This window comes from Varroa destructor, unplaced genomic scaffold (genome assembly GCF_002443255.2).
Source record: "Varroa destructor unplaced genomic scaffold, Vdes_3.0 BEIS01000005.1, whole genome shotgun sequence".
Lineage (NCBI taxonomy): Eukaryota > Metazoa > Arthropoda > Arachnida > Mesostigmata > Varroidae > Varroa > Varroa destructor.
Genome location: NW_019211458.1, coordinates 25,605,436 through 25,677,524, shown reverse-complemented (window position 1 = coordinate 25,677,524; position 72,089 = coordinate 25,605,436). Strand labels below are relative to the sequence as shown.

At 40.5% G+C, this 72,089-nt stretch overlaps 2 long non-coding RNA genes across 2 annotated transcripts; one reads left to right on the top strand and one right to left on the bottom strand.

The window, feature by feature from the left end:
* Positions 1-13,842: 13,842 nt before the first annotated feature.
* Positions 13,843-18,366, top strand: LOC147755472 (uncharacterized). Its single transcript, XR_015329162.1, has 4 exons — positions 13,843-13,927; positions 16,223-16,423; positions 16,655-16,964; positions 17,799-18,366. It is a non-coding gene; the product is annotated as an uncharacterized LOC147755472 (long non-coding RNA).
* A 5,345-nt stretch (positions 18,367-23,711) lies between these two features.
* On the bottom strand, positions 23,712-69,333 carry LOC147755471 (uncharacterized). The gene is made up of 5 exons (XR_015329076.1): positions 69,108-69,333; positions 28,701-29,143; positions 28,229-28,356; positions 25,910-26,081; positions 23,712-25,138 (listed from the first exon to the last, which is right to left on the bottom strand). It is a non-coding gene; the product is annotated as an uncharacterized LOC147755471 (long non-coding RNA).
* Between the last annotated feature and the right edge of the window lie 2,756 nt (positions 69,334-72,089).

Genomic DNA, 72,089 nt, shown 5'->3' with positions numbered 1-72,089 from the left:
CCTTACTGCTTAAACCACAGCGGTGTCATATCTAGCGGGACTATAATTTGCGTTGCTTTCCAACTTGTCCTTTTCGGATGTGCGTATATGGCAGAGTTCTTGAGAAAGTTGCGGTCAATCGAAACACTAGCGTCGTTGTAAACCTTTTTCGGTCTTCATTCTTCCTTTATAACTCCATGCGCGTAATGTAGAGAAGCAATTCTGATTGGATTCGCCGAGCACGAACTGCTGAATGTCGCAATGTACGAGACGCGAGTCGAAGAAGGATCAGAAAGAAGAGCTAAGGAAGCGCGGCGTGGTATAGCCAAAAAGTCTTCAACAGGCCCAGCACAAACACAGCGCTGCACGATTTTTTGCTTGCTTTTCCTACGCGCCCCTTGTCTTCCTTCGTGGTCTCTTGCTTTTTCTTTTCTGTTTTGGTTGCTCATGCGAGCTCTCGCTCGACCATCCTGTTTCGCTGATGTATCAGTTTGACATTCCTCTACCAACAAAACGGCGCAGCAGAAGCAGAACTGAATCACACAGCCGTACTTATTGCCTACACTTGGCCCGTCTCGGCCCCAAACGCAGCCGTTATGTGTCGCTGGGGTCCGGAGGTTTGAGGTGGCCATTAATGCTACATGCATTCTTTGCTATGTAAGAACCTTTTCCGTTTCCACTTCTAGAGCCTACGACGCTGTTATAATGGGTGTAATACAACCAGAGCTGTTGTAGCGTTTTTGCACCGTGGATCGGCTGCCTACCGCACGCATAGTTGGCCGTTCAGAGAATAGGAGTCACGAGGAGGGAGCTGCGTAGCAGTGGCCAGGTAATAGCATACAGCCAAGTGGTAACCAGGACCCGGTTACATTAGTTAGCTAGAGAAGGTAGTTAGTTACCGTATTCTGACGTTTGTATATACACCGGTTCCAGGTCGGTTCTTGCGGGTACGCGTCCAAACACCCTCTGCTGCTCATGCAGGCAGTTTTCGCTATAGCCAGGCTTTATTGCCAAATTGGCTACAGGTCCTTTCTGTCTTCGTGTTTTCTTCGCACCAGTCCTGTAGCTGCATATTACTATTCCTAAAAATGTTTCCCTCTAAAATAATCGTCATTAAATGTATTTTATAGGTAAACTGTTACATGGAATGGGCAGATTGGTAATTTCTCGTTATACATCTTCCCGCCAAAGGGGTTCCTTAGAGCACATATACATCGAAACTACAACCAAATATATAGATTTAGTACCAAATATCTATGAAGCATTAGCTTTTTTGCATGAATTGCTGTACAGCCGTCAAATAAGGAACATTAAGAACGTAAGCCGATCATTCTGCGTTCAAAACCGTAAAGAAAAACTTTTCCCTATTATTCGAGCACCTCTGTTTCCTACCAGCGCTGCGATTTAGGATTTCTACAAGATTCGTGCGGCATCTGTCAGGTGATCGCGGAAGCCTAAGAAACTAACTCAACCATAATTTAAGCATAATTTAAAAAACTAAGTGTTTGTATACCTAAATATATATTTAAATAGTATCGGGATTTTTTTTCACTAGTAACCATTAGCACAACACGAATCGACATCATGTGTTCTTTGTAAGCTTGATCTAAGATAATGTCAACAAAATCAGATTATCATTTTCATAGCCATAAACAACAATTGGAAGGAAGCGCATCCATACCGCAATCATTAAGGGCTGAACAATGTCCTGCGACAAACTGTCAGCTAGTCTCATTAATGATACGATGATTATGTGCTTCGGCTTTTAACTTCAGTTCAACTTCAACTTAGGTTCGATACAAAGGCGTACACATAGTAGCTAGTGCCAGTCGTCCGAAGCAATACTCAAAGGCAGCATCTGCTTTAAAATGTCAAACAGTTATTTAGATAATCAGCTGGGGTTTGCTACCGATGTTACTCATCTCTTCGGTCCAATAGTCGTCACAAGTAACTAGTTTACCGTTTAAATGTCATTTTTATCGTTGTGTGATACCTTTACTAGCAGAACCATGAAGTTCTTAATGCACTGCTGAAATGAAAAGCTAGATGTATTATTTTGACTTTTGTAGACTAATTCCTTTTTACAGATGTCGCCGATAGTGATAATAGACGCACCGCTGCAACACGTCATATGACTGTGGCTGAAAACCGCCAAATTTGCCTATTACTTAATTATGTGATGAGTATACATAACTCAGGGTTACTTTTTCATTTATCCCGATATAAATATATTTTTACGAAAGGCAGCATCAAGCACAATAACAACTGGTAGTAACCATAAAACATTGAGTAGTTGACGCTACCTGCCGTTGCCCCTGCTGCAATTGTTCATGCTTCTACCGATTTAATTGGATTTATACGCAACCGTAGCTCAATCAGGCTAGCGACATATCGTGATACGAATACAGGCCTGGGGGGGTAATACGGGACAAAACTACTACTGCCGACGCTAAGGAAACAGGGCGAATGCAGGCTTCACAATGTCAGTGATGGATCGATGATCTTTTTCTCTCTCTCTCTCTCTCTCTCTCCCTTTCGGCTAGCACTGGCTCGTTCTTTCTAGCGCCGTCTTCGTCGCAACCCTCGTCGCCACCCTCGTCGCCGTCATCCTGCTGCGCCCTCCACGATCCTTAACATAATATAACATAATGATCCATCGTCTTTTTTCCAAAAAGGCAATAACAGTCTCCTCCAATCTAATGCGAGGCTTTCACTGGGACCAGTGCGGTGGCAACGGTATCGCTGCTGTACAGAGCAAGAGCAGCTGGGCAGTTCCAATTCTAACATACATATACGCACACGCCGAAGAACTCCTCAGACAGGGTCACCAGCCGCGCAGCGCAGCGAAGCGAAGCGACAGAAGCTCGAGAGCAATAAACAAAGCAACAAACAAGATAGTGACAACGTAGAAAGGAGAGATGGACGAAGCGAAGCATTCATCGTAATCGATTTGTCTCAAATCGTCATCGAGATGTCGCCATTCCCATTCATGGCGAAGCTGACGCAGCCCAGGACGTCCGTTTCCTGTAGCTCGGACGTATTTACAAATCCAACGAGGCGACACCGGTAGCGAGCATCGCAGAACACCTCGCTCGATCACAATGAGAAATGGAAATATAAAAGAAAAAAAGGACAAAGAAACGACACACAGAAAATAGTATCACGGAAACAGCTAACAACAACAACAACAATAGAACACAAGTGCGATGAGAAGTAAAACGCTAGCGGAAGAGGAAGATATTGAAAGATAAAGAGGGAAGAGAGACAAAGAGGAGCGGACGGTGACGAGATAACCACTAATAGCCCATTACACGAATCAGTTCCATAAGCCGTTTGATCCACGTATACATTTTGTTGATCCTAAATATCTGAGAAGAATTGTGCGGATAAAATTGGTACGCGCCAACAGGCCAGCGACGATGCAAAATCGATGTGCATATGTGTAGATACTTGATACATCGTAACCCTTAGAGTAAATGCTTCCATAATATATTTTGTCAAAATAACGCGCGCCTTACTCGAAAATCGCCAAAAGCTCAATAAAATCCTGTTTAGTCCAGTTAGCTGATTTTCTATGGCAATACGATAGTTTTGGACTTTGTTATTTGTTTATTCGTATATTGTGGGGTACGGGGTCACTCCGCCGCTGATTTACAACCACTAATGATTGTGTGTTATATATAATATGAATGCCCATAGATGGGCAGCTACGCAATTGTATGGCTTGAAAGTTATGGGGCCATTACGACTATATCATGCAACGAGCACTATTGTTTTCGATATTCGGATCAAACGACTGCACTTGAATTTATTTATTCTAAAAAATACTATTTGGACAAACGACCAGTATGGTTCATTTAGATAAATTCTGAATGTCTCCATGACGTCTGCAGCGCGTGGCAACTAGCTAGTAAATCAAGTTCCAAATACATTTGTCCATCTACTATAAAAATCTTCGAGATTTGGTATCTCAGGCTGATACTCCGTTTATAAAAGGCCGAAGAAGACAGCACTCATTCTATTGCACCTTCATTCGTATGGAGGGAGAGTCAATTTGCTATTCTTAATGTTCGGCTATGCCTCAACCTGTAACAAACGGAAGAACGCACAGTTGCCAAACTGACGTTCTTTTGCTTACGTTGGCAACAAGGCTGCCTTTAGTGTTTGGGTTTAGGCCCAGTGTTCAGGGGCCCTTGTCTGTACCAGACCAATGGACAACGGACAACCAATGGACCAACGAAGCTGACACCACTAGCCACCACGCTACACGGTAATAAACAACTGATACGCATAAATTCTATGAATAATAATTTAAATTATATAGGCAAAATATAGCTTGTCTTAAACGGCGTCTTATTATTAAATAAAATCACCATTTTCTGACACCCGTACATTTACGGTTGCCAAACAATACTCGCTGTTGAATGTCATGAGCCTACTAAGTTGGTAGATAAATAGGCTTTATATCTACTTTAATTATAAACTCTTTGACATTACGTAAGAGAATCTTTAACTGAACGTTATACGGCGACTATATTTTCCTAGTTATCTCACCAGATGCGTCCGGTACTTAAATACTGATTCTATATAAACACATAAATCGGACCGTTACAAGCGGATCCGGCAGGCTTTAAAATTGAATAACCTTTGAACTAAGTGCGACCCGTAGACCAAAATTTGGCATATAAACTTTGGTTGCGCAGAAAACTGGCAGCGACGGTCGGTTGAGTAGCAAGAAGTTCGAAAGGAGAAACATGTTTTGATCTCGAAAATCAACACTTAGTGTTTTTGTTCCTCAAAAGTCACTGCGCTGCGAAAATTTACTGCAGATTGACGAAAACATTAGACCAGCAGGCTTTGAGCGAACGAACGCGTGGTTCTCGAATAATCCAAGCGTTTCAAGAACGAAAAGGCCAGCGAAGAAGAGCCCACATGTTAGGACCCGAAGGACAGAAGTGCATTATTGCAATTTAGAAGGCTTTTTACGAAAGCAGAGCTAGTAGTTAAAGGGCTTTATCGGCTAAAACTGGCATTTAACACGCACCGTGTTACAAAATTATAGCCCAAATACTAAAAATGCGGAAAGTGAATAAAAAACGTGTCCCCCGTGAATTGACTCCAGGCCAGTTGAAAATGCATGTGGTGTATTCCCTGTGCAATTTGCGGAACTTTAATAAGCAAAAAAACTCGCTTGGAGCATATGGTCGCTCTAGATGGGACATAGTTTAGCCGGAAGAAGACTAGGCGAAATAGTGGCGTCGCCCTGGAGAGAAATCAAGTACGGTGGCCTATGTTCAGTAAGTTAGAATATATTATGATGATAGTTTTTGCAGTGCGCATCAGGATCCTCTGCTACTATGAAATACTCGCCGAAAACGAAGCACTGAGTGTAGCCCACTCTCTGGATCCTTTAAAAAAAGCTCATGGACCGTTCATACTACAATCAAAAGCGCATAGCCTAATTACTCGATGACAACGTCAGATTTGATTGCCATGCCTTAATTAGTTCCTCGATTAAGCGAAGAATAATCTGACGATAGCTTCAAGCCGATTACTCCCCCGATCTTAGTCTGTGTGGTTACGGGGGCTTTCCACTCCTAAAAAAGTAACTGATGGGCAAGCATCGATTTGCTTCAGAAGCCATATAGAGAAAAATTGTATACGTGAAAACGAAGGTGGTAGGCATATGACTGTATAAAAACTATCATAGCGATAGAAAATAAAAGAAAGCGTTACTAATAGACATTAAAGAGTCATCATTTCAACCGAACCAATTTAACAATTATTTCATTTAAAAGTCTGCCAGATTTCCTTGTAACAGCTTAACACAATATACATATATACAAATATATATATATATGTAGCGTTTATATGATCACTGTTGACTAGCTTTGCGTAGATTGGCGTTGTAATATAACCAAAAACACAGGTAAATTAATGACTTTTTAAACAACCCATTTAGGCGGGCATGTACAGTAACGCTATGCCTAGTTATTATAATTTTTGAAACTGAGCGCCGTCTTTCATCGGAATTTCGGGAACAGCGAGAAGTGCAGATGTTGTGACATAATGCACCTCACTTCACCTCTCTCTCTCTCTCTCTCGTGAAATCCCGGGTTTTCTAAACCTTATGTATCATATTACTGGGTTTTCGATGGGTTACTAAACTAGAAACAGTAGGAAATAAATAAACAAATCTTAAATATACACACAGAGAAGATCAGCCGTTTGGCATCGTTTTCAATGATAGCATGTCGTCTATTTTAGTAACAATTTTGTGAAGAAGTTTTGCGAGCTCACGAAATGATCTGGGGACATTCCGCTATACACGAGTCTGATTTAGAACACGCTCAAGATCGTAATTCAAGGGGTTCATAAGCGGTAGCCGAGAGGTCTAATTGAAGCCAAGTTTACGCGGCTCGAACAATTATCCTCTACAGCTGATCTAGCTCATGATTTGTTTTTTGGCTTCAAATCTTAAAATTAGGTTCTCCATAGTCTGTTCGCTAAGGTCCAAATGTTTACCATATTGATGCCTGCCGCAGCTGAACGTCTATATTCATAATAACTAATTACAAAATATGTTAATTGATAGTGAACCTTTTCATTATGGAAAACCTTCATAAGTTAAATTATTTAGCATTTAATGAAATAGCTTTATTTTTATTTTGTTTACAAACCAAATAGTTGCAACCTAAGAAGTCTCTTTCTCCCACACAGAACAGTAAATATTTGTCTAGTCCATATATCGAGTTGCGCCACGAGTTTTTAACACAAATCTATCGTCTCGATAGGCTTAATAAGACATGTGCGCAATAACGTATTGATGGAAAACAACGTGCGTGTAAAAAAAATAATTTTGTATGTTTACTCATATTGATGTTCGTACTCTAGTCAATATGTTCTTCATTATGCGATAGCGTCTTCCTCATAAAGCTGCTGTTTATTTCTAGTTTCGTCACATTACGAATCTGTTTTCTAAAGTGAATTTTTAAATTGTTTCTAATGCCAGATTTTTTGCGCTTTCTAAAAATGCCAATGCTTCTGATATAGGTTGCATATTTAGGCAGCTAGGGTAACCAGAGTGGCTTTTCCTTTAATTTCCGTAGTATATTTAAGTTAGTAGTTTCAGATGAATGGTCCCTGGAGGCGTACAGCTTAGTTTGATTCCGCAGCATGATTCGCGTAATAGGCAAAACCAAACGATTCTTAGTTACACCAGAGTTATTTGAATGTTGCGTTTGCTTTAATTGTCTTAGAGACAAGAAGTTAAATTGAACTTTATTCTCTAAATGTATGCGTTTAAATAAATACGCATCTGAATTAAATCACCATACTAACGAACGTTCCTTTATCCAAAAGAGAAAAATCGTGTGAATTTAGGAGGTTACGTCGCATCAGTTATACCAGATTCAAGACGGTAATAGTGTTTGCGAATTAATCGACAGTTCAACGAAGGTCGGGGGCAAAATGCAGAAAGGTTTTGCCCCATTTTGACTATTACAGTACCCCAAATGAACCAATGCATCGGTATATCTTCCTTGTATTTATTTTTTGACATCATCACCATTATCGTCAGCTAGTCACCTCTAAAAGATACTAAACAGTCGTCAATTCGTCCAGTTTTCGGGAAGGCATACATTTTAAATACAAAAAATCCAAGCGTTATCAAAACATCCCTTCAGGATTTACCTAACCAACTATAGATTTTCAGAACTTTGAGTGCGTGTCCTTCCCCAAGCGTGACACTTGTTCTAACGCATGACCTTTATAACAAGAAACCCAATCCAGGCAGTTGTTGTAAAGGTAAGTTAATTGCTTTGCTTACTGAAGGGGTTGTTCCACACAAACCATCAAACATTTCCTTGCCAGTTCCTGGGGCTTTGGTGGGAGCTATAGGGACTGAGGTTAACTAAATGTGCGACAGTCTTAGTTAAACAGGTGACAGGTTTCTGGTTCATACGGTGCGCACTGTCAGCGATTTGATACAGTATCGTATAAGGTTCATCTTTCGGTGGCAACTAAATATGAATAGGGGTAACGTTGAATTATGTAGTGCGCGGGTCTAGTCGTCTGCTATGGTACGCCTGTATGACGTGGCTTCATCGTGGTACTTACTCGTTTTTTTTTTTTAATTTTCTTTCGCTTTCTCATTCCTTTCCGGGGTCCTCCGTCGGTAGGGTACTGGATGGAAGACCCCATATTTGTCCTATTTATGCCTGCGCGTTGCTATTCATCGTAAGGACACATTTCAATGTTGAAGAGGTCATTTGTCCTGCCGCTTTTGCGATCCACTCACCCTCTGCTTCGCCACGAAACTCGAGGAGGTGCTTCAAGATCGCGGTGCCTTTCAACCCCGATCTACAGCGCATGTTAGAGAGCCGTGATACCGCTAGCTTCATCACAACGGCGTCGTAAGCACCTCTCGTGTAGAACTGTCTCCGTTGATGCCACACAAGCGACAGAGACGCTTTGCATTGGTGTGCGACGCAGAGCCTGCGGTGTGAAAATCCAATAACGACTCAAGAACTCGATTAGTTCCACACTGAGGCGTGTCTTTAGACAGGCGGCCGATTGTGGCGTCTTTATCCGCATCGGGCTCGTCTTTGAACCTACATCAGCTTACGCTGATGAACTGCATTGTCTTCTTAAGTGGTGTGCGAAGAAGATTTCCGCAAAGCAGCGCGCATTAAGCCTTTCAGTGAAACGCAACACGAGAGGTGCCCCCTAGTGGCGGAAAGGAAGGGATCTGCTACGTTGCAACGTACTTTACTGATAGTTGAATAGAGAGATTGGATTTAAATCGAAAATTTTTCTAAATTGTTCGAATTTCAAGGTGTGTAGCCAAAAAAACGTTATTATGCAAAATGTGTAAATCAAAAACTAATACTTAGCTATGCGTGTGTGCATGGACACCGTAGTAGGATCATACAAGAATTTTTTTCAAGGCTTTTTACCTACATGACATGCACGTTCATTCAGTAAACAAAAGGGCATCTTATAAAACAACTGAGTGTAAAAACAAAAATGTTTTTTTTTTTCTAATGAAAATTGACATTTTTAATTATCATTTTACAGCATTCATTTCACAATCGATTCTATTCTAGCCGAATTCGCTATGGCCTATTTGTAATCATTGGACGTTGATATTTCTTTATCTTGCGAAGCTATATTTGCCAGCATTTAATCTTTAGCTTAGACTTCGTCAATGACTCTTCAAAAATATCAGTTTTTCATTATTCTTCATTGTTGCGGCTTATATGTCTTCAAATGATGACTTTGACGACACTGTCCACCCCGTTATCAACAGCCAACCCAACTATTCGAACGTAATTTTGCCTTAAGTCACAGCAGTTCGACTTGATCGCTATTTGTATATACGACCGTTACAGTTTGATGTTGGGCTAATGCGGTGATATGAAATAGGCGCGTAAGATTAAATTGTTTCTTTTATAGCTAACCAATTGGCCTGTCATTTGAAGGTATCGGTGAGCGACAATCTACGCTGAAGACCCAGCATTAAATATTAATATACAACGACGAAAGGAGAACAACAATGCAACAGCGTTAGTGGAAGGCATCTACCTGCATCGAGTTGATATTGTTTTCGTTTGCCGGACACCCTAGATCTTGTTCAATCGAGTCAGATGCGACCCTTTATTTTACCAAGGATATAAATATACATTGGTGTAATACGTTTCTCAGTATAAACGCGTTATAATCTTACTAACAGCATTATTGAAACCGTCTGTCGACTAGGATCCTAAAGTCAGCATCTAAACAAACAACAAGACAGAAGCTACGAAAACCAGCTAAAAGCTAACACTTTTTCTGAAACTTATTGAGAATTATTAACAGCAAGAAGTATTTTATTAAAACAAAATATATATATATATATATATATATTCAGTAGATAATGGATCTATCCAACAATCCTTGCACAAAAGCAGTTTCCCCTGCACTCAATAATTTATCAGTAAATTTGCTTCTGCTTTTGCGTTTGTGCTTCGTAACATTAAATTTCGTCTTTATAAATCGGGCACCGCTCGAACATTAAGTGTATTTCCCACAAGAGCGATCCTATTGATTTTCAATGACTTACTTGAAACGTTTTAAACAACCCGGTCATGTCTTTTTTTCTAAGCATAACGGTAACTAAATGCTGGTGTGACAAAATGTTATTCAGCGGGGACCCACCTCACTTCCGTTATATTAATCAGAACAATATTTTTATTGGAGTACAGCTCGTTGAGAAATTAAGGTCTTCTATAGCGTTTCCTATAAACCGTTGAGAGACTCTAGTGCCTTCAAGTTGCCTCTTTAGCATACTTTGTAGAGGTACTCCGCCTTCAGCTGTATCCACCATAAAGCCAAAGACGTATCGTTAGTGTAGGACTTTCATTTAGTGTGTTTCAATAAAAGCAGGAAATCGTATGCAAGTAAACTTTCAAAGGGGAAAACACCGCAGTGACATAAAGATCCTACTGGAATTAACTGCGTCGCTATGGAAATTGACGCTAATTGATACGCCAATTCGGTTATCTCAGCCTCGAATTTTTAAAACGCATAAGTTAGCCGTTTGAACGAACGCTTAACAACTTTGTAGTAGCTATAGAAAAGTAGCACTCGGAATATTTTCGTTCTACTTACGTCCAAGAAATACGTGTACATGCAACGTTCTGTGATGGCTAACCTCTTATAGCTGAAGCACTACATGGGCCGGCCATCCTTGCCATTTGCTTATCGTACGCACTATACATCCGTATTTTGAAAAAGGCTTGAATAAAATATAATAAATATCATACTATTTTTATTGTCAAAGTTGCATTTGTAGCAGACGCGTCATTTTCTAGAATTATTTCGAAAAGCATTGTTTATTTGGCGCCACTTTTTGCCTGGACGAACTTCCTATTTCGACTGAATATACGTACAGTTATAGTTCTGCTTCGATGCGTCTGAATACATAACCAAATTCATTTTGCCGCATTCATCAGAGGACACTGCCCTCAATGGGAACTTACTACTTAGTTAAATTTAGGCAGAGTTGGTCTAGAACGCTAACAACTTGTCCTTTAGGTTTTTTTCGTACAATTCCTATATCGGAAAGCCTCAAAGCGAAAATGTCAGACCACGAGACTGTTACTCGTGGCTGTATGCTCTACTCTGTGCTCTAAATGCCACCTGTACAGTTCTGTAGCATAATACATTGATCCATACGATTTGGTCGGCTTTGAAAATTTTTAGCAGTCATCATCATATCGTAATGGACGGAAAACGGAATATTCTCGTATTATCGGCGGAGTGATCGCTGAAAGAATATCGCCGTCATTTGTTACTCTATTAACTTGCTCGCGTTGAGACAGAAAATATAACGGATAAAATAAAGTTATTTATGTGCCATTAAACTAATTTTAATTTTTCGCGCTGCTATCCCTTCAGACAAACAATGTATATAATAAAATTCAAAGAACTGTCTTTTTCGCTTTACCCATTCACCAATATGTGAACTCATTGATCGTATGATTAAACTCTGTTTCCCATATAAAATTCTCATACCTACAAACCTGTGTCCGCTGTGATGGATGTCGTAACCTCCAGGATGTTGCTATAGACAAGAAAGAAAATAACCTTTATTCTGTGTTCCTTTCAATCCTCTTTTTCATTGTTTTTTCTTGGCTTAATACTAGCATTGTCAGCTGCATCCACTCGCCTTCCTTTGGTCTGTGAGGCCAGCAATGAGCTCCGGCCAGCGCCGCAGTTCTATCGCCGCACCAATCGCCTGCCCACATCAAAGTCGTAAATCAGGCTTTTCAGCCAACGACCAATCTACAGCGTAAGGTTGATTTCCCCACAGCTCTGCGAACGCCCACACCATTCTTGGTATTTTCTCCTGGCCCTAAGTCCACGTTCTCAGGACAATATCGGTTAGGGAAAATCATGGGGCATCCTTAGGACAGACTTTACACCGCAACCTCTGCTGCATCGCCTCGGAAACTCCGTTGTCCTATCGATTGAATGACAGCAACCAGTGTGTTTTGTCGATATAATTCGACAACGTCTCGTCCACATCTCAACACCACAAGAACAACCCGAGCCAATAAGCAGCAAGACGGGTACTCGTGAATAGAACTCTTTTTCTCGCAAGGACATTCGCTTTTTGCGATTTTCTTTTAGTAAGATCTAGCGATGTGCATCGAAAACACAGGACCCACAAGGCCTATCCAGATAGTTGGGACCAGCCTTCTTCCCTGACTGATAGCAGGTCCTACGTCCTGCTTGTTCTCGTAGCAGCTTTTTATCTCTTTTTTCTTCTCAGATTCTTTTCGTTTCTGCCTTTTCAAACTGCAGGAGACTCAGCGGCCGCTGGGTAACAACGATTTTTAGAGAGAGAGGATGAAAGTTCCAAACTCCTCTGCACTATGCCACGTCACCCGTAATACGAAGACGTCTCGTTCTTTTAGATAGTCCTTCCGTTCAATCTTGTTTCCAGTTTTCTTCTTGTGCGCCATGTATTTCGGAAGTGTACGTAGGCGGGGCTAAGCACATTGAATTGCTGTATGTTTGTATGCTAAGTGGACCTATGCTCAAATTCTAATTTATAATCATAATGTTTATATGCGATAAGAATATGAATTATATTAGGAAGCATAAAAATTGTCCGTAGTAAATTGTTTATATGTTGTTTTGGTCAAACACAGGAATCAAGCAAATAAAACTGCGACTCCTGCCGGAACGTTTCGGCACGTGTATGCGATCAACCCATGTGACTGGTGGCTTTAAGTTATTGAACGTCCAAGGGCACGACTCAAGAAGCCTAATGAATTGACTAAATGAACAAGTTATACTATTTGGTCATTATAATAGAATGTTGGTACTATCAGAATTGTTATCCCTCCTCGGCAGAAAGGCAAAATTGGCTCAAAAGAACATGCTGTCTGTAAATGTTTGCCTGGCCATCTGTCTACCTGAACTGGTACCGTGACTTAAATCGTTTTGCTTTTCCATGTCAGTCTCACAATTGAAATAAATCTTCGATATATTGTTCAGCAAAACGGAAGGTGCTTCACTTCGTAATTGTTTTCCGCGCTCAGTTAAACATCAGTTCACTTAATATATTCATATATCCGACTATATAGGATGATATATATTGTCGAATTTTACTCTTATCATTAACTCAACTACGTCAATTTAGCTTCTAAGTTTTTTGTGTACTTTTCAGCATGGGGCTACACAGTGATATCAGTATGACATAGTGTACAAAAGTAATCCCTGTCGCTTAGGTGGATTTCTATATAATGCTTAATCCCGTAACGATGAGCCGTGCTTATTGTTCATTTTACACTGTAAATATATATTTCATATTACAAATGGAGTCTTAGCATTGCGTCGCTGAAGCATAACATGGAATTATGACTGTCTGATGTATTCAAATAGACATGCGAAGTGTTTTCACAGAGATCTTTTGCAGGTTTAGGGTTTTCTACCGTAAGGTAAGTAAAGGTCGGAGGGATACGTATGAAAATTGTGCGGTTATAAGACCACTGGCATATCTTGCTTATTGCGGTACCATCCGGAGAGGCTCCAGAAGCAGAAGTTGTGAGGCACTTCAGTTTGAAAATTCGCCCAGAAAAAAATATTTTCATGGTCAATTTAGGCGAAATAAACATCATCACATGTTTAAATCAATACAGCCAGTAATCGATAAACCTCAATCGAAAAATGATGCTTCGAATCTTCGTTTAACGCTATTGTTAAGTCATGCTCGTTCGAAGTCTAAATTTCTAGTGCATCAATTGATGCATTAACTTTTTTTGCATATACATAAAAACAACGAATGGGCTTATAAGATTGTTTGCTTGCAATCGGTTCTTTTAGCGTGTGGACAAAGTAAAAAATTGAGACGGCTAGGGTTCCTCACCGCTATGACGCCGCAAACGACGTCTGATATGTACGTAAAATCGGTTAGTCGTTAGGTTCTTTCAAAAAGTTTCCGCCGCGTTCATGGTGTCATTACCGATTAACTCGTTTCCAGCGGTAGCGTTGTGGCAATGTATTTGTCAACTGTGTTGGGATCATTGGAGGCTTTTCTCTTTCAATTTGAAATAGACAGCCGTATGAATCAATGCTTAACGGCCAGTACCGCATGAAACACTTGGAATAATTATACCTATTAAAAATTGAACAGCCTTGTATGCTCAAATCAGAAATCAGAGGTCACGGCAGGTATGAAAATAGTATCTTTTTTAAATTGCTCGTACTGACGTTTACTTTTAAAGGAGGTTTTCCCAATTAAGTTAATCGTGAATTAACCGGGCAAACACAGATCCAAGAAACTATGAACTGTGAAATCTAAATTCTTAATCTGGTTAAGTTAAATCTATGTCTGTGAACGCTTCAGTTGTAATATGAATGCTACCGAAAGAAACTACATAGACTGTCTAGAGTAAGTTATTTCGTTGTCCTTTAATAGTACAATAACTAGCATGGACGCAAGTCGAACGCGCTATCAAGAACTTGACTATACATTCATAGTGTATATATATTCAATAAAGTTTTTCCATTTATGTACTTGTGTACTCGGCTGTGCAAAGCCTATCTAACTTACTCCCGCTAGGTTACATGTGTACCTCTCAAGATCCAAATGGGTGCAAATCAATTCAGTTCACGGTAACCGGCTGAGACAAGCTGTAGTGTAGAGTGAGATTGCCTGTACATCTGAAAGCTCACCTCTGTGGGGGGATAAGCCCCGGTGAACGTTTATCGTTTGAAGGAAGAGGACGTCCACATCTGCAGTGATTTTTTATTTATTTATTTATTTTATTTATCAATACACCTGTAACTGTTTCCTACCTCATCTGTAGCCTGAAGAAGTTTCCGGATTACAAGCACTTCATCTGCCTCCGGATACCATTTGGCCACCAGCCACTGTGTCTGTTACTGTCTCTCAGAGAAACGAACCCGCCGGCCTCAACCGTAGTGTACCATTGAACAAATGAATACTTATACTCAATTTACCATCTTGTGTTGCAATGGCCGGTTCTATTAAACCTGCTGAACCTATTGAACCGGAGGTGATCCTGAATTCTCACACTTGTTGGTTGCACCGGTGAACCTGAAAGGGCCTGCTTGATTTTGCATGTTCAAGGTTATCATTTATTGCTGATTTGACTGAAAACAGCCAGCAACAATACGCGTGTATGGCATCTTCAGATGTCTCACGTTTGAAAAAGCTGATCGAAACCAACCTACCGTGCAGAATAGCATGCTTTTGTGTTTTTTTCTTTTTTCGTTTCTCGAAATGACCGTCTGCATGCGCCAGGCGAAGTGGCTACAGGAAACTTCTCTTTAAACGAAGCCTAAAGAAGGTCAGGGCATGTGATGCGAGGTTGTGTTAACGCTCTTTTACCTTCTATGGAAAACAAAAAGGCTTACGACCACCATGGACGTGTGTGCGATATAAGAACAGCCACAATACCAACACATGAAGTATATTGAACTTCAACGGTTACTTTATTTCTAATGTTAAGGAGATGATGCTGAATCCTTTGTCATATCATTATGTCGAGTTTAGATATAGATAAATAAAGGACCGAACGCAATATAGGCGTAATTAGGTAGAATTTAGTCTAGGCTCTGCTGAAAGCCATTTTGAGGGAATTGTCGATCGGTCGGGAATTGTTCACGATCTTATCATTCAGTTAAAACTTGTCTTTAGACTCGCCGCATATAAGCGAAAATAATAACAATCGCAGTAATAACTGTAGGTCTAACAGCAACGAACGACACGCAAAAGCTGGTGTCCCGACCATGCGCTGAGATAATAATTTTTACTTACATAGACAAATCGATTTAATCGTATCAAAATGAAGAACAATGCCTCACGACAAACACTTCCCACTTATGCTTTTGATTATCAAAATACTAACCTCTTCTTCAACGCCGTACGGTCTCGCTCCTCATACAATCTTGGTACGCTTATTGCTTTCGACGTACACCTCTGCGTTGTTAATATCACACAAGTTTAATTTTTTACTACGATCATTTCATTTTTCGACAATGTACTAAATTTGATGCAATAGAGATTAGGTTTTTACCAACCTCCTGTTTGTTAACTGAAACATTCGTCAGCTTTGTTTTTTTGCCTGTTTTTGGATATTTAAAGCCGCTATTTCTGGCGGCTTTTTGCCTGTTCATCGTCCCTTGCTTATACGTCCTTGATGTTCATCTTCACAACGATCTTCAGAATATACCAGTTCGTCTCGTCAGCACGCTGCCGCCCTATCACCAACTCTGCTATCGTAGACCTGAACGTATGCAAATTCTCGTCTCCTTCTCACCGCTACTCCGAGAATGACCGGTTGCTCCGTTGTGGCCGAATTCGCGTTTGCGCGAATCCATCTTTTAGTCCCCTCGTGAAAAATACACCCTGCTTAGACGCCACATGGTCTGTCAGATATTTTTACGCAACCGTTTTATCCATCTTGATCACACAGATGAAAAATTATCTAATGTATAAGAATTAATGAGTTCAGCATACCTATTCCTGATTTGATCAACAATGGAATTGTGTGTGGATCCCATATCTTTATGGTCACGTGTCTTGTGGACTGCTTTAGCCAAATTATGTTTTGCTATAGTCTACCGCATCATCTAACGATTTATCTTATTCTATCAGACGTGGACCAAAATGGACCCTCTGAGCAGCTACCTAATGTTGGATGCCACTGTCCGATAGCGATGCTAGTTGGATACTTTGGGCCGGACCTTGCAACTTCCGGGAGTTGTTGGCCTATCGTATGTATTCGCAAAACAACTTTGTTGGTAGCCAGAGTTGTTCCAGCGTCCGCTGCGTCAGCAAGTCGTTCGTTTATCGGTACTATTCGACGATGCCTATTCGGATGTCTGGCAAATGACACTTCGGCTGTTTTGACGCTCGGAGCAGTCGTTGTGTAGCTTGCGGCACAACACCGCAAAAATGGAACCAAGTAAGGCAGGACATACAATATTAGATAAAACTTTTGCGTAGCGTTAAAGGGATATAATGCAAGCAGGTGAAGCCTGAGTGTGCCTAGTCGAAAATTTTGCATTTATGTTGCCGGTGATCTAAACTTTTTTGCAGGATTGAAGAGTTAGCTAATGAACAATGTAAAGGCCTAATGTAGAGAACGTATGAGACGCATTTGTCGCATTAATGTATTACAAAGGGACCTTACATAAGCCTACCTGTTGACAAAGACCTACATCCTTTCAAATGTTATCATCTTATAATAGGTTGCTATAACGAGTTGTAGGTAAAGGAAAAAATTACTTTTGTTTTTCGTTCGCAACTTAAATTTGAGGAACAATTTTTTACATGTTTCCCCTTGTCTAGCTGCTCATATGGTTTTATTGTAATATTCGAACTTAATCTGATAGTTTTTCATTTATGATATCGATTTAAAGATTCGAAATATGTTTCCCGCATTGCCTATGTAAAGCTAAAGATAAATAATAAACTCTCATATAATTACATCTAATTTTAACAATATAATAATACCTACAAGTTGTTTTTTTAAGAAGTTTTATCTTTCATACAGAACGGGACTCAGTGGCTTAAGTTTTTTGTCAATTTGTTGCGGCCGCTTCTCTTATGAACGCACCATCTACCGCTGAATTACTTTGTAACAAGTCCGTTAGGGACGTTTAACATGCAGCCACGGGGATTCCCCCAAGCGTCAACGCGCATATCGGCCAACGGCCCATGTGAAGACTGACATGCGGCCTGGACGTCCTTCATGCTGGACACGTCCATAAAGGTCCATGACGTTTCTGATTTGCAGGGAGATGGCAACTATGAATTTCCTATTGAGACAGTTCGTCGCTGACGACGTTAGTCCAAAATCTTCATTCACTCTCAATGTCCAAGGTATGGAGCCCCTTGCACTCTGCTGGGTCGGCAGCTGTGTGCAGAAAACGAGATCACGAGAAGAAAACGATCGTGCGGAAATCGAAAATACTTTATCAGTGGGCCTGGGAAACATGTTGTGGGCGCGTTAGAGAAAAACTAAGAATATCCTACTCTGTTACCTGTTTATAGCGATTCTGCTAATTATCTTTACAAGCAGTGTACGTGAACGTCCTGTCGAAACCTCAAGCTTACCTAATATGCATACAACAGGTAAACATTGGGCTCATATGCATCACTTTTACCTATCGTTGATATCTTCAGTGAGACTAGTATGACAAACTTGGTGTCATAAATGTTTAGTTTTCGCAAAATGATTCTTTATGTTTGACTCAGAATCTGGCTGTTCTTGAATATAAATTCATATTGAAATTACTGAATTGAATAGTAACTATTCAGTCAATTCATTTTATGCTTGATTCATGTGATATTCCTTACTTAAGCACCCCTAATTGAAGCGTCTTACACGCAAATATGATCGAAAGCTCAGAGACAATACACTGATAACAAGATTGAATAGGCGCTAGTTATAATAAATTTTAACAGAAACCTAAAAAATTAATGGACTTCTTGCGTAGACACTGTATCCTGCACTAGTCAATGGCTTGTCAACCTGCGGATATAAAAAAATGTTCTTAAATGACGATTAATCACGATTTTGTGGACGATACCAACTGTCTGCGATAGGTCCGCATATAAGGTGTTAGCCTTAAGTTTTACCATAGAGAAAGTGGTCATTGTGGTATCCTTCTAATAAATGCAAACTTTTCATATAAAACGAATTTATCTATAATCCGCCGTTTTAAGGTATTCATTTAATAGCCAGAACATTTCCAATTAACATTTCTATAACTATGCGTTTTCAACACTCATATATTGAATCTGTCATTGAAAATATCGAAAAAATCTGGGTACTCAGATTAGCAAGTTTTCCTAAATAAAAAACAGATTCTTTTGCTACTTCCTATTCAGAACTAGGAAAATTCTGGCTAAGTAATAAACTTAACGACGAATGCATATGTAACATACTGGGTCATTCAAAATGGAGAAAACTAGAAAAATTTTGCCGCAGGAATACCTTAGCTAGATTCTGATTGTTTCAAAGCTTCCTTTCCGCGATCTTTATTTGTACTCCTTCCTGTGTAAATAAATATTCAAATATATTGACATTTTAAGAAAAAAAAAGACCAAACGCAGCAGCCTACATTATATAAAAAAGAGAACGTCACAGGTAACAATAATAAAAAGAGTTCAACCTATTTACGACGTTCATCGATGTTGGCTGACAGGTTACCGCAAAGGTTCAAAAATGAATCAGCTTTGGAAACGCTATAGATCTGCCAAAATTTTGTACGAATACCCCTTATACAAGAATGCTATAGTAAAAAATAGAAGTTACTTTTTTTGGCGATTTCGTTATTCTTTTCAGAAGTTGATCACAATGCAAAGGAACTGACGTTAATAATGATAGTCATCGAGCTAAACTTGTTTCGAGCTCTACGTCTCGTACTGCCCAGTTTCAGACGCCCAGATTCCATTGCAAAACAATGCGTGTTCACGTCAGGCTTTGAACCTAGGCCACCACGTGTCCTTAAAAGTTTACATAGCAAACAGCTCACTACTGCAGCATGATGCAATCAAGACATGTAAACATCAATCAGTTAGTTTGCTCGCTCAGTAATGAAGAAAAACATGCAGTGATTTTAGTCCATTAGATTTCTCCACAGCGGGTGCAGTCATCGGAATTGCATGGCTCAGTCACGACGCGGTTATGACTGTTAGATCTGATAAAAATAATAACAGTAATCATTAAGAGTAGACAGAGAAACATGATGGAAGTTGAAAGACATGATGCCTACTTTCGCAGCCCTTCACATATTCGACATATTTCCAGCGCCTAAATTCTTTAATCTTCTAAAACGAGTCAATCAGTGACCGTGTAACATATTTTAACCGGCTACCGTTATACACTGGCATATCGCTTCGTTTCATTACAACGAGCTATCTTCCTGCGTTAGGTGCAGCAAGGCCATGCAATGGAGCGCATTAGGTCAGCATTTGCCTGATTGCTAGGTACAAACAAGTTATAAATAGTAGATCCAAAAGATTCAATTCGACAAAATGAAGTATCGTATACACGCATAAACAAAACAAAAACATTACGTTTCATTTTTGACAGTATCCGTGGTCGAATGCTAAGTTTTGAATTGAAACAGTGATATTATATCGTTTATTCCCCTTATATATATATATATATATATATATATATATATATATATATATAAATTTCCAAGTTGATTGAAGTCTCACCTAGGGCAAACGCAGCTAAACATTTGCCGAACAGCAGTATACTGAGATTTTAATATCACACAAACAGAACGAGAACTAACTCACAACGCACCCTAGCTGGTCAAACTATCACGAATTATGATCATACATTACATTAAAGTGTATATATTCAGCTATTGATAAAATTTGTTCTTAAGGACCAAACGCTGTTAATAGAGTTAGATATCTCTCGTTGAATTATCGATAGAGCGCGATCGGTTGTCCCGGTAACGTTATCGGCATCGAACAGTCTTCCAATATGCTGAAGACGACAAACGGGGGTCCTTACTTGCTTGACCGAACGAATTTACTTGGTTATGGTGTTTAGAAAAAGGTCTCAGAGGTAGATCTGTATAAAAAACTGCCTCCTTCTATACACAATGCGATTACGCAAAAATTATTTCGTATAAAGATACGCCATTTCAGTATCGGTCACCACTAACAGGACACCTGCAAAAAAGTGCAGCCAATCGCCATCGAAGGACACCGAGGCACCAGTGCCTTCTTTCGACAGAAAAATCAATTTACGAAACAGACGGGTGGTAGAAAATTCGACGAAGGGGATGGAATTGAAACAGAATTTACGATGGCTGCTGATCAAAAACGAAGCGAAATTTCACTATTATTACTGTTATTATTATCGTTGTAGAAGGTATAGTAACAAAAAAAAACAGAGTAAAGATATGTGCGACGACTAGTATTACATCACGTTAAAGTTTGGTAATATTTAATTGAATTTAACATAATTTTATATAGTTCAATGCATAACTGAATAGAAAGCTAAACGCTGGTTAGGACCACATGCGATTCTTTTATTGCTGCTAATTATTTGTGTCAAGATGCGCTACGATCAGATCTAATGATTTAGAATTTGCATAGATATTGTCGTTCTATTGTTAATCCTATGGTAATTGGGTCTTGAGATCCTTTATGTGCGCAGAACATTCGTGCGATTTCATTTGTAGCCCATTGGGTCCATTAAGAGCTTTGTTATTTAATATTAATATCATTGTTAGAGTTCCGAACAGTGCTACGAAATCAAGCTACAATACACTAGATCGAGTGTAGGTCAAGAATCGAAAGGAAATAAAATTGGATGCCAATGTCATCAGCTTGTCTGTTGTGTTTTCCGCTTACCACGGATAACACCCCGTCCCGTTACGCCATCCTCGTCCAACTCGTGAGTCTTGCACATCACTGTGTCCTGTACGTTGTGCCTCTTGAGAGCTACTTGACTCGGTGTTTTACTCACTCACAGTATTCCCGCCAGGGCCTCGATCTTTTTCAGCTCCAAGTCATTGCCAAGACTTGACATCCTGCTGGCACAGAGCCATCACCACTCTGCTCCATCTCCAATGCTCTTTATTTTTTTTCTATGCTTGGCATGATTGGTAGCTGAAGTTGTTTCAACCGCTGTAGGGCAATTGTAGTTTCGTTGGGATAGAGCAGATATTCAGGAGGAAATACATGAACGGCTAGGCGTCCAAACTGTGCTCTTTGTGTATGCGTGAGGACACAGTCTATATATATGCATAAGCATATGCGCACCTAGAAAAGGACGGAAAGAGCTGAAGAGAAAGCAAAGGCTCCGTAAGCTGCTTTCTACCTATTCACTCACGATGCAGGGCAGTTTTATGTAGTTGGGAATATATGCGTACAGCTATATTTGGAACCTTCACTATTCGACGGATCCAACTTGGCAGTCAGTGATGAACGGACAGCGAAATACACGGATGAGTCGGAGAATGCTCTTACACAGTACGAAGGACATAAACTACAAGCTAGTTTATTCTTTTTCCTCACTTGATTGCAAATTCCACTATTGCTGTTGCCCACACCAGTCGAGGGCGGGGGTTGACGGGGCAATGGTAACTCAAAAGCAAGTAAAGGGCCTAGAGGAAATGTGCCTCAGCAGAGATAGCAACACTCGGCCGCGAGCATTGTTGTTGGTGCATGCAGTACGGTAGTGCCATGTTAGTAAACCGTGGGTGTCATACAATGTTTTGCAACGGCATGAATTTTGCAGTGAATACACATAAGAGGAAGCTTCAAGGTTAAAATGCCGTCCAGATTCGGACGGTTGTGTCTTGTTTTGGCGGAGAGAGGCAAGAATTAATTTTTAACCTCCAAATGGCGTTGACGGTGCGATTTCATTCTATGCCCCCTAGGAGCTACAGGTGTAAGGGAGAATGCAGTACGTATAAATGACAATAAACCTAATTACCCCCTACACCCATGGGAACGCGACTTACTGGCTTTCATGTGGAGGTGACGCACTGCAAATCTGATATGTAGGTCGACCTCAGACTCACATATAGTATATACAACCTTTACCTTTAGTATATATATTTCTGGTAATTTTAGTACTTTGATAGCAAAGGGCGAGAACTTCATTTACATAATGTCAGTTCAGCTTGGCACATACTAACCAATGATTTGAGCCGGCAGAAAACCTGCCCATTAACTCAAATTCACTTTCGAACGAATTCAACTTATAGCATGGTTTAGACACTGGATATCACTCTACAGCCAATTGAGGCTAGGGAAACGCCCAAGTAGGTTTGGCTGGCCAATGTTCTGTATATCTACTTCCATCCGTTTAGGGCCAACTTGCATTACTGGACTGTATGTAGACTCGCTGTACATAATCTCATGTGTCAAATTGATCTGAACTTAATTGGCCGGTGTTGGTGCCCAGAATCAGAGAAATGTTCGATTGATTATCGATACGTCGCTCGTACTACGTCCGAGTACGTATGATGTCAGGCCTGATGGGAGGCCAAAAACCGTTTCGAAGTATGCTTTCCTTTGGATGCTCTTCACTGAAGTATTGGGATGAAGTTGAATGGCCACGTGTAGTCAGCACCACCAAAAGACACGCCTTCGCCCATGAGTCAAGTGGGCCGCCAATCCGTCTATTGTACTCGCATCATAGTTATCTGAAATGGGCGAGTCTGGTTTGATGTACCCTTCAATTTTACTGAGTGTAATTATAGTAAGCTACCCATAGAGCTTACTAAGCTCGTGGCGTCGATGGTTATCACTTTGTTGTATCATGATAAATATTACAAAGTAATTAAATGGACTCCTCAGTCCTTTCCATTAGTGCTCTAATCCTAGCGCTACAAGAAACATATGGTGTTCGCTGGCTCATTGTATGAGACCTGAAAGTAGTTGAATGCCATGTTTAAGATCGCAGAACGGGAATGGACGTTCTTAGCTCTTTATAAAGGGTATGCAACCTATATCGATTAATAACTGCTTTTTCGGCATTGCCTTTATTAAGTAACAGCAGGTTGAAGTACCACGGGTACAGCGAAGCCTTCCTAATTGTGATATCTTATTTTTTAACCAAACAATTACGCGCAATACAATTACATAACTTTTGGTTTATTTACGGAACTGCAGCTTTAATAACACTTAGGTCTTCACTAAAAACCATGACAGAAAACAACGGCAACCTTCTTTGCGTTTTATTTATACGGGTCAGAATTTCTATGATAACTCATAAAAGGTACTAAGCACCTAAAACAACAGAGGTCAAAACTATCATTTTTCTAATTCATATCTAAGGGCTCTATTCAAGCTAGCGTTACATAGCGAGCGTAACCGCATGATGGTGCTTTTTGTTGACTAGCTACTAATCGTCGGCTGTAACTGAGCGCACAATCATTTTATTCTGTATGTAAAATTACGAGATCAACGACTGGACGCCGGTATAGACAGAGCGGAAAGTGGATGAAGTTACCCCACAGAGGCAACACATTACCCCATATGAACCAAAAGGGAATATCAAAACAGAAGCTATATTATAGATAATCATGCTTTAACGGCAGCGCTGTTACTGGGCCTTAAGTATATGTACGATTGGGACTTTCTAATCGGTAGATGTCCGGGGCATGCATGCGTTAACTGTTATTTAGCGACCCCAGGAGAAATAAGCTTGACATTTTTAACTAATTAACACAACGGTATGATGTACGTGTTGTAAGAGAGCCTTCCACTTGCTAGATTTCGACTATCGAGACTCTTATTATTCACGAACGTCATATCTTATTAGAAATGTATAGGCAGTCATTAATTTGACATAATAATTAGTTAGGGAGATAGTAAGAAACTTCAAAGAGAGGATCTGCTTCTCTAATGGCTAACACTTTCGTGTATTTTTCAACCTAAATTCAAAGAACACTTGTCAGTTGCGTTCTCTGATGGCAATCAAGGTGCAGCTGGGTCTGTATCTTCATGAAAAAAAAAAAAACGAATCGTTAATCGAAATAAATTTTCTCATTTGTGCAAAGGGCTATGCGACATAGTGTATAATGAAACAAAATCGATATTGTCGCGTGTCTTTGGCTGGGTCTAGACTGAATCGGTGTTGGGATGAAATTTGTTACATGCTCCCACAGTGGCAACCCTCGCTGGCTTATGTATTATCTAACATAACAGCTATTCATTTGAAGATTTTTCTTAACTCATTATCTCAATTACTCCATAAGAAATCGTTTTGAGAACTCCGTTTTTTAAATTTAGGAGCAACTCTTTCATAGTAATTGTGAGTGGGGTGTTATTAGTAGTGCTTGATCATAGAGCTTCACTTAGACACGTTACACATGATATATTTAATTATATGTGGTTAAACTTCTTAAAAGTTCTGGCCTTCACAAGAGACTCGGATAAGCAGAAACCCAATTTTGTATTTAAAGGCGTTTTTACGTCGCTGCCGAAGGGCGGACATATGAGATAGTTTGTTAAGCACAGTATTAAGCCGTGGTTTCGCTGTATGCAGTATCCCGCTATCTTTCTGTTGTGACGATTTAGCTTTTTCAAATTATCCTCCGTGTTGGGTTATGACACTCCTTTTCGAACTCCTCGAACGCTGAAAGGAAACTGAGTGTGCCATAGATCGTCGTCAATTTCAAGGAGCTAGTATAGTTTGTAGCCAATGAGGGCCGTCTAATGCAAAGTCCTTGAACAATAGCAGATATTCGCTTCAATTTAGGCGCCAAATCTTCTGCAGACATACTTCTACTGTAGAACAAACTGTTTTCCTAGTGTCAAAACTTACGAATGAACGTATACCCTCTGCGATGAACAGTGCGAAAAACGTGTTCTTGCCTCATGCAATATGGATGGTTACTACGATATGGATGAGACTTGGGTTTATGACACAATGGTTACACTCAAGTTTAGGACAAGAGTTCCTTAACATAAGACGATTACAAAAATAGGCTTGCAGCTAAGAACAAAGTAGACATAATTTTTTTCCACTGTTACTTAGATGTGTCTTTCCTTAATCTCGGATTTATCTCGTTTAAGAAGCTAATCAACTCCAATTGTTTTTTGTAGCAGCTAATTGACGCCTTTATCTTCTATATCATTTATTTATACCAATTCGCGCTAGTTTGGGATAGCGGCTAGACAGAACTAGCCTAAGCTACCGACAAATTCTCATTTCTCCATTTGGATTCAGCTGTTACTTTTGAACAGCGTTCACATGCGCTAAAATAAACTGAATCATCATTGAATGCTGGCTCTTCTATTGGGACGCCATAGAATAGAGGGAGGACCCCGCTGGAGATGGTCTAGGGCGAGAAAGAACTTTAGTGAAGCGTTATAAGTGAATTTCTAGCAAATAGTGTCCATGCAGTAAGCACCCACCAAGTTCGCTTTCGTGTCCCCTATCTGTCCCTGGATGAACCGACATGCGGGCCGGGTTTAGCTCCTCCGATTGGATGGACCAAGCGCTTGCTGAACTGCATCTGCCCTTCGAAGAGTGTGCCGTTCCGCCGATGGTGGGCCTATGCTGGAGGGCATAGAGCACTGTGATGCGCTGTCGACAGGCAAATATAAATTTAATTTAGCAAGATGCAGCGCCTTCTTTATGTACCCCATAAAAAAGCACAGAAAGGAGCCCAACCGAGTGCGGGAACTGGGGAACAGCGAGCTCGCGCGTGGAGTCACAGGGTGGACGAAGAAAGTGGACCTGTTCGAATTAACCCTCACGAATACCATTGTCTGTACTAAGAACTGGCAGTAAGATTACACAAGTTTGTAATATTAAAAAGACAACTTTTTCTCTTTATCTAATGATTTCATTGCCAGTTATGTATGGTATATTATATCGGTATGGTTAATACATAATATTGGATAATGTCATAGAGAAAACTTAGAGAGGTACGTCATTGTAGTTGATACATATCTACTAGGTTTTTGGTCCTTAATCGACTTTAAGCCTGGAGTATGAAATCGTCTACAAATTACTATAGAAATAAGGTCTTGTAGCCACGGAATCATAATAATGTTAAGGTGACACGTTACGCAACGTACTTCTGCATGGGCATGCATGCACGACAGCCAACTGTCCTGTTTTTACTCTAGGGTTTGCAATTCAAATACATTGCATGGTGGATTAACTGCACAAATTTGGAGCTAAATACATTTAGATGTAAATGAGGAAGTTTCTACGAAGGCAGCTGTACACTCAAAGTACTTTATAGATTTTTAAATCTAAAATCAATGCGCCTCTATCGTCAGTCGGTTCCGAGTCGTGTTCAAACCTAATGGCAAGATACACATTAACACCACTATAATAAACGTGCTATAGTAATAATAATAATAATAACACTATAATAACTAAAACAAATATTTACTAATTAGGCGAACCTGACAGTAGCTATGTATGAGTATTCTATTTACTAAAATTTAAAGGAGAGCTGGGAATAAATTGGTTACCTCTTCTCGGAAACTTTTTAAATATTTAGCTAGAATCTATTATATGTATCATGTGCTCTATACATGTCTCTGTTATTGGCAAAAAATGTGTCTCATCCCGAAACTTTTCCAAGGTATCTATATATGTATACATATGTATATGTATATATATATATATATATATATATATATATAAAGAGAGAGAGAGAGAGAGAGGGAGAGGTAGACGGGGGACATAAAAGTCTATAAACTTATATGTTTATGTGTACTGAAAGTGAGGGACATTTTAAATTACCAATTCTAATGAGCTCGTTCTTCATTTGGCAGCGCGCTTCATGGGTCCACAGAAATTGGACGTAAGAAATAGATGAGGCAGGCAACAGCGCTAGATTCTCTCGTTTAGGGGTGCTAATAAACAAATCTGTTAGGTACATTCGGTGGGTTGATACTCAAATTACTGTTGCTTAGACGAAATTAGTAATAAAGTCCAGTAAAAAATATATATATTATGTTTATTTGTATAACACGTAAGCAAAATGCCTGGAGCGATGAAAAAGAACTTAATTGTAAGAAGCCATTTAGGCTGTCAGCGAGAAGGGGCTTTTCAAAAGGACAGTATATCTTAAGTACAATATTGACCATATAGCTGCGTAAAGGTCTTTATATATATCTATATATATATGTACATGTAGATTTTGAAAAGTCGCCGATAGCATCGATTAACAACAAGGGTGCAGTGCATAGCTGCAAAGAAAGGATCCTCATTCTGTATAGGCCAAGTCGCGTATGTAATATATATGTTGAAAGCGCATGTAAATTTCGGGTAAAATTTACTGCCAGTGATTTCGGCACCAACGCATTCGAAGAAAGCATTTAAAAACTAAACCTTTTAACTTTTCGCTGATCATTTGCACCTATCCTAACTCTCGTTCAAGTGGTTAGTGATTATTACCGATATGCTGGTTAGCTATCAAACAGGGAAAACTATTGGTACATTGTGTTTATTTGACCATCTGGCCACTCCATCAGGAAGTGAGCATAGACGGCAAAACGTGAGCCTGGCAGTGGTAACACGGGTTTAAATTATGTTTCAGCTGAAGAAATGCTACCTCCGAAGAAGCTGATTAACAGAAAAAAATGGCGGCGGAGCACCGCCTTGGTAATTGGCAGAATAATAATTCAAAATAAAAATAATACTGCATATTGCATACAATGCTATTTTATGCTTGCTACGTAATAGGTAGAACAGTGTGTCTGTCCGCTTACCAATAGCCCTTAGTCATCCTTGCGTATTCAACTGGATGATATGCCATTCGACCCTCGACATCAACCCTGTCTACTCGAGTCACATCAAACCCGGGACTTCATCCGTGATCGTCTTAGAAGTTGTCCATCTGTTGGACGATTTTTACTTAGCAAAATAGTTTGTTCTAGATTGTTAACGTTTTTATTCTACTTCACTCGAATTGTGTAGTCTATACGAACCGCTTCTACGCTGCATAAATATTGCGACTGGATGTGGGTACGAAATTGGTTGCCCCTTCCGTATGCCATACCGCGAATTTAGACGTACACATACATCTACACCAGGGCAAAGTGTGAACGCGAACCTACTCAAGTTGTCAATATTTAATCGCCATTATAAAGCTTTTTCACTTTAGAGGATGTTTATTTATGATCAGATTCAAACACAATGGTATACCTTTTAATAGTATAAGATAGTAAGAATAGAACTCACATTTTTTTTTATTTAGCTTTCAAACCTGCCGAAAAAACACTGGAGAGTGGTATTCGAAATTGTCGTTGGAAGGACAGATAAGCCACTACACCACCTATCGATTGACGTACTACAGAGGTGATCCATCAGAATTGTTCCGGCCTCGACAAATGCCTGGTAGATGAACGCAACGATGCGCTCTATTGGCTGTACTGTTGTTTTTACTACGGCAAGTCTTCACCTTGAACTGGACGGTGGGGCCATCCAACGACTGGTACACACGTATAGAATAGGTTCTGGCAAAGTCAACGAAGGACCAATGGGAGACACGATTCTCATTCTGTGGCCGGGTCAACGTTCCTGTACAGGTGGTTTAGAAACGAAGTTCGCCGATGCCGGTGTCGGATCCGCAGTCTACTCCGAAGACGCTAGACGCTTTCGCAATACTGGAATGCATAGTTCTCCTGTAATACACATATGAATTTTTCCTCAACAAGGTATTTCGTTGTATAAAGCTGGGTAGCTAAAGCGTACAACATTACCGGTGAATGGGTTTCTCATCCATTCTGAACATTGCACTATTTAAAAACAGATGGAAAAACGCCGAATTCATCCCACTTCCTAACTACCCTTAAAATTATTGATACTAATTTTCTATTTTTTTTCTGTAAAGGGGGGTCTTAAAGCTAAACATTTCCCATACTTTCTTCGCTAAAGATGATATTTTTTTTATTTAAGCTTTTTGATTTTATTTAACGTATCCTTGACTATGTCTCGTAGTGTATTCGCCGTTTTATTTTCATTCCAGCTGTATTTAGTAGCATCTTTTGATGTTTGAACAAAAAATGATGTTTGCTTCTTCCGTTCATACGTTTTCATTATTTTTTTTTTACAGTGTTCAATTTCTACTCACGCGTCGGGTATTCATGTTAAAACACGAACCCTGAAATTTATTCTAATTGAATTTCAACGAAAATAGATAAACTTAATTTAGACCTTTACGTATTTCTGTAAGGCAACGCGTAGCACATGGGATACATGAAATTCCACTGTGAGGTACAGACAAACCTTTCTTAAGTGTCATTTGTTCCCAAAACGTGGGCAAAACGGGAATTTAGTATATATATATATATATATATATATAAAATATGAGTAGACGAATGATGGAAACTATTTTCATGGAAAATAGCAACACTGTTAACGATAGATTAAATCAAACGCTATATGTGCATTAAAGTAAAGCTCAACGTATATCCGCATACGCACCAACATAACGTTTTTTTGTCAGATCTAATAAATTCATACTAATAGGACGACTTTACGGTGTCCTTTTATTTAATAATTTCTGCATTGGTTAATTTGCAACTCTCCACTATGATTTTGCACGGCCACTATAAAACATACAGCTGCGAAGTTCACCGGCAGGTTACTAGAACATTTAATCGATTACGTGTATAAACTTAAACAAGTTTTCAATATGTTTATCGATAGATTACTATTATTATCGCTATCTATTCCACAAAGCCCCCTCCGGATGCCCTAGCTTTCGGCACCTGTACAATGCGTAGTATTGTCAATTGCCTTGTGTTTCTCGCCTTCTTCTACCGCAGACCGTTTTCGTATTGCTTTGATATTATACCGTAGCTATCTGTGCCACTGTCGATTACCTGTGCTGTTTGTAAATCTGGTATATACAGCGTAAGCACGATTCTGCATCCTGTTCTGCAAATATATACGTTCCGCTAATTATCATATGATTAGTCAAACTCTGCTAGTCGTAGTGTGGCGTTATGAGGGCAACAGACTTCTGATTCGTTTCCAAAAATACTGCTTTTGCAGCATTAGCATATGGCAGTGAGGGTCGCCGGCTACCTTCCGACTATCGAAGTAATCTTCGCTATAGTTCCCGTACGTGTAGCAGCTGAAAGATAGTACGTAACAATGAAATAGGCAATGCCCTTATATCCAAACCGTGTGCAAAATGTGCCCAACTTACAGCCGCAAATTGCCCTAGATATCGTCGACAGCTTGCCGTAATTCCGGCTGACCCCTTTAACCCTGCCTGTAGTCATGTGAATTTACTCGTTTATCCTAGACTTCTCAAACGATAAAGCTGTGCACTAGGGCGGGCCTGGACTTCGAGCCAGCAGTGTGCTCCTCTGCTAATCATCACTGTGATCGCAAGTGAACGACCAATTGCGAGTATCAAACAATATTTGCATATGATACATAAATATCTGGACGCTACACAAATACACAGACACATGGATATCCGGATGACAAAAATACACGTACATATTACTACCGTTGTTCTGCTTTCATTCTTGACTGTAACATTGCGTCTAAGCAGCATTTGCGTATACCACGTGTGGCTACGCCGTCGTGTCTCGCAAGCTTGCCTGGCGGCTACGTGTGGTCACTTTCTCGCCGGACACCCCTCTTTCCGTCGCCATTAGTCCAAGTTCCTCCTGGCCCTTCTTGTAGCTCCGGCAACGATGTGGATTACGACCTAACGCCTCTAGCCATACAAATGGTTGTCTCAGGGGGTCTACCTTTTGCGATGGCTAGCCTCCAATAGCCCTGCCCCATGCGATCATTTGACCGGTTGCTGATGTGTTCCCTGTGCTGGGTGGACTCCGAATTCCTTGCTTGGTGAGCGCGGGCTTCGTGGGTGCCGCCACCTCGTAAAGACCCAGCCGTTTGATCGGAGACTGGCAACGTAGTGGCTAGGGCTTTTATTCCTTAGCCGTGTCCGAGCCGGCAAGTGTTTAATATTTCTATTTGTGACCATAACAATAAACATTCAAATTAAACTTTGATTCATTTTCGCGCCAGGAATGACCCTTATTAAGGACCAAGTCGTTAATATTTCTATGACAGTAACGGAGATGTCAAGGGAAGCTGAATGTAGGGATTTACTAGCATGAGCACAAATGCCAGCGATCGAACAGAATATCCACAATCTTGAATATGTAAATCTCATATGGTTCAACTATTATTATTAACTTATTATTTTCTTCGTTATTAGTTCATGAAGTTTACCTAAGCAATTTTATGGACTCGACAACTTCTTCAAGTACAGGGCACACAGTTATGTAGTGCCCTGATTTCGCGGATGCCAGTCAAGCGAATTTAATCGTATTTGGTCCAAAATTTGTGCCGAATTCAGCGTACTAAGTGGGAAAATGCTAGGAAGAGTATCCTACTCTTTTTCATAACTATTTCAATAACGTATGGGGGGACAGCGTGATCTGGATAGTCAATGCGCATGTCTTTGAGTACCTTGCCACGCTAACCGTACGCAAGTAAGCATGCGGCCACCGTTGTTAGTTCAAGCCGTAGTGTTGGTAAAAAAAATTGACAGGGAACCATTACAGAGGACTACTGTTAAGGGGTATCTGCTTTACACCGTTAGAATTCGCGATACAAAGCATCAGGCTACTACGGCACTTTACACCAGTCGAACAAGATTCACTTTTTTAGACCCTTAGTGGGGAGTGATCCTCGATGCGCTACCTAAGAGCAGAGTTCCGTCGACTCGCTCATCTAGTAGGAATATCCGCAGGCACCAAAAATAAGAAGTAACTAAAGTATATCTCTATATATGCTAACTATACGATCTGACTCAATTCTTTCGACAAGTTCATAGGAGCGTGAATAGCCTGCAGTAGAGCTGTTAGTACCAAAACAGGATATAACACACTCGCTTACGATTATTACTGTTAATATAAATAATTACCACTGTTCTATTACACAGAATAAACCTAGTGGGTACTCATTAACGTTTGTCACCTGAAGTTTGCTACTTAACTTTCATTTCACGCGCGCCTAGCTCTTAGATAATCATCTTACTGACTAAAATGAAAGTTCCTCCGACTGATCACATTCTATAAGTTTGGGTTGGATTAACGCTCCGTACACATGTATCTTGGCCCTGTGCAGTTGTGGGAAAAAGGTTACATAAAAATTGCGATTCTGACAAATACAGTGAGATTGCAAAACTCATCACAGCGTCCCATTGCGCGCTGCAGAGATCGGGACCATTAGCCTGCCTATAGCGCTTCCCGAGTGCAATTCTCCTGCAGGAACAAATCTCAGTTAAGCCGACTAACAACCAGTCTCACTATGCTGCTAGGATGCCCAATGCAGGACGCGTCCCCAAGGGTCTTGTCGTTCAGTAGATGGCGTGTCACAGACTGAGAAATTTTTCGCACTGAGGTTTAAAAACAGCTCAACTTTATTCAATATGGTAAGACTAGTTGCGCTGAAAGACATGCGCGATGTTCAGGACGACATTCTTCAAGCAGCGCCGTACAATTGCACACTGCGCCTCATTATCCTACACCTTCAGAGTATGGCTGTCCTTAACGTTTCGCATTAACTGGTATAAATACCTGTGTTTCTTTTGTTAGGTATCTGGCACTTGGGTAGACAATTGATCTTATTAAATCATCGAAGTCCATAATTGCCCACACAGTGTTTTGCGCCCAGTGGCCTTTGAGAATATAATTTTGGCGTAACTTTGTGGACCTAATTCAATCTGGAAAACGTTGCAATTTCAGACTCTGCACTCTGCCTATTGAGATGCAACAAGACCAGCAAGACATAAACAACTCCTTTCAGATCTTATATTTAGAGGCCTTCCTAAATTTAGACACGTTATCGGTTGTGACTGTCAGTATCAAGTCAAGTTCATGGACACGCAAGAAGACAATGTAATTTTAGATAAATTTATAAATAAATGTTTTCGATTTGCAATTTGACAGAGATAGATAGTTTGACGCACCTAGACCTATAATAAATTTGTCAGTCCCATATATATATACGAAGCAACACATCGTAAGTCGTTGTAGTGTGAACGCCCTTATTACATAATCGAACACTTAAATTAAAACTAAGCCGACGATAAAAAATCGCTGCTGATATATTCGATTTGAGCTAAAAATCAAACTTATCGACCCACCCCAAAAGCTTATGTCTTCATTGAAATGCAACACAACTCAGGGCAACATTGATTCATCAAGCATGTTCAAGAATGGAAGAATATTCAGGAATAACTCTTCTGGCTCGTACTGCGCTCGACATATTCCATATTGTTTTGTCCAGTACGCTTAGACTCTTTAACAAACCAATAGGGATCATAGGTATCTCAGCATATATGCTAATCATCTTATGCTACCTGTATCTGTTTCGTCGATGTTTAAAGGTACCTATTCTGTTGCGCTACCCTTTTCTGAACCCTTTAGAAGAGAACAGGTTATGGAATAACAGTGTGTGTTTATAAAGCATAATGGTAAGAGCTGGTTAGTTTGTTTTTTAGCTCTACCACGGAGTCTAATAGGTTTGTCATCGGAAAATAATCGACAATTTTTGGGGAAAAGTCGATACTTTTACTTTGCTTCTTGCCTTGTTTTTTCGCTTGACTAAGATTGTGGAAATGTGATAATTAAGGTTAGTTTCGCGTTGAAAAAACGGTATACCCGCAGAGGGCAGCAGTTCGAAGGTACCACAGTGACGGCTTTATTGCTCCTTGAACACGGGACAACGGTAAGTGGGAGGGGATCCTGATATCATTACAGCCATACCGAGGGAACGTTCTGTACACGTTTTTAACAAAACGTTAAATGTTTTAAAAGCGAACTACCTTCAACTTAGGCACTGAGCACGAAGCAAACAGAGAACAGAATAGTTTATGTGAAATTTAGGGTATTCTACAATGCAGGCTTAGATATTGTTGAAGCTCTAAATCTTCAAATGATTATGAAAAAAAGTCTATGGCGTCTTCTTTTTGGCCTATATAACTACCTATATTCAATTAGCAAGATTATTTGTATTATTAGTATATTGGAGACTGTCGATTCCTGAGAGTCCAACTGTTCTGCTCTGAATGTCGCATCCGGCGAGTCCTTCGTATACGATAGAAGCGGTAGGAGAATAGTTAAGCTCAAGAACTAAGTACCTAACACTCATAACTGTACTGTGGAATAAAGATTGCTCTCACGGAATATAACTTTTGGAAAAACATCTGACCCAAAAGACCGGACAGCTCTGGACGAAGTCCGTATTCTTACTATATTCGTCTACTTGTTAGAACGACATCATCTATTGAAGATATTTCCAAGTACTTGAATCAATGCATATGAGACGCATTTTATACCGTCATTTGAGGACATCAGTAGGAAATGAACTTCAAAGTTCTTGTTTGGACAAATTGACGCAGAGGATGCAGCAAGCATCCCTTGATCGTTCAAAAAAAGCCTACTGAAATATCGAAGAAGGTTTCCATATCATAGAAGAGACAGCATAATATCAGAGGAACTCGCCAATATGTTAATATCCAACACAATGAAAATATGCCTGTGGCAAATATTCAATATGCACTCACTATTTAGGTACACCGAACTCTATATCTCGTCATCTCTAACTGGACGCCTATTTGTTTCAATTTCCATTCAACCTTCTACTGCCTCCGTCTAGGTAAAGCATGTCTTTCTTAGCGTACTCTATACAAAGACATGCGTGCGAATGCCTTCAAGTAAGACGTAAAACGCCTTCATCAGGTGGTAATCTACATCACAGTTGCTGTGGCCACATGAGATCGCCTTGAAGGGGCGCCGATTTCTGAGCAACAAGGTTACCGAATCCTATTATGGAATATAAAGAGCAAGGATGTTTTTTAATACAAGATAATATGATCACGTTACAATATAAAAAACTTAGCTCGGCTGTTCGCAAATGTTCGTACGAAAGCCGGCCACAATGAGGCAAGCAAGTACTTTTGAATTTTTATATAATAAGTTGCGCAGCCAAATTGACATACTTCACCCTATCGATTTGCTATCGAATTATATTGTTGTAAAGGTGCTATTCGGCTCTTTATTTGAAAAAAGCTCATCATTAACCATTCAGGTGTGTTAATGTCTTGCTGTCTGAATGCCCGATTCAGAGAATCTCAACACGACTATAATTCTGATCACTGATCCTTTTAGGCTTCGTTGGTTTTAGGCTTTGTTAATGGGTGTCAGAATTTTCAAGCCGTTTACAATATGCGTTTACCTTCTAACAAGGCATTCTCATCTCGTCTTCAATGACACTACAAACTTACTTGGAGATGTGCGCCTCCAACAGGCGTCCAGTGCGCCTCTTTGCAGTTCTCTATTAGATACTTACCGTTCGTTTCTAATTCATAACGAGGTAGGGTTTACGTTGAAGCCCTAGAATAATTGACAAAAATGTTCGTGTAGAGCAATCACAAGGTTCATTAACTAATCAAGGGTGTCGACACCTGTCTACAAGCAAAAAAAGTACGACAGCCCGTCAGCGAATCGTTGGTATGATTTCACACATGCGCTTTTCGACATAGCTACTTCGTCTCCAGGAAATTCTCCCTTACCGTCGTTTCGTCTCTTGATTACTTGTCCGAAGTATGGAGATTTGAAGTTCCAGTAAATTTATCATAGCGGAGGATTATCATTGATCGTATTTTTACCACGGCTTACAGAGGATACATCGCATTAGCCGCCGCAGGCCCTTCTACAGAATGTCATTCGCTGGACAAACGACAACTTCTATATGGTGACTTACTTCATCTTACAAGTTGTCCTACAGGTTAAATTATCGACTTAAAAAGAATGGCCCTCATTTAATAAGCTGTACTGTATTTGGTGTCACTCCATCTGTTTTGTAAGCTGTCAATGACGGCTTCTCCGCCGTCGACGGAGTTACGTGACGTGGGAAATCAACAAGTTACAACTGATTGTAAGCTTGGTCACGCAACGAATATCTGTCACCGAACCGTTCGGTTGAGCTCGCAGTATTCGGAAAAGCTCATTTTGATTATAGTCACAATACAGATTATGTCAAGTGCTCTATACAAATGCTAACTTTGATTCCAGTTAACACTATCGTCATACTTTTTACCTCTATGTACGCATTTTTACTGATTGCGATTTCAGATGGTTACGCTGTCCACAGGAACATACAGAGGTTTAGACGAGCATTTCGATGTTCGATTATGGTTGATGATTAACAAGAGACAATAGTATTATTGCTAGGCGAAAACTAGAGCTCTTCTGCCGTGTACTGTTTAGTTCACTAGCTATGATCCTATAGGTGTAACTTTAACTTAAGCTGCGGTGTTATTTGAGTACTTCATGATTAACTAACTGAAGCATCTGTTAGAGTGCAATATGTGGTCGTGAATGATAATAACAAAAGAAAAAAAGGTCAGCATAACTCTCACAGGTACAATATTTTTATTAATGACTTCTGATTAAATTATGCCCCCATATAAAAAAATTTGTATTATCCTTTTTAATTTCGCACTATTCTCACCACATCGATATTGAGATGCCTTTTTGACTTTACCTTTATTTAACAAAATGTCTCTTGATAATCTTGGTTTCATCTTATTTTTTTTATCTTATGCTATTTAAAATAATCAGGCCATCAGAAGTATGATATTGTAATTAATGCACGATGTATATGGTGTACTGACGGAGACACTTGATAAGAACCAGCCATCTGAAGTGATACTTCACGAGTCTTAGGTACTAGACAAAAAAAATTATAGTCAATTTTGTTGTTTCTGGGGGCGGATGAGAGAGCATTCGGACTTGGAAAGTTTGCGAGTCTCACATTAGGCAGTGTCCTAAGACACCCGTTTGCAATAAATCGACAAAGGTCGGTGACCAAAAATCGACCCTACCCGACAAAGATGCTATAATTTGTGATATAGATTTATAGTATAAAACTTTGTGTGTATACATACGTTCTATAAAAATATTTAAACCATATTCGCTTCTTAGTGATGTCAATTGAACAGAATAATGAATCGTGGTGTTTTTTTTATCAACGTTCTTTCTATAGAATAAGCATTTATATTTCAATGAATACGTTTTGTATTTTAGAGGTAATCTCAGTCTGCTGTCAACAAAGTCAGTGGAAACCGTACGTCTATGAGCTGAGGTACGAAAAGATAAATTTCATTAAAAATCAAACAAAAATCCCAGCCTTTCAAGGGGTTTTTCCATATAACATAGTCATTTCTAGCAAACCTATCCGAGGCGTATTAATCTCGAATTGCAACAAGTTTTACCGTTTATTTAGACATTTGTTTTCGTCCGGACTACATCATTTATGTTACTTTTACGACGGTTTGCACGCAGCCTTTGGTAACTGACCACGCTTGCTGCCACCAGTTCCACGAGAAATTATTTCGAGAAGCCTATTTTATTCCTTATCATTGTTACAATTATTTTTATTCATTTAGCAATTGGTGCTATCTAGCTATTTATAGAATAATCCGTTAAAGACAAATGGACATCTACGGACGGCATATTTCTTATTTGGTATCAAACGACTTGCAAGCACTTCTATCGTTATTCCAGTTGAAGTTTCACGTGGGCCGTAGCACAAATGCACTATGGAGCACCGAAAATCAACAAAATGGTCATCAGTGCTACGTCTGACACCGCAACATACATCTGGTTCCGACTTATCGATCATCGCGTACTCTTCGGTTCCAATCGATAGCCCGGTGTCACATCGATATGAAAACGGAAACATTCTAGTTGGTCGTTTCGGGCGATGACATATTTACGAAGGCGCCTTAGGAACTTGCCGTTTTTTCGGTGTCGTTACTATCCGATTCTCGATAGCCAAAATAACTTGATTAAACTATATCTTAACGCAAATCACTACGTTTTGGGCTTTTGCGACCTAGTTCCGTAATGTTTACTGTGATACTCCCTGAACACTTCGTGTAACGATTTAACGAGAAAAGGTTCAGAACGCAACATGTGCAGCCGGAGAGATCTCCATATTGGAGCTCGCTTGTCGTACCGTATCGCTATCAACGACTTTGGAGTTTATCGTCCGATAGGTGGCACCGCGCGGTACTCACGCGTAACACGGATCGCTATTTAAGTCTATGATGGTGATTGTTTGCACTTTTAGCTTCATTCATTTCCGGCTTTTTGACGCGCTTCCGTAGTCGAATGTAGACAGAGTTTACGGTATCTAGGTGATTTGGCAAAAAAAGAGCAACGGTCACACACGTTTAATACGCGTTTAGCTCTTACGTATGAACGTTTTGTAAGAATTTGTCAACGACTTTTATGTTGTGTAATTCAAAATACTGCAAAAGCTGCGCCTGTCTACGTTGTCCAGGCGCCGACAAAGGACCGATAAAAGTCATCTTAATACACTTGCGCATTAGTACTCATCGTCCCCTCAAGTAAACAATGTATAATGAATGTTAATTGAAGACTAAATCTAGGATTTGCTTGGCCACTTACGTGTCACAGAGTTCGTGTTAAAAAAATCTTTTTATCACGGTTAAAAGACAGAATGATTCTTAACTTCCTTGTGTCAGCCCTGCGCGCCCTTCACATGATCAGTTCTCGCTACGATTGTTTTAGGCTTAGTATAGTTATTCGAGATAAACCTCTTGTAGGTTCGTGATTAAGGTTTTTCCAGTCTTCGTTTTTCTTTCTTGGCGAGTCGACTAACGTCGGCAATTTTTTCGTCCATGTTTACGATTGTTTTCTTGCCTTTCTTATCCGTCTGTGGCGCTGCCAATCGAATGCAATCGCTACCCTTGAGAGTGCCGACCGAATTCGCGCGTTGAGTGAACGGTTACCTTAACATCCTCTAGCTGCAACTCGTAACTCTGCTCTTGAAGGTTTCTTTTGCCAGCGTCATGCAGTGATGAAGCAAGAAAGCTATGGCGCGTCGTCCAAGATGTACGCAAATTCATGACGGGCGAACATGCTTTCTTAATGAGAGGGGCCCGGACGCGATGCAGTCGTTCGAAACTCTTCACTACAAGGCCCTCCCAACAATACGTTAGAATCGGTGAGCTCAAACCTTTACAGCTACCTTGCGCGCGAACAGGCTGGGAGCGAGTAGACGATGATGCAAACTACACGAAAAGGTGAAGTTTCTGCCCCTGTCGAAGAGCAGCAATCCGGAGTACGGCAATCGTTATACTGTTTTTTTTCTGAATTTCATCGTTCTCATCATGGTCAGATCTACCGTCAATCCCTACTTTATCTCCGGTGTAGAATCGGGACAAAACTGGCTGTTCCTAAACGGATGTTTTTAATATCAACCGCCTTGTTTAACTAGAAAATCACTTCAGCAAGATGAGAAATAAAAGTTGAGTTAAGTTGTTTCGCGGATTAAAATCCGTCATCCGTAAGAAACGAAAGTTCAGCTACTCTGACACTGATAACTATTCTATTATACTGTCGAATTATTGTGGAAAAGTTGGATACGTTTAAAGCGAAACCCACCGAGGCCAGCGTAGGCATAACCACATCTGTGGGCGCTTAGTTGAGGGCTGCCTTGAAAGGGACGGACACCACGTACAGTAAATAGTGCGGCGAGGCCAATGTTCCCTTCAGGCGAGCGTCCTGCGCGCCTTTTCTGTGGAGCGTTCCCTCTAGAAACCATGTTGTCCCACTGGGACTGCATGTAAGCTTTTAAAATAAATATTGAATTTCTTAGACAGCACGCAAAAGATCAAATTGATTTTTGCGATTTCCCATCTATGATAACGTCGCGACTGAACCTTGCTTCTACTTGGATATCACTGTGCAGTGGTGTATTACGACTCGGCTGGCACTATATCCGTATTTAAACATTTATTAAATAGCATCATTCGCTACGATGTCAGAACGCAGGCGCTCTCGAGATACTAGTTCCATAGGCTCCCGAGACGTCGTATAACTCTATCACACTGTAAAATGGTACTAGACAATGCTGTGCTGGGTTGGGGTTGACTATTCCTACGCCGTGGCATTGCGCCAGGTATCGTAGCCCGCGACGCCAATATTTTTTGAGAAATGATTGATAAGAAAGGGCGGTCGAGTCGCCGAGCTGCCGAACTACATTAGCCGCATGTATGGCTGATGTTCTACATCAACTAGACGGGCCTACGTTTGTCGCTGCGAAACGCAGTTTTTCGATAGATTGTGTTGAACACGGCGGCTGACGGTGCCACACGGGCCGGATTTCCCTGGAAGTTTGAAATTTATCTGGGTGAGGTGGCAAGCATAGTTAAATTACGGCATGTATTTTCTGCCAGAACAGAACCGCTATACGCTAGACTGGAGAATGGACTAGGCTTAATGCTGTGTGTGTTCATCGGAAAAGTTACCCTAAGAACTTTCTGGGACTGTTCATGGAGTTTATTCACATCAAGTTAATAATGCAAAAGGCCAGGTCTCTGTAGGCGAGCCTTTGTTTCTAGGAACTAGCGGATGAAAAGTCGAGAATTGACGAGGCCCTTAATGTGCACTCGAACTGAACTTTCACGCGTGATTTAGATAATTATAAATAACGAGTTTCAAAGTAAGTAATAAACTACCTGCCCCTTCTCCAAATGATAAAGGGTTGAATACTGATTGAAATCAAATCATTAGCTTAACTTCAATTGATATTGGAATACAGGGCGGGGCTCATGTGTATAAATCAATTGCATACTCGTGACAATTATCAGTACCCGTGTATAGATGAAGCTGCTGTTTGCGAAGGTGGACCTAAACATAAAATTGATTGTTGATTCAGGCTGCATAAATTATAACTGAAATAGCTATTGAGATTTTTACGAGGTATTGGATAACCGCGTAGTAAAAGAGAAAGTATTAGTGATTTCTGTCATTAGGTGCCTTTACCTAAAAAGTCATTTAAATTTTCCACTTTTGACACGCATTGATTGACGGCTGTGCTACGGTTTGCCGCTATTATACTCTCAGGATTCAGAGTGCACGTTCGTCCTAGCAAGTACTACGTTCGCTCCCCTTCTTTGAATGTCACGTCTTACCAATACACTTCATAGACTTAGTTAGACCCAGGGATCAGTGTGTGCTAATCTTGACATGCTATATGACGAAGGACGCGTTTGCGGACTATCACGTCCATGCTTCAGTATACTGAACTAATAAAATTTTAACAATGAATGCAGACCTTTGTTACGTCCCATGGAGGTCGTTTTTCAGCGCAGTCGCTTTCATTGTACTTAAGCGAACATTTCACACAGCTTTTATTTATGCATTGTTCTATCATAACCACGATCCATACTAGTGGGTCACTGCCAAGACTGTTTTTTCCACGAATGATAGTCTGTCAGGCAAATATCCCTCTCGTCACTAGTCCGTTTAAAATCCTTTCTTCATCGACGAATAGCCTCTGCTGGCACCTTTGCGCTATATATGTGGCCATGACCAACAATAGCTGTACCTGTAAAGGCAACAAAAATGGAGCCTAAGCTACTATGTAATTTATAGATAATATTATTTTATTCTATTTATTTCGCATATATTGTAGCTTGATTTAAAATTGGATCACAGCTTCTAAATACCGTGACCTTTTCAAGTGACAGGCTTACGATTGCCCTCAATCAACAGCTCTACACAACAACACAGTAAGCACTGCACAATGTATATCTGACTCCTGCGCATTTATTTTTGCTAACATACCCTCATATTTCTCGTACTCGACAGATACCTTTTTCATTGGCCTTATTGAATTAAATTACTCTCTATTAGTAAACGTCTTTGTAATGAAATTCTGTGCATGGTCATTACAAAATACCACCATTTTCATGGAGGCTGCAGTCAGGCGAGCCAGCTGGCTCCTTCAACCGCTCATTGGGAACGAAGAGCTACCTGACATTACTTCTTGCAGAATGCAGAATTTTATGTGATAAATAGGAGGTTTTCTATTTGTCAAAAGACTATTAAATATACTCTTTATTCAAGTGAGGCTCAGCGTTTGCAAACGACATTTGCAGTAAAAGCTGTAAACTTTTCTGTTAAAATTTAACTCTGTGTTCTAAACCCTTTTATAACGCATTATTCGTCTTGCCTTATTTTATTAATTGCCTCCTTTAACTTGACGTCCGGTACCATCTACTGAGCCTTTTGCAAAATGGGATACGCCTACGTCCGGTTTCAAACCCAGTCCGCTATGTGCCCCTTACCATTGCAATATGTTGTCCTTTATTTATCTTAAGGGTCAACAAAACATTGGGCCATTTGGTTATTTTGCAGCAAGCGTACATTGCTATTCGTACGTGATTCTAATCAATTTTCAGGATCGTAGGTCTGCTCCTAAAGACTTCCGACGTTTCTTCCATTGAGCTCCCCCGTCGGATAAATTCTCATGTGCGCGTTTAACCTACTCTGCTTGAGTTTTTGCCGATCGGGTATACTTTCAAAAAGATTACAGAAAAAATAATAGCTTTTAGCCTTTTTGCCCAAAGATCCTACCGTATTTTTGTTCGTTTTACGCGAACTTTAAATGGAAAGGGAGCTTACAAGCTTATTGTGAGGCTATCAATGAATATGAAAAGCCAGATTTGTAACACATCATTTTTATGCTGGGACGCTTTAGAAAAACGAGCGACATATGCATGCATGTTGTTAACCGAAAAATAATTGTCTCTTATTAATGCTATGCCAATCGAATGCGTTGTGGGAAGCCAACGGTTATAACTGAAGTCAGGGCCTCGATTTTGTGCCTTGGTAACGCAAAGGCCACAATATTACATTCTCAACCGTAAAGGTCCGACTTTTAGCTTAGGATCAGTGAGATTTGTACATCGTTTAAATTTTACCTTGATTATTTTGACCCAAAGAAATAAATTGACCCGATAGAGCCGTAGGCGTTATGGTCTATATTGAGCGTATTGAGGTACTATGTGTCTTGGTCTGGACGGCCGGTAGTCAACGAATAGCTTTTTATATATTAGATGAGTGTGATAATACCAATGTAAACTTCACATGCTCTATTCTTTATTGTTGGCTTGATTCTTAATTTTGGCGTATGAAGTTCAAATGCTTATATAATTCCAACCCTTTAAGCAAACGACGAGTTTTTGGCTTGAGCTCAAAGGCCTTACACATACACGGAATAAATTCGCGAAATTGTTTATCGTATATTACGAGCCTCAATTTACGATTCGGCCTTTGTTGCCAAATCCAATGTTATACAGTGTTTGAATTCTGTATAAGTTATTGTAACTCAAAGGCACACTTCTTGATAAACTATTATATATATATATATATATATATATATATATATATATATATATATATATAAAACTATCACTATTACGAGAATATGTATCACTCTTTACAGTCGGAACGCACCTGCTCTAAAACCCAACTTTTTTTTCGATCCAATGCGGGGACACTCGCAAATACATGAAAGCAGGACGAAGGAGTTACGCGGCAGTTGTTGGTTAGGCAAAAGGAACAAAAGAAGAATAGAGGAAAAAGTACGGATCCTTCCCAGATCTCCTGTTATAGGCGGCACCGTGGAACGGCAACGCGGAGACGAAAAGGCTGAAGCTTATTGGTTGAGGAAGTTGATCGGAAATTCCAGACAGTCCAGCTTTTCAGCATACCTTCTTTAGCCGTCTCTTCTTCAAAAGCCTTCTAAACGTCCCACAGTTCCCCCCTCAAAAATGTAAGTACTCACTAAACGAAGGGGATGGGTTAACAACAATGACAACAACAACAGCAGCTTCGAAGGATTCCAGCCGTTTTACTCCTCCGTTCCCTCGCTTTACGCTCTAGCTCTGCGCTCGCTACCAGGTCCTGCCCCGCTGCTTCTTTGTCATCCCACTCGCTTCGTGAGGTGCTTCACTTAATCTCGTATTGGGCTGAGGACTTCCTCGTTCGACGGCCCGCGACTTCCTGGTATTCTGCCTTGCATGGCTCTGCCCGGTATTGATCTGCTTTCTAGAACTTCTCGAACGCTTAAATCTCTCTAGATAGTTGTAGCAATGCCCTTGTATACGTACGTGGATGAGTAAAGGCGGGCTGGCTTGGTGGCGTCTTTGAGTCAGCGCGAGGAGATGGGGGCCTGAGGATCTGAGGGGATATTATTTCAAGACTTTGAAAATCTGGGTGCATGCTTGTGTACAGCTGGAGGTGAGTGGTTCAGGCCTCAATTGCTCCTGTAAACGCAGTCTTAAAAGAAAGTGGCGAGGTGAAGGCGAACCTGTGCCGAAAGCTCTTCTGGTGTTGTTTGTTTGCGTCGCTTATGTCCAATGTCGATCGCTGCATCTGTTTTCATTCGTAGTACTGACGATGGGGCAGGCCTGCTGTTTGTGACTAGGGCAAAGAGCCAAGATATAAAAATTGTTTCTTTCTCCGCTACTGCTTTACGCGAACGCTCACAGGAGAGCAACGAGGGAGCACAGTCGGGGAAGCTCAAAGGTCTGAAGGCTATCGATCTCTGGCTAATCGAACTCCAGCGCTTCGGTTGCAATCGCAAGCGAACCAGCAGACGCGGAACGGACTGGAGAAGGCACTAAGTGGACTGATCGTCAAACTATCGAGCAAGATACCGTATGGGACCTTATTTTAAGACTGTAACGCCATGCACGATCCTTGTTAACCTAGAAAAAGAGACGCTCAGAAAAAAAGAAACAATAAGGTTCTTTTTTTCATTCAGCTATGCTGAAGTATGTTTTACGGCGGTTTTAGAAGATGGAACTGTAAACAACTTCATTGGAAATACACACATATCCACACATAGTAATATACTAATATGGTCGAACACAGCTGATTGAATGGGCCGTTGACAAACAAGTTCAGTCCAGTAGGTAGAGTTAGCAAATTTTCCACTGTCCCACCACCATAAACATTACAGCGAGACGCTCTAAGACACAGACCAAAAAAAAAAAAGCAACAACTTTTCGCTGGCTGTTGGAAATGATTCCAAAATCCAGTAAAGGGCTGCGCGCGGCGTTGCACGATGCAAAAGTTGACATCGCCGATAGTACGTTTCCTAATTAACAAGGATGGGCTTGTTCCTTTTCATGTTCCGACCTTCTGCCGTTGTGCCTCAATGTGGCTAATATGGGCTTTCGACATACAATTCTGTAGACAAATAACAGAGGGGGATCTAAAGTTTTCTTTCCAGTAATAAACGTAGCACAATATAAGATCAATATGTCAAGTTTTCGAGCCGGTGCTGTTACTTACCGTCGCTTCAAAAGGCTGACGCCCAGACGTAAGGAAATGTGTTTGTGCTAGACTTCGAACCTAGACCACCTCACTTGTCCTTGAGTTCTAAAGGCAAACACATTATGATTGCATTGTTATGGTTATATAACGTAATACGGAACTTTTATCTTATTTAAAAAGAATCTCAGTAGATAGCATATGCGTATGGTTATCTTATCTGATCAGATTCCCTTAGGTAAATTGATGTACAGACAGGAACTCCATGCGTCAACTGATAGTGGTCAATATGCCTAACCAACAAAATTATTAGGGTCTAGGTTCATAATGGCAGTAAACAACGATCGTACCTATTCTCGAGGTGAATATAAAAATTGACACACATATTTTGTTAATTGTAAGGGAAGATTTTCCTATAACATTTATTGTATTATATATATATTATTATACTAAACAAAGCTTCATCACAGGCCTCTGTCAACTGATGTTTAAATAATTTAAATACCTGATTTTGTGCTATGTATCAGTTGGTTTAAAGCTCGGCGTGCGCATTCATACCATTGAGAAAGTGCCCAAAGGAACGTTCGTTGAAATTTAGCTGTCCCGCATATACTAGGAGCTCTGCGTCAAACTTGCCTCGAAGAAAACGTATTCACAGAGCTCTATTTCATTAATAATAAATGAAGACTATTCATTGGCAGACCAGGTGAAAATGAAATTGTGCTAGAAAACTAATAGAATTTCATCTCATGTTGTCTGGATACGTTACTTTACCAACAAAACGGCCCCCCTATTTGCAACCAGCCCCATCGTGAGTAGAATCTAGAACAGCACTAGAATAAAGTCAAATCCTTCTTTACCAATCAATTTCGCATTCTTGCACTTTGTTAAATGTCTTCTCAGCATTAACCTTAGCAGTAGGTACTGTCGCTTTTTCAAAAGTGCCCCTAAATCAGCCGGGATTTTGTGAGCTATCTGCTTAATTGAAACTAAACAGTCTATCATATGGTTAAATGCGTATGGTCATATCAGCGCACCAGAGTTACAGAATCGCATATATAATGTGATGTAAACGGCTCTTCTGCTCGGCCCTTCCGTTCGTACTGCTTCGCCTGTTGGGCCTGCTTTCGAGTATTCGTGGCCAGCTTCTTCTACCAAAGGCAGCGGTAGCAGCTGCAGTAACACGAGCGTTCTGCCGCGTATGAAGGACGAAACGTATCATTGCTACTGTTTGGTAAAGGCATTGATAAATTACACTGCCCTTGTGAACAGCAGTGAATTCCTTGCTCTACCAGACGGGCCTGTAACGTCCCGGTTGGTAGCCGAGGTAAGGCCTTCGTTTAGGAGGAAATGTTTTTCTCTCATGCCAGTAGAAGCTTTTACCTTTTAAACAGACTCCAGATCTACCTGTCTGTGAGGGACGATGGACAATTGCTGCAGTTTTCGTATCCGATACCGTGGCTTTCGTGCGCGGGTAACCGGTCGCGGAGCTTTTCGACCTGTTGGCTACTTTGAATATCCTGAGCGCAAGTGTTTAGACCTCTGAACAAACGCACTCCTTTCGTATAGATTTACGATGCCGCGTGGAGACCAATTGCGTCGCACATAGTTTTCAATCGGTGCCGGATTGGGAATCGTGGTTCATGCTTAGGACGCATGAGCCCCAACGCTGGCAAATGTGCTTACAAGATGATCCTACAAACACAATCTACCGTTACCTAGGGTCACCTGACGAATTATACAGGTGCGGAAATGTACGTATCTAAATGAATTACCGCTCACCTATTAAAAGCGACTTGGTCATATGCGGTAGCAGACAGAATTTTCGCTAATAAATTCGTTTGATCTTATTAGATAACGTCATTTTGTAGCATGGTTGCTCTAGGCGCAGAGTATAGGCTTGATTTCTTATTCGTCACATGGTTACGTTGAAGGTATGGTGGAACCTAAATGAACCGCTTACACTGCGTAATAGCAAACTGGTTGCTTGTTAGTTGGTGACGCACCAAAGGCACTTTTGTGTGTGGATGTTGCATCTAATCTTGTAGCTAAAAAGGTGATCATTGTCAGATGATTTGCTCAGTATAGAAAAATTATCACCATTAAAACGATCTGATTCACCAATCCATTGTATATACACCAATGCCTGTCGGATACAAATGTTCTCATTTAGCCGTTGCGAGATATTTCACTCGAAATTCGTGCGAAGATATGGGTTAGCATAGTTTGTTATAATTTCTTTCATTCTATCATTCTAAGTGAGACGAAGGAGCGCATTTTAGGAATAGTACCGTCGAGCTGCAGGGTAGCGAAAAACATAAAATGTCTTCTTATCTACCTAAAAATCATCTTATATGGATCTTTTCCACTTCTCCACATTGTTTCAGTATTCCTCTTTTGGTCAGGCGATTTGCGGTATAACAATGCTGGTTTTGTACGCTATTGCTGTTACATTATACTGCATAGTTTCGAGGGCGGAAAGCGCCTCTGTTATACCTATCGGGCGGCATTGGTTGGTACGGCCAAAAGATTGCTTCCAATTTAGCTGTACGGTTTTCCCCTTACGCCCATAGCTCATATCCAACTCCCTAGGAAATGTAACAGGTGTACAATTTGTTGCCGAATGACGTCTCCCCACTGGGTCACCAGTTAAAATGTTTACGTCACTAACTGGTCATGGTACGGGGTCACCAACTGCATTGATCGACGACTAAAATGTGTTCATCACGGCAAAACATCACTATGCCAGCATTTCTTCCTCAGGCTCGGTAGCCTCCTCTTGGTTATCGTAGCATCCGCAGCCATTCGTATTTGCTTCTCGGAAGCAACTGAACGGCCACGAGCTTAGTCGTACCGTTACCTCGAAGCCTCACTTGCGAAAGTATCGCTCGCTACATTTGATAAACGCGATCATTTTTTAATGAAAAAGACCATAAATTGTACTTTTCACGCTGAAGAAAGTTTTCCTCCGCGCTCTGCATTTTATTTGTTCTCTTTTGTTTAACGTGATGACTTTGCTAACAAAAGTGCTTGTACCATTATTGGAAGGCATTAGGGGACTTCGTACGCCACTGTTCTGTTGACACTTCAACGGTGGCGGAACCATTTAGCTCATACAATAGACACAACGGATCCTACGGCAATGTCGTACTACAATTTGCGAATATGTTTTTAATAATGAGGAATACACACACATACGAGTTAGACAAAAACATCACAGTTGTATGTGTGTTGAATGCCTTTTTGGCAGAAATTTTTGATGATCAAAACAGGCTTTTTTTTAAAATGGGCAGACGACCTGCGCTTCATATTCTATGTGTACACGACCATATCTTTCGGACGTGTCTTTATAGTTCAATAACAGGTCAACTCGTAGCTAATAACATACAGAAAAACGAGAGAAACATGCCGTCACCACCCACTATGAATATCGTATACATAGACAAATAAGTAATTTCAATTAAAATAGACGAAATACAAAATGGTAACATTTGAACGACGAAAATTCGTTTAAACTGAGAGATGTTTACATACAAAAATGGCGACACGGATAGAGGCGCCCTGTTGGACACCGAGCACATAGCTAATTCATACAAAATAATCTTTGAAGCATTTCATGCTGTAAGCTATTTTTATACGATGTATGCATAAATTAATGCAAAGAAGCTATTTGACGCATGGGCGTACTGACAATACGTGGGAAGATCATATCAAAATATCAGAGCAAGGAATTGATATAACAGATCTGAATGATAAAAGATCGTCTGGTTCCTATTGAGATGTTTAATCAATGTTAGGTCACATTTGTAGTTTTGACATGTTTTAATATAAAAAAAATTTGAGTTCTGTAAAAATGCAGGTACATCGTTCAGTAATAGAAGGAGAGGACGATTGCAACCCGGCATGATATCAGCCAATGAACCTTATATAACCGGTAATCTTGGACATAGAGGGCATAGAACCAAGACGTATCTATTTACCTCAAAAATAATATGTATATATTTAATGATAATAAAATGTAACCAAACTGGTGCCCCTCATTCAGTTTTAAATGTTTGCCTCTCCTCACTCAGACGTGTCAATGTCTGTTATAGGTCACTAAGTTTGTTACAATGAATTTCTTGTATGTGACAAGTTGGATGTGAAAGACATTTAATCAATTTGCCTGCACGCCTTTGTAGCGGATGGCTGAACAGATTATGAATTCTGATGCAACACAGGGCCTCCCAGTCGATTTTCTTGCGTCAATTTTTTCCAGTCCAGGTTTTGATGGAACTCGACAGTTGTGTTCATTTACGGGATCTGCACAATCCATAGCTGTTGACAGGATTGCTATCCTACGATTACTCTGATGGAACTCCTGTAGGTTCCGGGGGTCTGTTGACTCTATAGAGAGTCACTAAGGAAGAGGGAACGCGCGAGAGAGCCTTGCTGAGTACGGTGCCTGGATGGATCACAGATATCCGATTCCACGGAGAACGAGTTCGAGAACGAGGAGGACTTCAAGCAATAGACGGCCTCAGGCCTTCTTTTTCGACAGACCGAGGGAAACAAGCTTCTGGGGTGTGGGGGACGCTAGGGAATCTGGTTATAATCAATACCCTAAGCGTTCAAGGCTTCGACCCTTCCACGGAGGGATGACCTGATTTCAGCACGAATGAGCGGATTAAAGCATCTTAGCCTAGCTAGGGGACGGAAAAGAGACTGCGCCTTCCTTGTTTCTCCATACTCAAAGCTGCAGGCTACCCGTCCTGCGAGGGCTAGAGGCGATGTCTTTTTACCAATGACGTCAGTGCTCTGGTTTCCTGCATTCCGGTAACACGAGGAGGTAACCTCAACGATTTTAGCAACAACATAATCGATAGCTTGTGCGACAAAGTCAATCTGTTTGCATCGTTACTTTTAGCTAACAGCGGGTACCAGTCAAAGCCTGCTCCGCTTCGACGTGTTCGTATTGCCAACTGACGTACGCGGAAATCCTAAATATTGAGAAGGAGCCCAACGATCCGCCATCGATCACGCTTTAGCGTGATTTACCTCGGCTCTATGGTGGTAGTTATGGCACGTATATCTTTCTATACTGTTACCGAAAGCTTAGCTTGCTTTACGTACGGAACGAGAAAACGTCCGGGTAGAACACGTGTCCTGAACGTTAGCCTGCCTCTAGCATCGACGGCATTTGTTTTCACTTACGATTTCAGACCCATATTTTTTTAAGCGCCCAATATATCATCCTAAGAGGGTGGGGTAGGTCATTATCTATCTATGGCAAAACCAAGCAATGACTGACTTCTCAAGCATCCGGTGAAGACTTCTAGCACATTAATTCGGATTTTTTATCACATTAGAAGCATTTCGGCGATCAAAAATTCCGACATCTTCGAAGATTCATAGTTATATCTAGTCTTAATTGTAAGCAATGTATATATTAAATTTCTTAGCTGGCGAACGGCGGCATTGGGGGTTGCCTGCTAGTGTATCTGACGCAGCTCTGAGAACCACTATTTCAAATATATAGATTTCTCAGACCGAACTGAATTTGTTTGCTTATTTGGCTGCTTCATTTATCCGGTTCAAACGCATTTTACAAAGTCTTGACGTCTTTCGTCGTTTACTTACGAGCCGCTGGACGCGGGACTGCGTATCGTGTGCGACCCAGTTCCATAAAGAACTTTCGAAATTAACTACATATATGAGACTTTGTATAATCGCTTTAGATATAAACCGCCTATAAGCGATAATGCACTTTTCTAACTACTTGCATATCTAAGTAAATCAACGCACACAATTTAATTATTTATTTTATACTCAGCTTTTTAGTTCTCGTCAATTTCGTAACAACGAAAAAACATTTAACAAAATGTTTTTTTTTTTCAAATTGACCTTCTCACTACCTTTTCGGTAGAAACTAATTAAAATATCACTGTGAGTGATTTTATGCAAAACTATGCCCCACACAACGATCGTAACTTGCAGTACGTCGTTTCCAGCTATCGAGCTTCACGCGTTTAAAGATATTGATTTCGGCTAACAGCCATCTTCAAGATACATCGATTGACAGGTGCACGATTATAAGAAAAGCAAAATGAAAGCTTCTTTTTGGTAAGGCAAAGAAAAGCTCACCATTCTACAAATGGAGGCAATCCGCAGAAAACGAAAAGCGAAAAATGACGGTTTTTTCTGTATGCTTCCATCATCGCAGGCTAAGGAGCAACGAATTGCGTAAGAAATCTCAGCTTACGAATCTATCTAGCTCCTAGCTACCAGCAATGCTGGTTGCGTGGCACGGGCATTGGAAAAGTACGTGGCCGTTATTGCGCTCGGAGCTGCTAAACTTCGTCGAACTCTACAGGAGGCAGATTCGTTTGACATAGAACGGTTTGGTACTCTCGCAGCAACGCTATTCACCGGCCCTCCGACGCTTGCCGATCTCAGATCGTCGAAATCATTTAATTTATTTGCAGTGATTTACCGACTGCAATTTCTCTTTTTGCTTTCTTCTGTCATATGGGTTTTCCTTTCCTTGAATGTCTAGCAGACAAGCGTAGATCCATTATTAAAAAAAAGGCCTGAACATTGAAAAGAAGGTTGGATAAGAGCTAAATCGTGAAGAAATCTGCCCGGAAAGAAAGGCTGTTTTAAGATGCCGTCAAGCTGTGTGTATTAGTCCAGGATGCTTTCGGAATAATCTGCTATAGGTTAGCCAGATTGGCCTCCGATAGGTTTCATTTGAACTCTCGATGAATCAGTCCGAATGCAACCGATCGGGTCTCAAATCCTTCAAATGCTTTACTCGTTTCTAGACTTAGTGAAATTAAAAGCAAAGCTTAGTCTCTTTTTTTGGGAAAGATTCTTTGATAATATTAATACCATGAAGGAGCCATCACTCGGTCACGTAAGCAGTATCAAATAATAATTCTGATGCTAGATACTGATATTCTGCTTTTTATTTCTTTAGATGCCGCAATTATAAAATTACTGTATATCCTACCAAACTGCAGCTGCTCCATATGCTTTAAAAGATTGAAAAAACATAAAAAGTAGTTACTCTGAACGTGTGACCGCAACCCGAACGCTTCCATTGGTTCCAATTTCATTGACTACACGTTAATTGGTAATTAAACCATCTCAAATGTGGACGATGTACGATTTGTGGGTATACGTTTATTACAAGACCCATGTAGATATATCAAATGTGCCATTTAACAGAGACCATCCTTCAACGCGCTATACGTGTACAATACACGAGCAAAAAAATAATCATTTGGCGTGATGCAGACGCAAAAAATTCCATTTTCGTGTCTAGATGGGTGATGGAAAAAGTGAAAAATGGTACAGTCCTTGATGAGGGTCTCTTCACGTTTCTTCCTTTTCTAGGAAAAGGATTTGTCACACTAGAGACCCCGTGACAGATGTCTCGACAAAAGGGTCTATACACGTAACTATACGCTGTACGGATCCAGGAAACATCAAATGCAACCGTGTCACGGACGCAATACAACTCAATATGCAAAACGTGCACGACATGAACACGTGCTTTTATAAAAGGAGGCAAGCAATGAAAAAAAAATAGGCAGCCGGAAATGTTATACTTACAGGAGTTGGCCATACGACTTGCGAGAGTGAAATACGTATTATTACGCCATACGTCCATTGGAATTGTCCATTTGATGTCCTGATGGAATTTTTGCCTCGTTTTATATCAAACTACAAATACACATACAAAATCATACTAAGGAAATAGAAACGACTACTTATGACTTCGCGCGAATTAATTAATATGATTCTTAAAAGTGTGATTTCTAGGCTATTACGATAGCTTAGGGATGGTTTAATAAATAAACAGATCTGCTTAAAAGAAACGCCTAGATTTGAGGGACATATACATTCGGCCTTGCTCACTAGAATAATATTGTCGGTTTCGCCCATTAATCAAGTTTTCAAAAATATTTTTTCTAATGCGTTAAAAATATTTCCAAATAATAGGAGGGTAATGTAATTGACAACGAAGACAGGTTTTTACCATGACACACCATGAGTCTTGTCTGGTAAGACAACAGTAATGAACTAGAGAAGCTACATTATAAGCCCAGTATTCAATGCTTAGTGACATCAATGCTTTCTGGCCTTTTGATCCGTCCATATCTACCGAGCGACGACTAAAAGCGGTCCTGTGGACCTCTCCAGGTATGGATTATGTTTGGTGTACGGATTGTGCGGCTTGGAAGTGCTACATAAATACTATGCAATATTTTGTTTGTTTGTGAATATCGAATAAAGGGAGTACTACTTTAAGCACAACGCCCATGCGTCTCACTTACCCAGCTAACGTTTCATCGAAGTGAAACCCTTCGTAAATCTCTACTAATCTATTTCTATCAATCGGCCTTTCTTCCGCAACTCAACCTCACGCTGGCGACAGTCGAGGTCTACGAAAAGCGTCACCAGAATAAGACTCTGTATTCGTTACCCATGGAACGCAATTCAGTAGCGTAAAGTCCTTTCGCTTTTTGTGTGCATGAGGATATTTCGATGGAACACAATCAGATCCTTCGAAATGTCTGCGGTAGTGAACCCTTTAACAAAGCTGAAGGATACACAGTAGGAGCAGTCAGCTTTGTCAAATCCAAAACCAAAAAACGTCTCAAATATAAAATTACCTTCAATATGATGCCATTTACTCGGTGCCATCCGATACGAACGTATCGTACATAGAATTTCAAGGATGTCCTTATTTATACATAATCGATGACTTCACATTAACGGTCTATCTCAATTCAGACAGAGAACGTTCTGCGTACATTTTAGTACAATAGTTTCCTATTGGCAGTTTAGCAATCTAACAAAAATCCATAATTGAAATAATAAGCCGAGAACGCATTCCATGTAATTGCGGCTCGAAATCGAGAGTACTTATTTGTTTTCTGTAAGAAGGAAGTTACCCATGTCTTATTTCGTAATTAATATCCCTCGTAACATTTTCTAGCTATGATTTTTATACTAGTTTTTTAACTTCAGATACAAATTTAAACTACAGATACAGATGCAGAGGGCCTATAGGTATCCGTATTTGCACATACGCTAGGAAAGGCATGTCCAATGAGTATCTAAATCATTATCTTTATTCCAGGTAATGGTGACGCGTTTGCCCACTAAATTTAGGGACACATGGTAATCTACGTGCGAATCTAAGTGCGATGGCACTTCTTTTTTCATTAACTCGGAACGCCATATTTGGCGTAGATCAAAGAACTGGAACAGGCTTGTAACTCTAGCCAAATCGCGTGTTTTGCCTAAATAATTTTCTTTAAAATATTAGGTTCCTGCTTCCCGTTTGACCGGTATTTATTACTGGATATATAGCGGTCGTCTGCTTTATTTAATTATTTTTTTTTATCTTCAAAAAAGCGTGTAATTGGCGAGAGATTGTACATTTTCATTGGCACCTTTCACTACTAAACTATCTGAAGAACGTAGAAAAATTTCCCTCTCACATTAACACCTGACAAATAGCTCTAAGAATCTATTGTTCTATTTTTGGTGTTAGCGAAGGTACTATTGTTGAGAGGTTTTGGTCCTGTGTAAACATTACTCAAAAGAACTGCGGGACGCGTGGTTTGTGTGGCACATTGTTACCATGCGATTTCATAGGTCTGCTGAAGAAAACCACAGATAGAAAGACCCGTCCAAAGTTACGCCTAACGGTCTCAATACAAAATCGTAGAAACCACAAAAACAAACAAAGGTAGGTCGTTGACTTGCAGGGCAATAAAAAGCATGTTTTCTATTTATCACAATTGCAACGTACCATAGGACATTTATTTCGATAGCTACCCCTATAATATTGGGCTCGACACTTAATCTTTCTAGGAGCAATAGAATCTCTCTATTTTGTTACCTTTCAGATCGGCTGCGAACAGCGAAAGTGAGCGGACCCCACTGTGAACATACGTAGAAAATGTATCGACTAAGTAAGATCAACCAAAATGTGCCGCTAAACAATTCGAGGACCACGTTATGGTATTTAGGCATTATTTTGGCAAGGTGGCTCCGATCTGGCGGAGCGCAGCGTACTTCTCTGCGCTTTCAAGCCTTAAAGCAAAGATGTCCCTTTGATCAGTTATAAGACGAAGTGCAAAACCAGGGCCCACACAGCACCCACATAGCACAAGTTATGGTAGATGGTACATAAGCTTGGGGTAATATCATCTAGAAATGGTTTAACGGTTCAATTCTTCTATGCGACTTCAAGGAACATCCTTGTGATTTTGCCGTTCAATGAGGACTGTATCTTTTCAAACAGTTCAGAAACGGGTCCAAGTGAGTATTTTCGTTTGAGATTAAAGTGAACTCATTGGAATATATTGGTAACAGAAGTATTGAAAGTTGTGCGGCGATCCGTGGATGCAACTAAGGGTTGGCAAAGACGACAAAAATAGGAAAAGGCCCCGCTGACTTTCGCTAGCGTTCGAGAACATTCTGAATGTCTCCACTCTTTGAGCATGACTTTTTCAAAATGGAAGAACTGCACTTGGCAGTTTTTCTGCAAAGCTTTTCAATGCTCTAAGCGATTCTGTCGGTCCTATTGAATTTATTCTGCGTTAGCAACTTCAGCCTGGGCTATGAAGCGTCTGCTAGAGGCGAACAGCGGCCGTCTTTCTGAGTGATTGCATTCGTTGCAGATATTTTCTTACCCCTATACACAATGTGGTTCCTACGAAATGATCATTAACCTGATACGACCCCACTGTTTTCATATTCATAAGTATGTCTATTACTGAATTTAGGCGCATGCAGCCTCAAGCGTTCGCCGATCGCTAAGTGTCTTCCTTTCCCATAAAGCCAAACCTCATTCGAAGGTGAAAGTTTGAAGAAACATGATTTTTTCTAATACAACGTAGGAGTTATTAACATGCATCAGTGTTGTACTTTTCTATAAACTTATCACAGCCTCTCTTCGGTAATCGTTTTGCTAGATCCCTACAACAGTTTTACGTTGTTTACATTATGAAAAATGCATCCATTCTGAATAAAGCTGACTCGGATAGACATTTGTCTGCATAGCTTCTAGCTATTTAACGAACGCTTTCAATCGAAATGCCCATTTACGAGCAATTGCTAAAGGCTGATTCAAACTACAAGTTTCAATCTGCGTCGCCAGACAGCAGAGCGGCAGTAGAGGCGTGCCCATTATATGCCAAGTCCACAGATCATCGAAAAAATTGATGAGTGTGGGTTCTGTGCAATGCACAATTTGATAATTCCTCTCGGAGCCAGCGCCTTTGACCTCACAGTCGGTTGGACCAGTTGAAAACCATAGATATGGGTTTCGGTTCGCTAAGTTTTTCTATTTCTGTCTTATCACGAACATAATTACAATGACGATAATAGTAAAGTTCCGTATCCTGAATAGTTGGACGCTGCCAGATTATTGCTTTTCGTCTATAGGCTTCATGCAACAGTTATCAAGATAAATGACGGTATCACTGAGCAGTCATTAACTTGCTCGACTAGTGCTTCGGGCACGAACAGGAAAAAGAGCCGGACCTGCAGAGTACGGTGAGGCATACGAACTGCGCGATGGTATAGAAATGGTTTAATAGAAATGTCAAAGGATCGTGATGTGTTCGATTCAAACAGACAGATGTTGGCACAGCCGTTGGGCAAAATGAACGCAGTTCTATCTAGAGGTACAAGAATGACGTAGCTCAAAGTACGGAAGATTAAATCAGAAAGCTAGTTAGCTCGTGTACATTGTTTAAACGCATCGAGCCGAATGGCCAGTAATTACATTTAGATACGCTGCTTCTATAGGTGACCCTGTCTGGAGCGAAAGCCGCGTCTCAGCATTTCGATAACAGATAACAGCATGAACACAATCAATAAAGCTCCTCACCGCGCTGCTTCCTGTAGCAAAACAATTACGGTGAACGGTTGGATATGAATGGCCGTTTTTAGGGAAGCCGTAAAAACCTTAAGTCCTGCTGAGACGTCTATGTAAAACTTCGACCTCGTTTCCCGCCAATGGGCATCGACTTCGAACATAGACAGCCATTCGAGTAACGAAGACGCCTATTTAATATCGCTTATAAACACAGTATCTAACAGAGTTTGAGCATTATATAGATTAATCAAGATTTTTGTCGCACACAAATGTCTAATTGTCTTCTTATCTAATTACTAGATATATTTGAAAATTAATTACTAGAGTAGATGAATACTGAGCAATCGAAGGGGAACTTCTGCTCTAGAAGAACGCTCATAGGATTTATGACTGTCTCTGCCGTAAAAATGCTCTGCTAAGGATGTGCAACTTCATTTGCGTTTTTTTTATTTTAACTTTAGATACTCCAAACTCATGGCTGTTCCAAGAACGTTCAGTGATTGCTACATTTATCCACGCCAGTGTACATTGATGAGTTGGCTAGGAGGATCTAAAATGGTTTATTATATTATATATATTATTATTATTATTATACTATCTTTCGGAGAGATAACCAAATTATGCCTAATGCCGTTAGCCGTGTCCCCGCTGACGACACAAATCCGCACCTTGTCCCCTTTAGCATTGCAGCCATTGACTGACTGAACGATGCGTTCGGAGCAAGGTCCCGCTTAGTAGCATTTGTTCCGGCTATGCCTGAGGGTGCCCCAAAGCATCCACTATGGCCATCTGCATTTTCATTTCAAGAATCTCCACTGCCTTTGATATAATCTTAAGGGTAGACCTAACGACACTCCAACTACTCCAGATATACTAGCCTATTGAAACAAGGATCTCCGGCAGCCTTTTTCATAGAACTTTGTCCTTAAAAAAGCAAAACGGTAAGATTAGAGGTAAGTGTGGCATAGGTATTGATGTGGCCATGTCAATAGCCTGCTTTACCTCAGCTGAATAAGCTAGATGTATGATTTATTGATTTAATAGACAGGCTATTCTTATTGGAACCGTTCCGAAAGAGTACATGCACTCTTTTTAAGTATTGTGGAACTTATGTCGGGACGCATCGGATCGCTTCAGCGAAGATAGAACCATTCCGATGCTGGTATATTCAGGACAGCTTCTCTGCCGCAATTTGTAAGCGGCGAGACACGTCATCGTCCCGTAATCTTTGCCATCATCGAATAGGTCTGTGTAATAAGTAGAGCGCTAGTGCAACGGTTAGTCAGTTACGAGCACTTCGCGCGTATCCGATTCGAACGAACGGCAGAGTAGGGCCTTTGTCCTAATTCACTGAAAAAATACGGTTATTGCCACCCTTACCTGATTCCCAGATGGGAATCAGGCGAGTTTCTGAGCTGAATAGCGTTACAAAAATAGAAAATTTTATTAATGATTCAAAGAAAAACATCGGGTGTTTCAGATTTCGCTTCAACCTCTTTTGATCAGTTCTTGGTGGTTTTGAAATGTGAACATATGGGTGGAGCATGTGTCATTGGGTTTGTCTTTCTTAAAGACCACATTTGCCGAATTCTGCTGTACTGGCTATCTTATTTTTGAGCGTAAAAATCCATAAAAGCGTCGTCTGATTTTCTTGCCATCCGATCATAACGGTTTTAATTAACGGAGTTAATACGCTTTTATAGTGTTAGTTGAATGCTAATTTACTATGTTTCATTAGAGTAACTATTGTATTTGAGTAAAACATAGCTCTTGGCGGAGCTCACTGGCCGAAAGTTTCGGGCCGATCAGTCAATTCATTCTGTTCGCGATCTACAAGCTTCCAGAGTTCTACTCAACGATATTATTATCATTAGCCCTCGTGTTACCCCTCCCATTAGATAAGCTCGCCCTTATTTTCAAGTGCACAAAACAACGAGTTTCAATGGTCGAGGAACTAGGCAGAAGAAGGAGGAGATTGGACATGCCAAACATGAATACATTGCAGGTCTCGCTGATCGGATACAGATTAGTGGACGTTCGCAATAGAAAGATTGCGAAGATTAAGGTGTATACGAAAAACTTAGCGAGTTAGTGCAGAAGCCTAGAAATCTCTGAAATTCCTCACTGTAATTGAACGGAATGCGTGGTTCATCGTACGAGGTAGCCTTATCGTCAATTAGAGTTCAGTAGTACAATTCGAAGGCATACATTTATGCACCATAAATAAATGGTTTGTGAAGCTGAATATGCGTACGTAGGTTAACAATACTTGTGGGCATCTAGTGATGGCTAGGGAGCCTTAAATACGATCTTAGTTAGAAAGGCCACTTAAGTATTCGGGATGGTATTCAAAAACTCCATCTTATATTAATTTTTTTTTGCAGAAACAATTAAGCTAAATTAAATTAAGCACCTAAAATTAACCGGATGCTTCTATACGAGTAGCTGCATTTATTTGTTCCACATATGTTGCAGCTTGACATCTGCAGACAACTAGGAACAATTCTCCCTGAATTTTTAAGCAAACTGTAAAATATAATATCACACAAAATACGCGTACGTACAAAATTCACGGGTTAACCATAGATGCAATTATTGCTATTAATTTTGGACCATGAGTCTACTCTAAATGTCCGTTTTCGTATTCATTCACTCGGTTGCATCTAGTGTTCACTTGCAATTCTTGAATGTAAAGTTCTGTCTCAATAATAAGTTCGCCAAGTTCTCTTTCGGACCAATTAAAGTTAGAACTACTGAGCACTAAAAACTCATCTTAAAGCAAGTCGAAATAGTGGTAATTCCGTTTTCCCTAGCGGTAAACGTTGGTTGCGATCAATATAGGGAACTGCCAGATTTTCATTGGCACTATTCAAACAAGTATACTCCGTGCCAGCATTGGCAAGGTTAGTCACAACGTTCATGTCAGTAAGTGCCCTTAATATAATCTGTTACTGACCTCTCCAAGAGGGGGTCGTATTTAGAGAGACAAGTGTGTTTAATACATAGACGAGTTAGACTAAGAAGTTTAGGAATTGCCACAGCAAACGCGATGGAATCGTACAGGTTTAACTTCGAACCCTAGAAGCCATCAGGTAAACGTTTCACTAGAATGTCCCGCATGCTTAATTTCCTCTTCCAAGAATTCTCATATGAAACTAATGTATCATGCGTTGGAAGAACAAAGGTTAGGATAGGTTGTGCAGCCAACTAACCTCCAACCTTCCGTATCTCGGAAAAGGAAATTTAACGAACTGCTGATTTGATATTCAGCACGAAAACAGATAGCCATTGCTACAGATGTTGCATTTGATTCAATATGGGTATTAGCCCAGTGTGGAAAGTATTTTTATCGAACTACAATTCTACCGTGCTTTAGGACCTATAAGGATGATTTGGTCAGAACGTTTTAGTGTCATCAGATGATAATGCACGATTTCAGTCCCAGGTATAAAACGGAAATATTATACCTACTGCTACAAGAGCTGACAGAGGCAGCTTATTACGATTTTGGTCACAAGATGATTTTACAACCTGTCGATCATAGTCAATAAGCGCATCTTCGACAGATAATGATATTCGTCGTGGCTTATCTGGCCTTCATGGTGCAGCAGACAAAAATCATTGTGTCATTTATAGCTTGAATTCTGGTACTTGAAGGAGCAAAGCCAGCGAGTTTCGCTGTAAACGATAACACGATGTCAGCCTCGTGAAGTGAACTGCAGTAAATAAAATCTCAATTTAATATACCCAGTAAAGCTCCCTTGTCGAGGGTTTGGGGGCCGACAAACCTGAAAAAGCGTGTGGAACGGGTTTGTCAATCCAGATTCTCTTTAAAGAGAGAGGGTGTCTAAAAAAGCAGAAATCCTCTGTATTGAATGCATAGCTGGTGCAACTTATCTGTTAGCGATATTTAAACGCCACATCAGTGCATGCAGTACATTCGAAGTCAGCCGAAGGCCATCAAATAAGTGAAGCTGCGTAGCTGGAGTCCGTGTCCACGCGAATTTTCTACATACACTATATTTAGTGGAAGTATCTTAATATCCAATGCCACTGATATCTCATTACATCAGATTTTCATTAGTGAAGATTAACGTTCGTCATGCGTCCCATTGTGTCAGTTCATTGAGTGCTTTACTGTATCTCATTATCCATGTAGATCCACTACAGATAGTGCAGCTAACTTAACACGATAAGCCTTTTAACTCCTCATTTTCTACAAGGATTATGCAATGCCCTTATTTCTTGAATCCTTTGTGGAGAAATGCGTGAGGAGTAAGCTTGAGCTGAACATCAGATGTTATGATTTTTACGTCCGGTATCGATGTTAGGCCTCCCCTCAGACGGCCGCCTCTCAACGGCAAAAACTATTTACGCATTCGGATTCAAACTCAGTCCACCAGGATTTTCTTCGGCTTAACGCAACGCTTACCTACAACGTTGTCAATTTAATTTTAAATAGAGTTTCAAGAAAGTCGCCCTGTACGCCTGTCGTACCAGAGCGTTCACGGAATGATTCATCCAACTATAGAACAGGTGACATTGTTAATCTTTAAAAGTTTTATTAGTACGGTTAAGAAAAGCATATCTGTTTAGTATCAATATCTAATGCGGCAATAACAAATTGTGCGATTTTCCTCGGCTCGTTTCATGTTAGGTCGGTAAACACATAATAATATCTATAGTGGTGGTCTCCTGCCAAGGATACAACGCACCTTTAGCCTGTACGGTAAAATCACCCATTGAAACAAACTTTAAAGTTGTTCAAAATATATTACATTTTTAGCTGTTTATTCGTCGTTGTTTATAATGGAGTTAATTTCGGTAACTTTTCGTTGCTTGGTCCGACGTCGTACTTAACGTAAAACATAAACAGAACCAAAGGGAACGGCTATGTTAATAACAGCCATAGCGCCAGCCATGTCATTCCTGTTAATGAAGATCAGACGTTTCTAATCTATACTTAGATCTAACTGGCTAATGGATCGAGGAAGATTCAGAGAGTACAGTCGTATAATGTTATCATATTTTCATGCGATTCTGATTTGTTTATTCTGAAAACGTTTCTTGAGAAAAGTAGATCAGTACACATCGATACAATGTAAGGCTGAACTATTGCTCTCGAACCTGGATCTTTTTTCAAAGAGAACTAGCGGAAGAGAAAATTTATTTGTGCGCGTTCCTATTTGTGCATCTTGACCCGTTCTTGCGTCGGTGCTTTATCATTGGGAACATAAAATAATCCAATGATATTTCGTGACGTTCTTCGCCTAAGAACATTTACTTACGGCAAAATCTTTTCGTTCACTTATTTTTCAGCAGTAAAAAAAAGGATCATTTTTTGTTATGAACATGATTGTATAGTACTAATAGGTCGAACTCATAGACGTAGACATAGATGATCAGCGTACACGTCACACGTCATGAGCGTGGTGGATCGCGGGCACTAGAAGACGCTGTTCTGCCGAAAAAGATATATACAAAATGCACCGCAACGGATATTACGCGGATCACTTTGCCTACGCCAGCCAACGAAGGTATGCCTTCCCATTATGTGACAATCTCTATAAGCCTGAAAAACCTTAGCCCATAAAATCGGGACTCACTAAGCTGTTGCTAAACAGATGTTTTAAACTGCTTGGAAAATATTTCGTGTAACACATACGGATGTGTGTTATTCCATCGAGTAGCCGATAAAAAAACGAAGCGATTAAAGAGACCAACGACCGGGAACTGAGTAGATTCAGTTGCGCAGGTTCCGCGTCTGTATCGACGAAAAAGCGCAAGGACGTCTATGACCTTTATATGGCGCAGCTGTACTCGGCCTCTGATTTGTCGCCTCTCTTCGTAACCCTGACGCTAGCTATGCTGCCAGCATAGCATAGCGTTAGGAGAACGATCGGGACTACATAGATGCAGCACGCCAACTGCAGTTGAGTTCACAGAAAAAAAAAAAGACGGAACACGAAAAATCACTCGTGTAGCACCAGCAGGCCATCTGGCACTGCGTATTGTTTGGTCCGAGACGATACCTCCAAATGGGTTTTGAGTAAAGAACAGAGTGTACTTTCCGTTTCTTTTGGAGCTAGTGGAAGCTTGGCGTTGGATATGCAGCTAGTGCCATGGTGTTGACGGATACATCAATTCACTTAAATAACGCTCAAACAATGATTAATTAGGTTAAATTGCATCGGGACACAAAAAAGGCTCATTCGTATCAAAATATCTGTTTGCACTGAAAGCTTAGTAAGGCTAAATGCTAGCCTTATCTGTTTGTTGGTAAAAAGGTGCAGTACCGTTTTTTTTTACAACTGGGCGCGTTCACGTTAATACAGAGCTGAAGAATAAATGCAAAATCATACTCTAATAGCTAGCTAGGATTCATGCTAACTCATGATAATTTCGAAGGAATATATATATATATATATTATCCAAAAGTTATTTGACAGATTGAAAAACTTGAATACGTCTTGGATAAAGTTAATAGATAAAGATAATACGTTTTCGTAAATGGAAAACAGCGTAAAAATGGAATAGACGCGCTTCATCGAATTCTATATTGAGTTGACCCTCCGTTTTGCTGGAAAATTTCCGTACAGTACCCTACTGCTGTGGTAAATGTCAACTTTTCGTGAACCACAACGAGTTTATGTACGCACCTAAGTCGATGGATCCTTTGAGCGAATTACTGCTGCCAAAAGCACGTCATAACATTTACCTAATGTCACGTCAGAACTTAGACAGAGATAAGCACCAACGTAGCCTCTAATAGAACAAACTATAGTCTGATGATGATGACGATAATGGCTTACTCGCAAAAAATTATCTAATTTCTTTGACGCGTTAGAACTGTTACTTTGAAAGTACGTATATCCTATCATCTAAGTCCTAGCTAAAGAGAGCGCACAGACCTAAATGTGGTGCCACCATGTCTCAGGACATTTCCGCGTTGCTCGTGGGTTTATATTGTCCAAATGTCTCCAAAAGCAATAACACCTGTACGAAAGGCCGGATCCAGAGCGTATATACTGCAGCACGCTCCGTTTCTCATTTGTTTTCAATCATTAGCAAGGACATCCTGAGAAGGACCATACACGCTTTTGAAAATTAACTTTGATGAGGTTGAGGAAGAGATTCGGAAGCGAACCGAACTATGAATTGTTACTGATGGCCAAAAGAAAGAAACCTTGTGAAAAATGTTTGATTCTCACTCTTTGGGAAATGTTTCCTCTTGTCATGTTCTGATCGCATGCTTTTTTCGGCCTAGATTAGTAACGCATCCTGCTACAATAACGCTGCTCGGTTGTCATATTATTCTTACTACTTATTCGGTGATTATTGCTTTCCTTTGGGGTTTTATCTAACATTTATATTGTAAATGATTTACGGTAGGCTATGTATGTAATTATATTGACCCACAATTTATAGACTATAAATGTCGCAAGGCAAAAATCGATCAGTCTTTCTTACGTAGTCAGTTTACCGTGATGGGCGACTTGTATCCTCCGTCGGTTGCGAATGGTTCGTCCCATCACATTTTTATTTGGCGTACGCATTTTACGTTTACGTGCATCTCCACGAAAACGACCTTTAGCAATACCTGAGGGCATTTTCCTCAAAAAAAATTAAAGAAATGTCTTTTTCTCGAACTCGCAACCCGATTCGAATAGCTATAGCATCATACATTCTCTATCAACCGGAAACTAGAACTCCGTAATGATCGAACCAGCGACGACTACAAAGGGATAGCAATCCGATCTGCGGCAGTAGAGAATTTCTTTGGACCTTTTCTCTTCTAGAAGGTATCTAAGCAGTTTGTTGCCCTTTTGTGCATAATCGTTTTGACTGGCTTTTAAGAACTTTCTCGGTGGCCCGTGAAGCGCCTCCATACAATGCGAGCATTTTAAAAATATTCTAAACAGAACGATATTGCGCCTATGCTTCAAAACAAAATTCCGCTTTATATAATCAGATAGGTACGACCGTTCGAGGTCTCAGAAATGTGCACGTAAAACTTTGACGAATTTGAAGAATCAAAGTATCGACTGCAAAAAGCGGATCGCGTTCCATAAATTAGTGGCGTTATTCTTGAATTAGTAGTCTTGCCAGCCGTAGAGTTGTCGTCATGCATGCCACATAAAACCCGGGTTGTTCTTTCAGCTTGCGCAGTAGCCCAACGTCGAAGATAACACCCATTGTGGCGCCTAATGTAAGCTGGTAAGGAATTAATTATAAATAATAATTAACAATCAGCAAATAAGAACTTAGAGAATGGAACTTATTAACGAAATGTTACGACCTGTGCACAAGCCTGATATACGCAAGTATGAAAGTGAGCACTATTGGTTGGTATCCAAACGGATATGCAGTTGTTTGTGTGTGTATCCGTGTCCATGTGATAAAGTTGGCTAAGTTGATTTTTACCTTTTGCTGGCTTATTCGATAAATCCAAATATGATGGCAATCCTCTCCTCATACGACTCATCAACCGATAGTATGCTCCTTGGAGAGACGGACAGGACGACCGAATATCACACAGTTTTTGCTGACCTATTAAGGACTTAACTGCGCATGTAAGCCTTCTATTTTGCATGGGCGCCTTTGTGCTCGGGTTTGAACTTGAGCACTTGCTTATCAAAAGTTTTGATCAGTCGACAATAATACAACGTCATACGTGAGACAATAGTTAAGTTCTGTCTGTTATCATTGCCAGTTTGAACAGAGATACTACGCGAATAATTCTACAGTTATAATTGATTGCATTTTAACTTCTCGATGTAAGCCTCACTGAACTTTTTCCAAGTGGAGAAGGCCACTAACCAGGTCTCATAGATGGGAAAAAGGCAACGCGCGACAAAGCTTCGACATTCGTAATAGAGTTGCCCAGGTAAGAAGCTTTCAACAGCAAGGTTTCGCAAATCCTCAGGCGGCAAGCCAGTAAAGATATAGCGAAGGCTCAAGGAGCCTGCACACAATGAGCCTGAGATTGTCCTGGAACCACACAATAGTTCAAATCACAACTATGACCTGCAACGGCTGGATGGCAACTGCAACAGGCCTATGCTTGGGCCTGTGGCTGAAGAAGGCGCCTAAGACCAAACGGCAAGGAGCTAGGATAGCAGCTTCAGAGGGCGACAGCATTAATAGCCAGAATCTATCCCCACACACAACTGCTCGTGTCGTTCTCCTCTTCTTTACAAAACCGTAGGAACAGTGGATCACCACAAGTTGTGACAATCCAGAAAGGTCAACTGGGTATAGTAAAGGCACTAACAAGGATTGCGAACGATAAAATACGCGATCGTCTCTGTTTAGGATGCAGAAAATGAAGAGTGGATAGTTCATTCGAGAGAGAAAGTGCGTCAAGATTTAATCAGAATTGAATAATGCGGGATAAATGTAACCGTTTTGTCCGACCAGCAAATCAGACAAATGGATAAGCTAAAGAGCGATCCAGCTCAGGCCGCAACCAATAAGCAAAGTCGGCGCCAATGCACTACAGCTTGAATTTAATAACATTTATAGTTTCAACCGATCAGTTAAAAATGGACATTGGCTTAGTAAGTTATAATATATAAACAATACACAATTCATTCGACAATGTCCGCAGTCATTGAATAAATAGACGTACGGTCAGGTCGGGAAAAGTGTGTAACAGACTGAGACAATAATTTTTGTCTACTGGCGGAACATTCTAAACAGGGTGCACATAATTGCATTTAATTCAATGAGCTTGAAAAATACCAAGCAGAGACCAACAAACAACTGAAGCATTACAGATATGCGTACCTAATTTGCAACGTCCCCGCAAAAGTATCGAAGTAAGCAGATTTATCACGACGAGCTCAAGTCCTGTTTGTAGTTCAGCGACTTTCACGAAGTATATTATTGATCTGCATTCAATCAAAGGATCTCATGACTTTCTTGAGAGAAAATAATATTAAACACACCAATAGCAGTTCTAATGTCCTCCCGTTCGTTGCTTGATGCACGCCCTATTCTATGCTATAGGAAAAGTTATGGAGTCCCTGGTCTTATGATTTTTCTAGACTGGGAACTCAGGCAGCGAACTACTACTCTCTCCTCGAGCAACGTCTATATATAAAAACCCCAATGCAATAAACGTATGTGTGTGTTTTGTTAAGTGACTGTATGTGAACGCGAATAGCGGCAATAAAATGCCTTTGATGGCTTTCTCGTCACAAATGGCAGAGGACTAGCCACCTGGTCCTTCGGAGTGATGTGCGATGCCGTTTGGAAACTATTCAATTGTATTTCTTGTGGCTTTTGGGTATTGGATGTCAGGGCCTTAAAGCAAGCTATTCAATGTCGTCATGCACAGAACGCGGTTTACTGATATTTCATGCAGGCTCATTGGTCGACGAAGCCGACATATTGAGGGGCGCCCTAAATACAACATGAATGGGTAAGTCAGCCAGCTAGGGAAAGCTCAAGGGAAAAAGCAAAACAAGGAAAGAAAGAGTAAAGGAGCGTTCAGGTGGTTGGTCCCAACTCCACCATAAGCGTTGCTTGAACTTCAGCTGTTAATCAGTTGGGTATTTCGGACCCTTCTCTGGTTGTCGTTGCGTTTTAAGGCCCCACTTGCTAGCCTAGATAAGGCAGTGAATAGGAGGAAGCAGCAGCAGTACGGGTAACTGGTTCTTTTCCAAGGCAGCTAAATCTCTCGGGGTCCTCGACGTGCCTCCATTCTCGGCGCTACGGTTGCCTTTTTAGATCTTCCCCTCTTTCGGGCTGAAAGAGCCTTAATCAAAGCGCTCATGCCCCTACAGGCACGTATATTCTTCCGTCTAGCATTTTCACGGGCACGCTTGCGCCGTAGAGATGCGAGTGTGACGCAAGCTGCTTCCCTCTCAAGCTGCGTTCGATCTGTTTTAGCGCAGATTGACCCGTTGGGATCAAGTAGGAAACCTTGGCCAGTCTGGCTGATCGATCGGACAAGAAAACAACGTTGATAGTACGTAGGATCAAATACGCCCAAATCAAACATTTTGGATACTGATTGAAGACCCTACTTGCTTTCAACGAATAGCATACGTTAGTCAGTGATACCAGAGTACCTTACAAATGAATTCATGAAGCGGCACACCCAATCTGCTAATTTTCCTTTGATGCTTTCGTTATTTATGGTTTGTATATTATGAATGATTTGACGGCTTAAGGGTTTAGAAGGCTTTTCGCTAAGGAAGCACTAGACGTAGCAAAACAGTGATTATTACATAAAGATCAAGTATGTGTAAACCACCGTTGAAAATATTTGGAGTATTATTATAGCTTCTAACTTAAATATCCGCCTCATTTTGTCACACGTTCTTATAATAGCCCCTACCAACAACAATTTACAAAAATAGAATCTCCAAGTGAATCAAAATCCCAACAGTTTGAAATTTGTTGCATTTCCTAACTGCAAAATCTGCTATTACCTGCCATCAGTTTTACAGTTTTGGCTGTCTGGCAAATATCGGTTGTTCCTTGTGAGGTTTCCTCACAGAGGAAAGCTCTGTGAAATTCTGCTATGAGATGGATTACGCTCCGCTGACTTACATTACTGCTGCTGTTGTCATCATCGAAGTCGTTGCTGCCGCACTACTGTTTCAGCTCCTACCTTGCTCCACTGTACTGCAGTGCTGCTTCTGGCCTATTTCCTGTGTAGCCGCCTCCCTGATGCGTTGCACTGTGTTGGCTAGAGCCAACCTGGCTGGCCTGGGATCGCGCTATGTATGTGGGTTCAACCAAGAGGACACGGATAGAGACGTGTTATCAAAGCCTACAGTTGCTGCCGTTTGGCAGTGGGAGTCGCGGTAACATTTGCGCCTATGGCAATGGTCGAGGCAGGCGTCGAAATGTCATCATTCTTTGTAATTTCGCTAAGGCCACCCTGCCGGTGAGCCGAATTACCCAGTACCCACCTTGACTGTGTCCCTCCTCTGTCTCATTGTTTGCATGGTAACGCAATGCAGGGTAGAACGCAAGCGCGCGCTGTGCCGGCCACTTCAGCATTTGGAACGCAGCTCTAAACAACTACGACCGAAGCATGGGCCGAGAGGCGCCATTGTCATTTAGAAAGTCACCTCCATCTCGGCTAGCCTATTTGGCTGTCAGGAGTACCACTACTTTACAAATGGAACCCATACATTCGCGCACGGCATTGTGAGCTACCAAGTTAGTGCAAAGCCGATGGAATGGTACAGTTAACGAAAAGAAAGGCAAGTCTTTTGCAGCAGACAGGAGTCTCCAGCTGGGTGCATGCGTAGGGCAAAGTCTGTCTATTATCCGAATGAGATGGCTATTTTAGTTTCCTCTTCGCCTCCTTTTTCCATTCATCCTTCGTCTCCTTTTTCCATATATCCTTTGTCTATATCATTGTTTCTTGTTGCGGTTGAGCTGGGTGGTGGCCATTGCGCCAACATGTCGATTTGACGTAACGCTGTGGTCAGATGTAGCAATCGACATAGAACATCTTTCGAGCTTAGGACCCCTACGTAAATTCGATGCACATGTTAATGTGTACCAAATTCTATTTGCAACAATCAGTAAGACAAGTGGCACATTAAAGTACGCATCAGGTTTGGACACAACCGTTTGTTATAAAAATACTCGTACATGAGGAATATATATGGAACTAAAATAACTGTTTGTTTCTTATATAACCACACTCTTCGTGTAATATGGGGTGTATATAATGAAAAGTGATCATATAATTGTTATATAATATAATAATTTTATAATATACATATCTTGTTTTGTTGAAATCATGTATATAGTTTATGCAAAGCTGTGTTTTGCATAAACTTACGGCACAAAAAGTAGCGTTTGGAGTACCCCTCACACCAAAGGAGGTTGTTAAGACAAAAGAACGTTTGTGACGCCATATTTTTTTTAGATTAGACCTTTTAATATTTTTGTCAACTGCCTGCCGAGTTTCAAGAACATAAACGTAATAGAAGACGACACGCTAGTGTGGTCATTTGAAGCATATCTTTTTTTTATAGAAAATTTGCAACACGCCTGTAGATGATAGTGTACGTAGCAACTAGTAACCCTTACCTCTAAGATTATATGTCGTCTGAACGGAAATTCCAAAATATTTACTTGGTTTACAATTAACCCAGAAAACCCCAGTAAGAGCCACCTCCTAAATAAACCTATTTGTGTGATCAAACGTCCTTAACTGGGATTATCGCTCTCGTTACTACGATACCTAATTCACAGCTACATGAATTAGAAAACAAGCTGAGTGCTATGAATTTTATTTTGTTTTGATTCACGTCCATGCTTGAACACTAACAAAAGTTTCCAGCATACTTTTGTATTCGAGAATATATGCGAGAAGTTGGATCTGAGGCGGGGATACACAACCGTGTCCACATAAAGGATCTCCATACAGAAGAGGCTAAGTCTCTTTGGGCTTGAAAAGAAAATCTATTTTGATATAAATAAGAGATCAGTGTTCGTTAAGCTGAGATTCTTAGATGATCTACGCTAAACTTTAGGCTGAGTTTACAAATCCCGCATCGATAGTATCTACCGATATGTACTGAACGAAAATTCAGTTATTTTGCACAAAAACTTTTAGAGTACTTTAGTTAGGAGTTTTTAAAACTTGTGAAAATCTATAACTAAAAATGCTCTTTTAACATATTTGGTGCTCATGTTGTAAATCTTCCCAAAATCTTTCATTAGGTCATTGGAGGCATCAAAAGGATTCGGAAAACACCTTCTATATATATATAAAGTGATGCTTTTTGGAAAACTTTAGCAGGTTGTTTATCGTGGAAGGCAAGCGTTCATTCGCTATTTCAGAGGCTGAATAAAGCTATTTTTTAAAAAAAAAAAAACCAATTCCGCATGACAAAGAATAACGTTATTCTGGCAGTGTGGGTAAAAGTAAGCCATTATCCAAACACTGTGCGCTGGACAAAGCGTCTTTTCATTCGAAATCGACGGCCTTATGTTATTGCCGAATTTCGTGTGCTTTCTGGAGGAGAAAACCGAAAAATCTTTAATTAAGCCAAGAATCAAGCGGCCAGGAGTTCATAAAAATGATTTAATAAACCATTTTTAGTCGTTGTTTCAATTTCGGTGAGTGTCTCATAGTAACAGGCGTCTATTGTAAATATTATAATTGACGGTCCCGCCAAAGCCGATTTCTTTACAACAACGACGGCATTCTCTCACATGGTTTGGCTCCGGCTGGCAGTAGAGATTGAATTATGCCTCGTTTATGGTGCCGTATGCTTCTGGCAGGTTTTTATTCGTTGAAGTTCCGTAAATTGAAGGCGGAATACGCCACACACATTTTCTGGTGCATGTGAAATGCAAGTATTGGCTGACAAAAGCTTTGAAGCCCAAGCTCCGCTTTTGTTCAAAGTCTCTTCGACTGTGGCAATGCATCCTTGTTCATCGGGTTTCGACATTTGGTCATCCTCCCGCTGGGCTTCAACATTTCAGTCTTCATTCTTGAGACGTATGCATCATCCATTTACTGTGGTTCCTCTTAAGAACTCTTTGTCTGCGTTATGTCTT